Genomic DNA, 60,948 nt, shown 5'->3' on the forward strand with positions numbered 1-60,948 from the left:
CCATGTCCCCACCTGCAGCGACACCACCACGGTGTTGGAGTGGGTCTGGACGTGGCGCCCGTTCTGCCCCCCCCGCGCCCGCACCACCTCTTGCAGCTGCGCTATTTGCTTGTTGAGGCTGTTGATGTCCTGCAATGGAAGGGGTTTGGGGGGGGGGGGATGTCAGGAACATCCCATAATACACACCCTCCCCCATACCCCCCCCAGACCTGTTTGATGATGTAGGTGAGCTCCTCGATCTCCACGGCTTTGTCATCGAACAGCGATTTCCTTTTGGCCACTGTTGGGGGGGGATGAGGAAATGGGGGGGGGGGAATCAGGGCACCCCATTGCACCCCACTTTGTGCCTCCCCCCCCCCGTTTCTTCCCCCCCACTCACGGATCGTCAGCTTCTCCAGCTTGGCAAAGGTGTTGCTCAGGTCCTTCCCGATGCGTCTGGGGGGGAGTGGCAGAGATGGGAGGACCCCAGACCCCCCCCCATCCCCCTCCCACCCTTGTTGTGTGTCCCCACCTTAACTCCCCTCGTTTCCATCCAATGTGGGGGCCCCTTAACCCCTCCCACCGCCCCCCCCAAACCCCCAAACTAGGGGTCCCCCCATCCCTGCACCCCCCCATGGGGTCCCCAAGACCCCCCCATTGGGATCCTCCCCCTCCCCATTCCCCCCCCCATGGGGGCACCCCCTCTATCATCCCCCTCACTTGGCCATGAGGCTGAACTCGCTGCGCTGCCGCCCGGCCCCCGGCGCCGCTCTCCCGGGCTGGGCCCCGTCCTGCAGTGAAGAGCGAGGGGGGGGTCAGACCCGAGGTGGGGGGGGGTACACCCCGAAACCGGCAGGAACGGGAGTGGGGGGGGGCACTCACCTGCCGGCCCTGCAGCGATTTACAAGCGGACAGGAACTCGTGGGTCCTGTCGCGACACGACATGACGTCCGGGCCCGGCGGCGGGAGCACGGCGGGAACCGTCGGTGGCGGCGGAAGGGGGGGGGTGTGCGGGGGGGTCACGGTTTGTGTCTGGGGCGGCCCCACGTAAACGCCCGGTTCCCGCTGCCTGGAGCCGTGCCGGCGCCGCGCGTTCATCGGCTGCGGGGGACGGGGGGGGTCAGCACCGGGACCCCCCCTCGGGTTACCGGAATCCCGCCGCTCCACCAGAGGGCGGCAAAGTGCTGCTGGGGGCGTGGCCACCCCGCTAAGCCCCGCCCCCTTCCCCCCCCAAACCGCGCGCTCACCGGGGCTCGGGTCGGGGCCTGGCGCCGTTACCGGGATCCACCGGCCACGGTGACGTCACTGCCACGTCTCTTCCGGCTAGGACATCATGTGACCGGTAGGTCTGCCGGAAGTTGCACTCGATAGGTTGGGATCCCGGAAGTGTTCTTCAGGGAAGCGGAAGTTGCTCCCATGACAGTGGTTACCTGGCAACGTGTCGTGCCCATACAACTGGAGAGGCCCCACCCCTAGCAGCGGGGCTGTCCCCTCCATCCAGCAGCCCCCCCACGCCGTGACGCCATCAGCTGACTTCGCCCCCCACAAGCGCCCTCTCCCTCTCCCTCCCCCAGAAGGATCCAGGCGGTTGCAGGGTGGAATGGGCTTTATTGGGTGCTGGAGGGAGCCGGATGGCGCCGTGTGCGGCGGGGGCTGGTCCCGGAGAGCGCTGGTCCCGCGGGGAGCAGGAGGAGGTGACCGCGGAGGGGTCACTCCCGCTTCTTGTAGTCCTCGAGGTGGGCCAGGATCCAGGCGGCGGGCGCGAGAAGCGAGACGAAGATCGCGGTGAACCCCACAATGGTCTCCTGCGGGCACAGCGGCATCAGCATCGCCCCAAGGTCACCCCGAGCCCCGGTTGTGCCCCGGCTCCCCGCAGCCCCGCGGCTCACCCCAGTCCCGAGCGGCTCCTGCGGAGGCCCCGAGATGAGGCCGCGCGAGGCCGGGCCCGGCCGGGCCGCGGAGCGCAGCAGAGAGCGGGCGAGGGGAGCGAAGAGCGGCATGGCGACGGAAGTGGAGTTGCACGTCACTTCCGGTGCAGGATGCGTGTCTTCTGCTCCACGCCTTCTGCGTAGCGACAAACCGCTTCCGGCACCGCCCCCTTTTTGTAAGCCACGCCCCCATTGCACGTACACCCAATCAGAGCCCGGCTCCCACCTGGAGGCCACGCCCACACCACTGCCCAGATCCCCACCCGTTCTTGGAAACCCCGCCCTCAATTAAATCCCTCCAATCACAAACCGGATCCCGAGCTCAGGCCCTACCCCCCCGCCGGGTCCTCCGGCCCGCTGGGGGGCGCTGTTCGCCGCGGCCAAATTGAAGGGTTTTCATCATTTTATTCCTTCCGTACAAACAAAACGCAGAAAAACAACAAAAAAACGGGAGGGGGGAGGGGCCTCGACTCCCGCGAGGGCCCCAAACCACCCAAACCAGGTAAAATCCCCTTTCCGCCCCCAGCCCCCCCCCCCAAAGGAGCCCCCACGGGGGTTTCAGGGGCACCCTTTCACCCATTGGGTGCAGCAGGTCCATGGGGTGGGGTCCTCGGAGGTGAGGCGCTGGGTTTGGGGTGAAAGTGTGGGATTTGGGGTGCGGGGGGGGCTCAGTGGCAGCAGCCGCTGCAGGGCCCCGTGCCCAGCCCGGGGGGGGGGTGGCTCTCCCCGTACTTGGTGCAGCGGCTGAGGATCTCGTAGGAGGAATCGTCCCCGCAGCAACCGGAGGCACTGGGAGAGGCAGCGTCAACCTCGAACCTAGGGGGGGGAGAGGGGGTGGAGTCACCCTGGCCCCACCCCCCGGTCTAAGTCCACGCCCCCTTCCCAAAGCCACGCCCCTTGAGAATCTGACCCCACCCCCTTCAACCTGACCATGCCCCCTTTGTCACCCCGGCCCCCCCCCCCCCGCCCGGTGTGGGGAGGAGAATGGAGAGGGGTGTGGAGCACATGGAAAAGGGATGAAATTCCTTAAAAATGTATGGAGAAGGGATTAAATTAGCACCTGGGGGCAGGGGGGGACAACAGATGGAAAATGGGGTAAAAAACACCCAGAAAGCAGGTTAAGAGGAAAAACACGCCTGGAAAACGGGGTTAAAACACACTAAAAATGCCCAGAAATGGGATAAAAGTCCCTAAGAATCCTTGGAAAAGGGGTGTAAAAAATAGCGGGGGGGGGGGGCCGGGGAGGGGGAGGGAAATACCTAGAAAACAGGGTAAAATCCCTGAAAAATGGGGCTAAAACCCCAAAACACGCAGAAAGTAACTCAAACACCTTAAAATACACCTGGAAAAAGTGTAAAAAAATACAACTCTGGAAAACAGGCTAAAACTGCATGGAAAATGAGATAAAGCCACCTGGAAAAGGGACAAAATTCCTCCTGGAAAACACCCACGAACAGGGTTAAAAAATACTGAGCTACGAATTAAACCCCCCTGGAAAAGGGACAAAACCTCCTGGAAATAGGAAGAATCCCCCAGAAAACGGGTTTAAACCCCCTGAGAAAAGGAGCAAAAATCCCTTTGGAAAACAGGGTAAAAAAACCCTTGGAAAAGGGGCTCAAATCCCGCTGGGAGCTGGCGCTGAGGGGGGGATCCCGAGCACCCACCTCTCTGGGCTGCCCCTGCCCCGCCTGCCCACGTCGCCCGGCCCCGGCACGTTGTGAGCGCACTGCAAGCAGACAGTGGTGCGAGAACAACGTGTTACAGTCGGACCCACAACACCCCCAGCAGCCCCCCCCACCCCCAACATTCCCCAGGGCTGGAAAACGGGGTGAAATCCTGGGAATTGGGGGTGTTTGGGGAGTACTTACTGCAGCGCCTCACGGAAGAACTGGTACGCGCCGTGGTTGTGCTTGAAGACCGTCAGCATCACCTTCTTCATCTGGGTGCTGGGGGGTGGAATGTGGAAATAGGGGTTCAGGGTGGGGTGTTCACCCCCAAAACCGCCTGTTTTGTCCCCAAAACAAGCCCCGTTGTCACCTGTTGGCCACCAACTGGAGGATCTGGAGGAGGAATTTGCCCAAACCTCGCCGCCGGACACGGCTCTCGAGCTGCACCTCGTAGCTGTGGGGACAAAACCAGCGGGGGGGGGGGGAGGGAAGTGGGAACAACAACAGGTTTAGGGTGGGTGCAGCCCTTTATTGGGGGGTTCATCCCATTTTTGGGGGGGTTTGCCCCCATTTTGGGGGTCCATCATGTTTTTCAGGGGGTCCACCCATTTCTGTGGGGGTTTCACCCCATTTTTGGGGTGGAGCACCCCACTTCAGTGGGGCTCATCGCAGTTTTGGAGCTTTCACTCCATCTCAGGGGATTCAGCCCATTTAGAGGGGTTTCACCCCAGTGTGTGAGGGATTCATCCCATTCTGGGAGTGGCTCACTCTGGTTTTGGGGGGGTTTACCCCACTTTTGGGGGTTTCACTCCATTCAGGGGGTGGCCCACTGTTTTTGAGAGAGTTCACTCCGTTTTTGGGGGGCTCACCCCATTTCGGTGGGTTTCATCCTCCTTTTAGAAGGAGTTCCTTCTGGTTTTGGGGAGCTTTCATCCCATTTGGGGGGGGGTTCCAGCCCATTTTGGAAGGGTTCATCCCACCTTTCATGGGTTTTGATGCCCACTTTCAGGGGGTTTCACCCCTTTTTCTTGGGGGGGGGTGGTGTTCATCCCGTTCTGGGGTGGTTCACCCTGATTCTGTGGGGGTTCATGGAACTTTTGAGGGGGTTTCACCTCAGTTTTGTGGTAGTTCACCCCATTTTGAGGGGGTTCATCTCATTCTAGGAGTGGTTTACTCTGCTTTTGGGGGGGTTCACTCTGGTTTTGGGGGGGTCATCCCATTCTAGGGGTGGCTCACCCCAATTTTGGGGGGTTTCACCCCGTTTTGGGGCTCACCAGTAAAGGACCTCATCACCACACTCGACGTCGAAGCGGAAGTGGGAGAAGGCAACAGGGCCGGCTCCGGCCTCGCGGGCGATGAGGTACCAAGCACGCTCATCCCGCAGCTCCTCCCGCTTCTCCCGCTCCTTCCAGCCCCACTCGCTCTGCTCGTACCTGGATTAGGAGGAAAAAGAAGGATCGGGTGGGTAAGTGAACCACAAGGGGCAGAAAAACCCCAAATCCCAACTGTTTTAGGGGGAAAAAGCCAAATCCCAGCAATTTTGGGGCCCTAGAACCTCCCAGGTAAGTCTGGGGGGGAGGAGCAAAAGCCAAACCCCAACAGTTTTGGGACACAGAATCACCCATTTTTGGGGTTGTGAACCCAAATTCAAACAATTTGAGGCCCTAAAATCCATCAATTTGGAATTCTTAAACCCAAACCCCAGTGATTTGAAGCTGGAAAAGACCCCAAATGTGGGCGGATAGAAAATGAACCTCAAAGTCCTGGGGCTCTAGAACACCCCAAACCACTTATTAGGGGGCAAAACGTGAATCCAAATTAATTTGGGGCCCCAATTTTGGGGTGTTAAACCCAAACTCTGACAATTCTGGGTCTGTAGACCTGAACCCCAAAAATTTTGAGCAGAAATAAACCAACACCACAAGTTCAGGACAAAACCAAGCTCCAAACCCACCCCCTTCACAGACACGATTTGGGGGCAGAGACTCCTGAAATCCCAGCAGCTCTTCCGGGACTTGGGGGCACAAACCGCCTCTTTCCCTTGGGATGTGACTCACAGTGTCTGCATGTTGGCCTTGGTCAGCTCAAAGGCCCACTCCAGGGTGGCAGGTTCCAGCCCAGAGACACGTTTGCACTCAATGGCGATGTTCAAACTATGGAAGATGCTGGGTGAAAAACAGCGTCGGCACCGGGAATATCCCAGCAACAGCCCGGGAATGTCGGGGACACCAACACTCACCCGTTGCGGTCGTACTTCTTGAACACTGGGAAAGCTTCAAGGGGATCCTGGAGCTGGAAGGGAACCAAAGAGCACCCAAAGAGAACCCAAACCCGGGAGGGGGGGAACAACGACACTGGCGTTTGCACCAATGTAGGGGGAGTATCACCCCATTTCCACCCCCTAGACACTCACTTTGTTGGCAGCTTCCACCTTGGCGCACACAGCGGCCATGGCTGCCCGCTCCTCCAGACGCTTCTGCTTCTTTTCCTTGGCTTTGCTGGATTTCCTCTGGGAAAAAAACACGGAATTTCACTCAATTTGGGATTCACTCAACAGGGATCAGTGTTGGGACCGGTCTTGTTCAACATCTTTGTCGGTGACATGGACAGGGGGATTGAGTGCGCCCTCAGCAAGTTTGCCGATGACACCAAGCTGTGTGGTTCGGTTGATACGCCGGAGGGAAGGGATGCCATGCAGAGGGACCTCGACACGCTTGTGAGGTGGGCTGATGCCAGCCTTATGAAGTTTAACCATGCCAAGTGCAAGGGCCTACACCTGGGTCGGAGCAATCCCAGGCACAGCTGCAGGTTGGGCAGAGAAGAGATTCAGAGCAGCCCTGCAGGGAAGGACTTGGGGGTGTTGGTCGATGAGAAAATGAACATGAACCGGCTGCAGTGTGCGCTCGCAGCCCAGAAAGCAACCGTATCCTGGGCTGCATCAAGAGGAGCGTGACCAGCAGGTCGAAGGAGGTGATCCTGCCCCTCTGCTCTGCTCTCGGGAGACCCCACTTGGAGCATTGTGTGCAGTTCTGGTGTCCTCAACATAAAAAGGACATGGAACTGTTGGAACAAGTCCAGAGGAGGGCCACGAGGATGATCAGGGGCTGGAGCAGCTCCTGTATGGAGACAGGCTGAGAAAGTTGGGGCTGTTCAGCCTGGAGAAGGCTGCATGGAGACCTCAGAGCAGCTTCCAGTATCTGAAGGGGGCTACAAGGATGCTGGGGATGGACTCTTCATCAGGGACTGTAGTGACAGGACAAGGGGTAACGGGTTCAAACTGAAACAGGGGAAGTTTAGATTGGATCTAAGGAAGAAATTCTTTACTGAGAGGGTGGTGAGGCACTGGAATGGGTTGCCCAGGGAGGTTGTGAATGCTCCATCCCTGGCGGTGTTCAAGACCAGGTTGGATGAGGCCTTGGGTGCCATGGTTTAGTGTGAGGTGTCCCTGCCCATAGCAGGGGGGTTGGAAGTGGATGATCTGAAGGTCCTTTCCAACCCTGACTGTTCTGTGATTCTATTTTAACAAAAACACTCCTCTCCCCCCCCCCCAAGATCCATCTGGGAATTCAAAATAATTCAAGCCCATGCACAGAAAACCAAGCAAGTTGCAGAGTTTGCCCTTAAATCCTTAGAATAAAAGTGATTTTGGGTTAAAACCAGCGTTTTGATGAGTGCATTGGGAGGGGGTTGTTGAATCATCCCTTTAGCACTAATATAACTAAGTGAGCAGGGCTTTGCCCCAAAATCATGGGTGGTTTAATGCTCAAGGATATGGCAGCTGCATAAAGTTCATGTTTTTAAGTGTTTCTCTTCAGCTTAAGGAGTTTATTCCCCAAAATGAGCCAAAGATGGGGGTTTTAGGCCAAAATGAAGGGGGAAAGCCCCTAATCCTGTGGGATCCCTCCAAACTGGGTGAATCTCCCACACCTATGGGGCACTGCAGCAGGTCTGGGGAGTCCTGAGCTCTGCCTCTGGCACAACCAAGATCAACAGCCCCAAAAGTGAGGATTTCACAGGGAAAAGAGGGGTTGGGGGGGGCACACAGGTTAAGTCTCCCCCAAACACACCTGTAGGGGCTCCAAAGGGAAATGAGGGTGGGTTTAATCCCAAATACCTTAGAAGGGTCCCACACTTCCTCATGGAAGCCCTTGAAGAGTCCCAAAACTACTCAAAGTGTCCCCAAAAGCCCTCAGATGAACCCAAAACGCCTCAAAAAGTCCCAATCTCCACACAGGAGCCCCCAAACCCTTTGAAAAGCCCCAAATTCCCTCAGAGAGGCCTCATAAGAGCCCCAAAAGCCCGCAGATGCTCCCAGATCCTCACAAACCGTCTCAAATCCCCATGCAAGGTCCCAAATCACCACGCAGGAGCCCCCAAACCCCTCCGAGGGTCCCAAACCTCCTCATGGGAGCCACAAATACCCATGCAAGCCCCTAAGCCCCACACAGGAGCTCCCGAACCCCTCAGGTACAAGCAAGGGAGGCCCCAGCGGCCTCACAAAGCCCCAAATCCCCTCCGGTGCCCCCAGATCCCCCCATAGGAGCGCCCCAAGCCCTCGGAGGGCCCCACAGGACCCTAAGCCCCTCCCGGAAGGACCGAGCCGGGCCCGGCGCAGGCCCCGCGAGGCCTCCCTCACCCCCATGGCTGCGGAGTGCGGCTCCTCTCGGCGCGGGGGCGCGGAAGGGACTGAGGGGACGCGTGCGGGATCGCGCCCTATATATAGGGGGGGGGACGGCGCGCGGCGGTGGAAGAGCGCCGTTCGGCGCATGCGCGTTTTGTCGCGGCGAGTGGGGAGGAATGGGGTGGGCGGGGCGACGGGCCGCGCGTGCGCAGTAGGTGTCAGGGGGAGGGAGGGAAGAGCCGGCGCGTGGAGGCGCCTTTGGGCGCGAAGGCAGCTCGGCGCTGATTGGCTGAGAGGGGCGAGGTGGAGGGGCCTCGGGGAGCTGAGGGAAGCGGCGCCATGGAGGGGACGCAGTGGACAGGTCTGCCCCATAGCTCTGCCCCATAGAGCGGGCCATGACCCATAAACCTTCCCTATAGAGTCGGCCATGACCAATAAACCTGCCCCATAGCATGGACCCACAGCCCGCAGCCTGCCCCATAGAATGGAGCCACAGCCTTCTGCCTGCCCCATAGCCCAGACCCGTGGCTTGCCCCATAGACCAGTTTCACAGCCCCTAACTCCACCTGATAACCCTGCCCCATAGCATGGACTCATGGGCCGCAGCCTGCCCTATAGCCTGGACCCACAGCCCTCAGCCTGCCCTACAGCCCATAACCCTGCCCCACAGCCTGGCCCCACAGTACAAACCCAAGGACCCCGGCCTGCCCCTTAACCCTGCTCTATGGCCCTACCCCACAATCTGGTACCACAGCCATGGGCCCACCCCGTATCCCTGCCCCACAGCCCTCAGGCTGTCCCATAGTTTGGCCCCATGGCCATTCCTGACAGCCCTCAGCACGCCCCATCGCTCTACTCCATAGCCCTGTCCCACATCATGGCTCCACAGCCCTTGGTTTGCCCCATAACCCTGCCCCACAGCCCTTAGGCTGCCCCATAACCGGCCCTGATGCACAGCCCTCAGCCTGCCCCATACCCTGGCCCCGTAGCTGTGCCTGAGAGCCCACCCCATAACCTGGCCCCACAGCCCTGCCTAAGAGCCCTCACGCCACCCCCCAGACAACCCCTGAGCCCTGCCCCACAGCAGCCCCGTAGTCCTAAGTCCCATAGTCCATACCCAGCCCCCAGCTAGCCCCATAGCCTGTCCCATAGCCCAGCCCCCAACACTGCTGCACCCCAGGACCCCCCATAGGGGTGGGTGGAAAGTGGGGGCTGACAGGGAGCTGTGAGGTGGGATCCCCATAGCAGGACACCCCAAAGCCCCACAGCAGCCCCAGAGCCCTAAGCCCCATAGTCCATACCCAGCCCCACAGCAACCCGTTTATCCCCCCCCATTCCTTTGTTCCCATCAGCCACACTCTGGGGGTGGTGTGGGGGGGTGACACAATCCCTGCCCCCCCCATCTATGGGTCCCAGCCCCACCGTGGGCTCTCTGTGGGGCCGGGCCCCCCAGCCCCCCCCGTGCCGCCGGCGGAGGGGTACGCAGGGGGCGGGAGGGGGGGGTTGTGCTGAGGCCGGGGGAGCTGGAACTACTTTGGCAGCATCAGGCGGCGGGAGCAGCCGGCGGCGCTTTGTGTGGGTGCTGGTGGGTGCCGAGACCCCCCATAGACCCCCTCCCCTCGACCCCCCACTTACCCCGCCCTTTGATTTTGGGGTGAAATTCCTCCTTTCTGGGGTCCCGGCTACCCCCCCCCATCCCGCCCCCCCCATAGCGCAGCTTAAGCTCAAGTTTGCTGTGGGGCAGCAGGGCTGAGCCCCCCCCCTTTATGGGGGACCATTGATGGGGGGGGGGTTCACCCGAGCTCCCCCCCCTCCGCAGGCGATGCCGTCGGTGATGGAGAATCCCTCGGGAATCCTGTCCCGCAGCCGCGCCAGGGCCGTGCCCGGCGGTGCCCCCCCCTCCGAGGACGAGGACAGCGCGGACGAGCGCAGCCACGGTGAGTGCCCCCCCCATGGACGCGCTTGGCCCCCCCAAACACTCCCCCCCCCCCCCAAACACACCCCACGCGTGTGCAGGAGCCACACGTGTGTGCATGGGGGGGGGGGATGTCCGTGTCACGCCCCCCCGCCCTCGTGGGGCGGGTTTGGGGGGGGGGCACACACACCCCTACAGGGATATGGGGGGGAACAAAGCCCCGTCCCCATTGTCCCCAGTGCCCGCGTGTGCGCCGGCCGCCCCCTTTGTTTGCTGGGGTGGAGGGGACCCAGTGCTGGGACCCCCAGATCTTCGGGGGGGGGGGGAGGGAGACCCCCCCCCTTAACCCTGAACCCCTCCCTAGACCCCTATTCCCTCCCATTAACCCCCATATCCCCCCCCTTTCCCTCTCCCCCCTCCCCAGACAGCATGATCCGGGTCGGGGCTGACTACCAAGCGGTGATTCCTGACTGCAAACCAGGTAGGGACCATCGGGGGGGGGGGTTATGGGGGTACAAGTGGGGGGGCCCCCTTTCTGACCTCTTCCACCTCCCCCCCTCCCCAGAGAGCCCGGCTCGCTACAGCAACAAGGAGCTGAAGGGGATGCTCGTGTGGGCCCCCAACCACTGCGTCTCTGATGCGAAACGTGAGCCCCCCCCAAGCAAACCGGGAGGTCCCTCGGTGGGGGGGTAGGGGCGGTTATGGGCTGTTTCCCATCCCTTGACTCCCCTTTACCCCCCAACTCCCTCTTTGCCCCCTCCCAACCTCCCTTTCACCCCCTCAACCACTTCATTTACCCACTGAACTCCCTCTTTACCTCCGTAAGCCCCCCATAAACCCCCCAAAACCTCCCATAAACCCCCCAACCCCCCCATAACCCCCTATAACCCCCAAAATCCCCTTTCCCCACACTGTTAGCCCCCCAACCGCCCATTTACCCACCCAACACCCCCTTTACCTTCTGTATTTACCCATTAACCCACCCATAACCCCCTAAAACCCCCTTTAATCCCCCAAACCCCTCTTCCACCCCCCCCTTTAACCCCTCAGTGGACAAATACATCGCCATGGCTAAGGACAAACACGGCTACAACATCGAGCAGGTACTTCTGCCCCCCCAAACCACACAGGAGTCCCCCAGGGTGCCACTCCCAACCCTTTCCTGACCCCCCCCCGCCCCTTTTCCAGGCTCTGGGAATGCTGCTGTGGCACAAGCACGATGTGGAGAAGTCCCTGGCTGACCTGGCCAACTTCACCCCCTTCCCGGATGAGTGGACGGTGGAGGACAAGGTGCTCTTTGAGCAGGCCTTCAGCTTCCATGGCAAGAGCTTCGCCCGCATCCAGCAAATGGTGAGGGACCCCCAAGCCCCCCCATTCACCCCAAACCCCCCCCCATTCACCCCAAACCCTCCCCACATTAACCCTACCCCACCCCCATTCACCCCCAAAACCCCCACATCCCTTCCTAGGGGAGGACACGGGGTTTGGATCCCTCCCCATGGCTCTGGGCTGGGGGTTGCTGCCCCTATGGAACCCCCTATGGTACCCCAGGGAGATGGGGGACCCCACTGGGACACCCCCATGGGGTTGAGGTAGTTTGTGCCACCCCAATTCCCCACCCCTTTAGGGGTGGTAGGTGCCACCCTTACCCTACCATAGGGAGTAAGTGCCACCCCTTGACCCCCCAATTAGGACATGGTACATGCCAACCTTAGGACCACCCTCATAGCGGATGGTAAATGCCACCCAAGGGGTAGATATCTCTCCCCCCCAGCAGATGGTACATGCCACCCCCTGGCCCTACCCCAAGTGGTGCCCCCCCCATTTCTATGGGTTCCCCTCCCCCAGTTTGAGGGGTCCACATCTCCCCTCCTCCGTTTTTAGAGGATTCACCCCCATTTCTATCCAACCCCATAGTTAATGCCCCCTCCATTCCCCCTCCGTTTGTTTATGGGGTCACCCCTATTTCTACGCCTTTTTTCTCCATTTAAGAGGGTTCCCCCCATTTCTCCTCCCTAATTTATGGGGTCCCCCCATATTCCAACCCCCCCTCCCCATTTCAAGTGGCTTCCTCCCCCTTTCCCATGGGGCTCCCCCATTCCAAGCCCTTCTTCTCCCATTCTTCACCCCAACCCCCCCAAAACTCACCCTGTGTCCCCCCAACCCCCTTCCCCCCCCCTCCATTGCGCATTCCCAGCTTCCCGACAAGCTCATCCCGAGTCTGGTCAAGTATTATTATTCCTGGAAGAAAACCCGCTCCAGAACCAGCGTCATGGACAGACAGGCCCGGAGGCTGCTGGGGCGCAAGGACCGGGAAGACAGGTACCCCCTCCGAACCACCCCCCAGCACCCAAAACCAACCCCAAGCACCCTAAAATCCACCCCCAGCACCCAAACCCCATCCCCAGTCCCCCCAGAACCTCCTTTTCCACCCCATTTCCGTAGCAACGACGAGACCGATGACCACCACCCTGCTCTCGATGGGGACATGGAGGCAGCGGACCCCAAAAAGGAGGTTTGAAGGCGTGGGGGGTGTGAACGATGGGGCCTCAGGGGTTTGGGGGTGTCCCGATGCCCCCATTGAACCCCCGCATTCGCCATTGCAGCCGCCCTACCCCAAGCCCTGCACCAGGAAGGAGGCTCAGTACCGGCACCACCCCCCGCCCCGGCACCGCCGCCGTCCCCCCCGCGGGATGCACTTGAGCCGCGAGGCCGTGGCCGGTGTCACCTCCAACCCCGAGCTGGGCGCCGCGGGCCTGCGCCAGCTCGACTGCCAGCTCGTGTCCCTCAAGCGGCAGGTACGGATTTGACCCCCCCCCTGCATCCATGGGGTGCCCCCTAAGCTGGGGGTGACTCCTGGGGTTTGTGTGTCTCCCCCTATAGGTGCAGCGGATCAAGCAGATCAACAGCGGCCTCAAGCAGGCGTTGGAGGGTGGCGTGGAGGGGCTGCGCCCACCCGAGGTGAGATTGGGGGTCCCCGGGTGTCCCCGTATGCTCCACGGTGTCCCTGCCCTGCCCCACAGTGTCCCCTCGTGCCCCATGGTGCCTGCACATTGTGTTATGCCCCACATCACCCCACACCCCCTCTTCCCCCAGGGCAACGGCAAGTCCAGCTCCCGCTGGACAACGGACGAGCAGCTCCTGGTGGTGCAGGGTGAGACCCTCCTTGATTAATGAATCTCATTGACCCCCTTGTCCTAATTGACCCCCCCCAACCCTCATTGATCCCTTTGAGCCCCCTTTACCGCACTGACCCGCTGCCCCCCCAGCCCTGCGCCGCTATGGCCGCGACTTCCCAGCAGTGGCGGGGGTCCTGGGGAACAAGACCCCGGCCCAGGTCCGGAGCTTCGTGGGGGGCACCCGGCGCCGCTTCGGCCTCACGCGGCTGCTGCGGGAGCTCCCCGGGGGGAACAGGGACGAGCCCCCCGCGGGGCCCCCCCTGGAGAGGCAGCGGCAGCAGGAGGAGGAGGAGGAGGTGAGTGGGGGCAGGTTGGGGGGAGTGGGGTCCTGCGCCTGTTCCAGTCCTGGCCACGCCCCCTCAATCCTTGGCCCCGCCCTGCTCCATCCATGGCTCTGCGCCTGCTCATCCCCGTGCTGGACAAGCCCCGCCCCATGGGGGCCCCGCCCACTGTGACCTGGCTCCTCCCCAGGCCCTGTCCCATTCCCTGGCCACGCCCCCCGGGCTCCTCCCATCCCGGCCCTGCCCTCTCTTGTCCCTGGCCCCGCCCACCACGACGGGGGCCCAATCACGTTCGTGGCCCCGCCCCCGCCTGACCCCGCCTCTCTCCCGCAGGTGCAGATCACCGGGGTCTCCCGCCCGGCCCCGCCCCCTCCGCCGTCCCCCTCGCGCCCCCCGCAGCCCCCCCCTCCCCTCCTGCGCCCGGCCCCTCCCCCCCCGCCGGGGCTCCCGCTGGGCCGGGCCCCGCCCCCACTGCTCCGGCCTGGCCACGCCCCCGCCGCCAGGCCACGCCCCCCCGCTGCCGGGCACGCCCCGCCCCGCTGAGTGGCCCTGCCCCCCGCCGCAGCGCCCCCTGCTGGGCGGGGGGACCCCCACTGTGTTTGCAATAAAGGTATTTTACTAGAGCCGGAGCACTGGGAATAGTGGGGGGGGACTGGGATGTACTGGGAGCGCTGGCTTGTACTGGGAGTCTTTGTCCATAATGGGAGCATTGGTCTGTACTGATCTACACTGGAAGCACTGGTTTGTATTAGGCCAGACTGGTCAATACTGGGATCCCTGTCTGTGCTGATCAGTACTGGGAGCCCTTGTTTGTACTGGTCTATACTGGGCACACTGGTCCATACTGGGCTCCACTGGTCCGTACTGGTCTGTTCTGGTGGCACCACTCAGAGTCAAGGATCTTTCTGGAAAGGTTTTACTCTAGAACCTGCACCCCCAGGGCCGGGCAGGGGTGGGGCCTGCAGAGGGGGCGGGGCTACAGCAGGTCACATGATCACACCCCACCCCACCCCCCCCAGGGGCCTTCCTGAGTGCAGAGGGCAGGGCAGGAGCCCCCAAGGCCACCGTGGGGTCACCTGGGGACAGGGAGACCCTGGGTTGTCCCCATGTGACCTCGGAGCACCCCCCCCCAGCCTTGGGCCACCAAAGGTATCCCCACGAGGCCCCGGACCACACGAGATGTCCCCGGGTCCCCAGGGATGTCCTTGGGGGTGGCCTCAGAGGGGTCTCAGCCACCAAAGCCCACAACGCCCCAGCGGTCCCTTGAGGATGTCCCCACAAGTCCCCAGGTAGCCCCGTCCTATGTCACAATGTCCCCAGCGGTGCCTCAGCCACCTGGGATGGCCTCGAGGAGGTCCCTGGACCACCAAGGAGGGCCCCTGGAGCCATCCCCAGAGCTCGGGATGGCCCCATCCCACGCCCCAACGGCCCCAGAGGTCCCAAAAGTCCATCCAGAACGGCCCCAGAGGTCCCTTGGAGGTTCCCTTCCTCCTCGAGCCATCGCGTCATCCCCAAGGCGAGGGGTGGGTGACATCAGTTGCCGTTGGTTGATGCCAGTTGACACCAGTTGAGGCCTGCTGCCGCCGGTTGATGGTGGTTGACACCAGTTGCTGTGTCCACCCTCAGGGGGCTCAGAGCTTGAGCTCATTGGCCACTTTGGAGGCGATGTTCTTGAAGGCCATGGAGGTGCCGGCGATCCGCTTGAAGCGGACGCCGTTGAGGGAAAGCCGCGGGAGTTTGCAAACCTCCATCTCCCACTGCACAAAGGAGTCGTGGCCGGGGGCACCGTGGGCACAGAGCAGCACAAAGCGCTCCTGGGGCTCGCAGCGGCAGCTGTTGGCATCCAGAACCTTCCGGATCTCCCGCAGCATCTCGCCGGGCTCCAGGGAACTCGTGGTCTTCATGCTCCACGTGAAGCGCAAGGAACGGGGCTTGACGTCGCGGCCGGCGCCGTCCCGCGGGTCCTTGTCCGGGGCCACTGAGGGTCTGCAAGGAGGGACAATGGGATCAGGGGGGTGGTGGGGCCTGGGAATGGCACCAGAATCAATCTGGTGGCCCTGGGTGGCCCACGGATGGCACCAGGAGCAGTATGGAGGACCCTGGGTGTCACAGTGACCCCATGGAGTCAGGGACTATGGAGATACTTGGGTGGCACAAGGGCACCCCAGACACCAGGACCAGTATGGAGGTGTTGGGTGTCCCCCATGGGGACCCAACAGATGTCAGTGAGACCAGTACAGAGCTCTTGGATGTCTCATGGACGTCACCAGGAGCACTATGGAGACCCCTGAGTGGCACAAGGGCCCCACAGACATCACCAGGACCAGTATGGAGGTCCTGGGTGCCCCATGGATGGCACCAGGACCACTATGGAGGTGCTGCGGGTGTCCCAGGGGTGTCCCCAGCCCCTTCCCCCCTGCTCACCTCAGCGTCTCCACCCGGTCCTTGCTCTCAGGCTCGTGCGGGTTCCTCGAGAAACAAGAAGTTTGGGGGGGATGAAATCAATGGGGGGATGGGGGAGGGAATGGGGGCAGCCCCCCCCCCCAGCACCCAGACAGTACGGGGGGGGTTGGACAAGGAAGGGGACAAGGGGGACACACACGGACAGACACACACACACACACGGGGACAGACAGCGGCAGCCGAGCGGGGCCGGGGCCATGCAGGACCATGCAGTGACAATGGGGGCGCTTGGGGGGCATGCGGGGGGGTGGCACCCAGCACCCAGGGGACACCAGCACCCAGGGGACACCAGCACCCAGGGACACCAGCACCCAGGGGACACCAGCACCCAGGGGACACCAGCACCCAGGGACACCAGCACCCAGGGACACCAGCACCCAGCACCCTACCTTCTGGCAAACCTGAAAGACAGATTTCTACAACGACAAACAGAAGAGAAGGGCGACGTTGGGGGGGGGGGAAGGGAGGGAGGAGGGGAGGGACCCCCCCAATCTGGATGTCACCCCCTCAGCCCCATTTCAGCCCCCCCTGAGCGGAAGTGGGCAGCAGGAGAAGCTGGGATGAATCCCCACCACAACCCCAAGCTGTCACCTCCCTGGCCTTATGGGGCAACACAGGAACAGGAGGGGACATGGCGGGGGTCCCCAAAGGGGTGGGAGTTGGAGGACAGGAGGGGCACTGGGGGGGGAACACACAGTGGGGTGATAGGAGGGGATTGGGGAGACCACGAGAGACATGGAAGAACCCTGGGGGGGGCAGTGGAGGGGGACATGCAGGAGCCTGGTGTGACAAAGGGATTGGGGACACAGAGAGACCCCTCCGAGGGACACACAGAAGGGACACAGAAGACCCCTGGGACAGTGCAGGGACACGGAAGGGACACACATGGGGACAAGGGAACACAGAGAGAGGACACAGCATCCCCAGGGGTGTGAGGGGCCACGAGAGGGGCCCTGGAAGGGTGATAGAAAGACACGGAGAACACAGAGGGTCCCCAAGGTGTTGTGTCAGGGGACACACATGCAGTGGACGCACATGAGGGCAAGGGAGTGCACAGAGGAGCCCTGGAGGCACAAGGGGACACAGTGGGGACGCAGAGGGCCCGCAGGGGTCCATGTGTGCAGCCCAGGGGTCACACGCAGAGGAGCCACACACAGGGGGACACACACGGGGGTGACCCCATCGCTGCTCCCCCCTCGTGCTCACCTCCGCACGAACTTGGAGGTGAATTTGCTGAAGAGGCTGGAGCCGGGGGGGCCGCGCCGGCCCTGGCTGGCTCCGGAGGGCGACGGGGGGGGCCCGAGGCCGGGGGGCGCGGGGGGCAGCGCGTAGGGCAGGCCCGGCTGCTCGCGGCCCCGCAGCTGCCCCGCGTGGAACGTGCTGCGGCTCGAAACCCCCCGCGGGAAGCTGGGCCGCTCCCCCCCGGCCTGGCTCACGTTGTGCGCGGAGGGGGAGGCGGCCGGCACCCGCCCGGGGGCGCTGCGGGGGGGGGAATGGGGTTAATGGGGGGCAATGGAAACAACGCTGCGCCCCGGGGACCCTAAAGCACAGTGGGGATGGGCTGGCACCACACAGCACCCCAGGGACACCCACTGAACCCCACAGCACACACCAGCACCCCACTGAACCACAGCACCCAAGGCACCCCATAGAACACCCCAGCCCTCCACAGCACCCCATTGCACAGCAGGCACACCCATTGCACCCCATAGCACACACCAGCACCCGACTGCACCCCAGGGCCACATCAGCATCCCAATGCACCCCACAGAACCCCATAGCACCCTAGGGCCACACCAGCACCCCACAGCACCCTGGGGTCACACCAGTACCCCACTGCTACCTATAGCATCTGATCAAACCCCAGGGACACCCCACAGCACACCAGGAACACACCAGCACCCCACTGCACCCTGGGGACCCCTGACAGCATACTGGGGATGTGCTGGCACCCCACAGCACCCTGAGGACCTGAAGAGGGACACACAGCACCCCACTGCTCCCCACAGCAGCCAGGGGCCATGCCAGCACCCAATAGCACCCTAGGGACATGCTGGCACCCCACAGCACCCCAGGGACCCACTGGCACCCCACAACACCCCAACCCCCCCTAGAGGGTGTCCCCCCCATAGGACAAAGGAGGTGGGGGGGGGGCCTTGCCTGGGCCGGGGGGGGTCGCAGTTGGCGTCGGTGGCTTTCGGGTGCTGGCGGGCGCGGGGGGGGGCGCCAGGGGCCGGGGGGGCGGCGGGTGAGGGCCGGCAGCCCGGCGTGGGGAGGCTAGGAGAGAAAAGCGGGGGCTGGGGGGTGGGACGGGGTGGGAGGGGTGGGGGGGGTTTGGGGTGCGAGGGGGCGGCCTGTACCTGTCCTTGCCGTTCTGCAGCGAGCTCTGGCCCAGGCTGGCTCGATCCAGCAGCGGAGAGTTCCGGCTCCGTGTGGTGCCGGTGGAGAGGACGCTGTTCTGTGGGGGGGACACGGGGGGGGCACATGATGGAGACACAAAAATTGGGGGGCCCCCCAATGGAGGACTTGGGTATTTGGGTTCCCTCATGGGAACCAGGGCACCCTGCAGGGGTGCAGGGGTTTGGTCCCATCACACAAAGGATCCCCCCTGCACCCCCCCGGTGCCACTCATGGGTGTCCCCCCCTGCACTGACCGTGGAGGGTGAGGGGGTGCCCTTGGCTCGCTCTAGGCCAGGCAGGGGGCTGGGGGGCACCTTGGCCGTGCTGCCTGCCCGGCGCCCCCCCTCCTCCTCTGTCCCCCCCCTCTTGTTCTCCGCGTTGGCCGCTTGCGTCTTCTTGGAGTAGGAGGCCGAGGTGGGGATGGAGAGGCCGGCTGGGGGGGAAGGTAAAATGAGTGGGGGCCGACGGGGACATCACACCACTTGGACACCCCCCCAGGGATGTGCCCTCCCCACATGTGAGCCATGCTCCCGCCCCACAGGGACCCCCCCCACCACTCCTATCCCTGCACCCCCAGGACCCCCTTCTCCCAAGGGATCCATACCTGGGACTCCCCCCTTCCACCATGGGATGGGGGTACCCCCTTGGCCCCCCCGTGTCGGGGCTCACCCTGGTCGCTGACACGGCGTTTGGGGTTGGCAGAGACGCTGCGCTGGACCTTGTGCGCTGGGGATGGCCCCGAGCTGTTGGCCACCTCCGGGGCAGGCCGGGGCTTCAGGGACAGGCTCTCCTCCAGCTGCAGGGACAAGGGGACACACTGGGACACGTGGGAGCACGGGCCAAGGGAGCATGGGGATGGGGACCCGACACGTGCAGGGCCAGGGACACGCTGGCACCAGGCACAGCTGGGGATGGGGACAGGGACGTGATGGCACAGGCAGGGTGGTCCCCCCCCCCGGTGTTCCCTCAATGTCCCCTTGTTGGCCCCATGGGGCTCATCTCCTCTGCTCCAGCACATTCATGGTTCTCCTTGTGTCCCCTTGTCCCCTCACCCCCTCCTCTGCTCCGTGTCACATCCACGTTCCCGTACTTGTGCCTCCTCACTGTGCCTGTGTCCCCTCACCCTCATCATGTTCCTTGTCATTCCCGTGTCAGCCCCTCTGCTCCCTGTCACATCCGTGCCCTCTCACTGGGCTCATTGCATGTTCTGTCATTCCTATGTTCCTTGTCCCCACATTTCTTCCACATCCCTTGCTCTGTCCCCTCCTTGTCCCTCGTCACTCCCATGTCCCTCCTCATGTCCCCTCCTTGCCCTTATGTCCCCTCCATGCTCCATCCCACCCACATCCCCCCTCCCCTGAGTCCCCTGCACCCCTGTGGTGTCCCCATGCCCCCGCACCTCCGAGCTCTTGTGGTCCAGCAGCAAGTAGGTGGCCATCACCTCGTTGTACTTCTGCCCCACCAAGGACTCCTGGATCTCCTCCCGCGTGTACCCCATGGACACCATCAGCTCTGGGAGGGGGACACAGGCCTCAACGGGGACCCCACATTTGGGAGACCCCCCCACCCCTCAAAACGTCATGGTGGGGGGGTCCTACCTGTCCTCCGGGGGTCCTTGTAGTCTGGCACAGGTTCCATGTAGGGCTTCAGCTCATCGTCCTCGTGGCCCACGTTCATCCAGCGGTCCTTCATGATTTGCTGCAAGCAGGGGACAGGACACCAAAGGGGGGGTTTGGGGGTCCCAGAACCACCATGGGGTGCCCCGAAGGTCCTGAGTGCCCTTGGGGGTGACCAGGATCACACAGAGCAGGGGTTGGGGTGTCCAAGGTAGCTGGAACCATGTTGGGGGCCACCAGGACCAAACTGAGGGTGCTCGGAGGGTCCCACAGGTGCCCAGGACAACACTGAGGGTCCCTGGTTGGTGCTATGGGTGTCCAGGACCATCCTGGGTGCCCCTCAGGGACATCCAAGACCACTTTGGGGGGTCCCAGCACCACATTGAGGGTGCACAAGACCATGCTGGGGGTGCCCTGGAGATCCCAAGGGTGCCCAGGACCATACTGTTGGATGTACCTGCACCATGCTGGGGGCCTTGGGGTGCTCTTGGAGGTGCCCAGGACCCTGCTGGGGGTGCTCCCATGGGTGCCCTGCCCACCCCCCACCCCCCCTCCCCCCAGCCTCACCTCCAAGGTGCCCCTTTTGGTAGGATTAAGGATGAGGAACTTCTTGAGCAGGTTCTCGCAGTCGGTGGACATGTAGAAGGGGATCCTGTACTTGCCCCGCAGCACCCGCTCCCGCAGCTCCTGCGGTGGGAAACACCCATTGGAACACCACAAACCCCCCGGGACCCCCCCGGGACCCCCAAAACTGGGTCTTACCTTCAGGTTCTGCCCATCGAAGGGCAGGGAGCCGCTGACCAGGGTGTAGAGGATGACCCCCAGGCTCCAGACGTCCACCTCGGGCCCGTCGTACTTCTTGCCCTGGAAGAGCTCAGGGGCTGCGTACGGGGGGGACCCACAGAACGTGTCCAGCTTGTTCCCAAACGTGAACTCGTTGCTGAAGCCAAAATCAGCGATTTTGATGTTCATGTCGGCATCCAGCAGCAGGTTCTCGGCCTGGTCCAGGAAGGAGAGCACCCAAAAGGGGGTTGGGGGAGTTTGGGTGCTGCTGGCACCTCCCAGGGGGTGCCAGGGACACGTAGGTGCAGCCATGGGGGTCTCAGGCATGTCTGGGTGCTGCCCTGGGGGGTCCCAGGAACACCCAGATGCCACTCTGGGGTCAGGAGGGTGCGGGGAGCACTCCTGGGTGCTATTGGGCATCCAGGTGGTGTCAAGGGGTGCAAGTGGGGGGCTCCTCACCTTCAAGTCCCTATGGACAATGAACTTCTGGTGGCAGTACTGCACGGCCGACACTATCTGCAGGAGAGGAGGTGTCGGGGGGGGAACCCCAGCCCCCTGGGGACACAGGGGGGTCCCCAAACCCCATTGGGGGGGTGTCAAACCCACATCCCCCTCCTGACCTGTCGGAACTTGGCCCTGGCTTCCTTCTCCTTCATGCGCCCATGGGCTACCAGGTAGTCAAACACCTCACCTGGGGGGGCACAATGGTGGTGAGAGGCAGCTCTGCCTGGTCCCTGCCTGCTGTACCCCCTCTGCCTGTTCCCTGCCTGCTGCCCCCCCGCTGCTCACCCCCACTGGCGTACTCCATGACCAGGTAAAGCGTCTTCTCCGTCTCGATCACCTCGAAGAGCTTCACTGCAAAGGTGACAAAGTTGGGCTGGAGAAAGGGGAGACCCTCCGAGGGTGGTGGGGTGTGATGGGGGGACCCAGGAAGTGCCAGTGCGCAGGTGGGGGGGGCTCACCTATGTTGGGGTGGTTCAGGACCTTCATTATTCGTACTTCCCGGAAGAGCTGTGAGGAAACAGGGAGGAAAAGCAGGGATGAGGGCGTGGGAGATGCCACAATCCCCCCCTTGTGCCCCCCCCAGCCCCGGGCCCCCCCCTGACCTTCTGCAGGCTGGAGGAGTTGAGCTGCGTCTTGTCAATGATCTTCACAGCGACCTGAGGGTGTGGGGGGTGTGCGTCAGGGATGTCCCCAAGTGTCCCCACACTGTGGTGGCACTGGGGAGGTGAGGGGCAGGGGCGCAGCATTGCCCCAGAGCTGTCCCCACCCGTGGTGGCTCTCAAAGGACAAGGATCACGAATCCATCCCTGTGATGGCACTTGTGGGGCAAGGACTATCCCTGCACCACGGTGGCACTCAGGGCCAGGAGCCCACAAGTGTCCCCTCAGAGTAGTGGCACCCACAGGACAAGGATCACGGGCCCATCCCTGTGGTGGCACCCATGGGACAAGGACCAGGAGCCCAGAACTGTCCCCACACTGTGGCGGCACCCACAGGACAAGGATCACGAGCCCATCCCTGTGGTGGCACTCATGGGATGAGGACTGGAAGCCCACAGCTGTCTCCACACCACAGTGACATTCATTGCCGAGGAGCAGGAGCCCATCTCCGTGTCATGGTGGCACTCACAGCACCCAGAGCTGTCCCCACACCATGATGGCACCCACAGGACGAGAACCACCCGAACTATCCCCACACCATGGTGGCACTCACAGGACAAGGATCATGAGGCCACCACTGTCTCGTCTCCACAGTGGCACTCACAGGCCAAAGACCAGGAGCCCACAACTGTTCCCTCACCCCGGTGGCACTCACAGGACAAGGACCATGAACCCATCACTGTGGTGGCACTCATAGGTCAAGAACCACCAGAACTATCCCAACACCATGGTGGCACTCACAGGCCAAGGACCAGGAGCCCAGAGCTGTCCCCTCACCATGGTGGCACTCACAGGCCAAGGACCAGGAGCCCAGAGCTGTCCCCTCACCACGGTGGCACTCACAGGACAAGGACCATAAACCCATCCCTGTGGTAGCACTCACAGGGTGAGGACCAGGAGCCCACAACCGTCCCCACGCCATGGTGGCACCCACAGGCCAAGGACCATGAGCCCATCCCTGTGGTGGCCCTCTCAGGGCGAGCACCCTGAGCCCAGGGCTGTCCCCACTCGCGGCCGAGGCGCAGGCGCCGGTCCCGGTGCCACGGTGGCAGCAGCAGCGCTGTGCCCGGCGCTGGCACTCACCTCCTTGCCGGTGAGGACATGCCGGGCCAGCTTGACCTTGGCGAAGTTGCCTTTGCCGATGGTCTTGAGGAGCCGGTAGTTGCCGATGTGGGGCTGCTCCTCGGCCGCGCTGCCAGAGTTCCGGCCCCGCAGCATGTTGGGCTTCCCGACGCCCTTCCCCTCCCCGGGCTGCAGGGACACCGAGGGGACAATGAGCTTGGGGGGGGTGTGTGTGTGTGTGTGTGTGTTTGGTGTGTCCCCCCCTGTACAATTCCCAAAGGGGTTCCAGAGGCGGCGGTGCTGGGGCTGGAGGAGCAAAGTCCAGGAATGCCGTGTCCATGCGCCGCGCCCGGGCAGGCCGGGAGCCGCCCCCGATACCTGACGCAAGCGCCGTGGTTTCGGGCTGACTTTGGAGGGTTTTGGGGGGACAACAGGGTACGGGGGGGGGCAATGGAGTGTCACCCCCTTCCTCAGCCGGGGGACACAAAGACATGGCTGCCCCCTCCCCAAAACACCTTCATTTCACCCCACACTGAACGGCGGCACCTTCAACCTACGGCTAAAACAAGGGGGGGCCCTCAAACCTCCACCAAGGGGGAGCCCCCAAGCCTCAACCATGCTTCACCCCAAAAGCACCCCCCACAATAAGCACGGGTTTAGGGGCACTTAATGGGGGTGCCCCCAAGGGGAGGGCAGAGCCGGCGCCGAGCGGTGTCATCCCCCCTCGTGCTGTCACCGCTCCGGTGACACCGGAGATAACGGGAGCACGTGAACGGGTGAGGGAGTGGAGCCAACCCCTCCTTTGGGATGAGGGACATCAGAGCCCCCCCGGACCTCGCTGGGGACTGGGGGAGGGCACATTCATGGGGTGCCCCCTCCGTGGGAAGGAACCCACTTGAGGAGGTTGCGGGGGGGTTGGCCAGAGCGGGCAATGGCACAACCTGGCACCCAGATTTGGGGGAAAAAGAGGCTCTTCTGGGGTATGGGCTGAAGGGGGGGCGGGATTTTCCCCCCTCCCCCCCCCAAATCCAACACTTTGCTTGAGGCTGCTGGGAAAAAGTGAAGGAAAATGGGGGTTTTGTGCCAAAAATCTGCCGTGGCAACGGGGCGGGGAGAGCGCTTCACCATCTGCCGGAGCCAGGGGCGTGTGGCGGCGCCGGCACCCGCTCTCCCCATTCCCGGGGGGGCCGTGGCATTCCCGGTGCTCCAGGGCCTCAGTTTCCCCCTGTCCCAGCCGGCTCCATGGGGGGGACTCACCGTGGGCGACCCCAACGTGGCCGAGCCCGCGGCGGAGCCGGCGCTGCCGAGGGGCCCTGGCGGAAGCTCCGGGAGTTCAGCTCCCCACGGAGCGCCGGGAGCGCCGAACCGGCTCGACCGGTTGGGAATGACGCCGGATGGGGCGGGAAGCAGGGGTTGGGGGGGGGGGTTTGGGGTGAAAATGGGGTGGGAAAGGGGAAAGAGGAGACAGGTTGGGGCAGGAAGGGGATGGTTTGGTTGGAGCTGGAGGCAAAGTGGTGGGAATTGGCACTGGAGTGGTCGTGGCGGTGATGTCACAGTGGCCAGGGGTGATGTCAAAGGGGCTGGGGGTGACATCACAGGGGTCAGGGTGACATCAATGGAGCTGATGTCACTGGGGTTGGGGTGATGTCACAGGAGCCAGGGGTGATGTCATCGGAGTTGGGGTGACATCACAGGGCCCAGGGTGACGTCACTGGAGCCGGAAATGATGTCACTGGGGTTGGGAGTGACAACGCAAGAGCCAGGGGTAATGTCACTGGGATTGCAGGTGATGTCACAGGTGCCTGGGTGACATAACAGGAACCGGGGATGACATCACTGTGGCTGTAAGTGATGTTACTGGGGCCAGGGCGATGCCACCCATTGGATCTAAAGATCCCAGCAGGAAGAGGTGCCGGTAACCAGGCACCAGCACCTGGGTTGCGGTGTCCCTGTGCCCCGCCACAGGAGGTGCTGGAGTCGCTTAGGGGGGGGTCCCTATGCCCCCGGGAGGTGCTGCAGCAGCTCAGGGGTGTCTCTGTGCCCTCCCCCAGAGGTGCTGGAGCAGCTTTGGGGGGGGTCCCTGTACCCCCCACCGGAAGTGCTGGAGCAGCTCATGGGGGTCCCTGTGCCTCCCCCACCAGAGGTGCTGGAGCAGCTTGGGGGGGGTTCCTGTGCCCCCCCACCGGAAGTGCTGGAGCAGCTCATGGGGGTCCCTCTGCCCCCTCCCCGGCCCAGATTTGCTGGAGCAGCTTACAGGGGTCCCTGTGCCCCCCCCCCCCGAGATGCTGGAGCAGCTTTGGTGTTAAATGTCAGCCAAATCAGTTATTTTTGGGTCTCTCTCACATCCCAGCCCATGGTACATGATGGAGCTCACGGAGAGGGGGGGTGTTGGGGGAAGACACCCCAATTCCAGCTCTGGTTGGGGAATGGGAAGGACACAGCCCCCCCACCATCACTGCCGCTGCCCCCTCCCCAATTCCTTCCCATTCAGGAATCATTCCCCTCGTTCCTTACGTAACAACAGGGAAAAACAGAAGGAAAAGGCCCAAAGCAAGGAGGGGGTGGCCCGATGCCATGGTGATGGCCACGGAGCTGGGGGGGGGGGGGCACCACCTCTGTCCTCGGGGCTGAGGGCATCCATAAAATCCCCCCCAGGTCCAATGCAGCATCACAACAGGGTCCTTCACCACCACTTGGGGTGTCCCCCCCCCAAACTGGGGGTGCTGTGCAGCTATGGGGAAGCTGTGCCCACCCCCCAGAGCCATAAGTGGGGTCCCCCCAAATTAGGAGCTTCAAAACCAAGGGGGGGACCACCCCGCTCCAACTGCTCCCCCAAAGGGATTTGGGACTCACTGCCCCCCCAAGAGACATTGAGGGTGAACCCCCCCTCTATCAGTGCGGGTGTCGATGCCCCCACATCCCTTTGGGGGTGCCCCCCCCAAGCCCCTTCCCCCCCCCCCATATCCCCTGTGCTGTGCAGCGCTGCCACCCCCACAGCCCGTTTTGGGGGGGCACAGCAGGGAAGGGGGTGGGCTCCCACCCCCACACCCCGCTCGCGCAGCCACCGAGGCGCTCGGGGGGGGACACACACACGACACACAGAGGCTGTGACAACGGTGACACCCCCAAACCTCGCGCCCCACAGCACGCACCAGACCCCACCGCTGCGGGCAATGTGTGAGGCAGGCACCCCCCAACTGCCCCACATCTTTGGGGTACAACCTGTGCCCCCCCCCCCCCCCAATAGCCCCCGCATAGGGGTGACTCCGTTCCGCCCCTCAGGGGCACCACAAAGCACCCCAGGTCCCACATGGGAGCCCCCGAGGGGCAGCCCTGGCCCCACATCCCACATGGGGGTCAGGGCCACGGGGGGGCTGTGAGGAGCTGGGGCCCCCCCAGGCCTCCTTGCAGAGGGCACAGGGCACCCTTAGACCCCGCTTTGGGCTCTCATGGAGGGCCCCAGGACCCCCCCAAAGCCCCCATTTAGCCTCAGAACATCCCCCAGGCCTCATCAGCCCCTTTTCCCCTCATGGGGGGGCCTAGAGCCCCTCAGCACCCCCCTTTCTCCTCAGCAAACAGCCCGGGACCCCCTTTTCCCCTCACAAAATGGCCCGCGGCCCCCTCAAAGCCCTTTTCCCCCCCCCGCAGACCCCTATTTCCCCCTCTCAGACGCCCTTTCCCCTCACAAACAGCCCGGCTCCCATCCAAACCCGCCTTTCCCCTCGCAGAATCACTCGGCTCCCCCCAGACCCCTCTTCTTCCCCTCACAAAACAGACCCGGGCCCACCCAGACCCCGTTTCCCTTCACTAAAACCACCCCAAACCCCCCTTTCCCCCCCAACAAAGGAGACCCCTGAGCTCCTCAGATCCCCCGGAGCAACTCAGATCCCCTTTTCCCCTCACAAAACGCCCTCAGACCCCATTTCTCCTCAGCCAAAGCCCCCTTCGCCCCTTCACATCCCACAAAATAGACCCCGGAGCCCCCCCAAACCCTCATTTCCCTTCACAAACCGGACCCCGACCCCTTCGAGCCCCACTTTCCCCTCATAAAACGGACCCTACGGCTCCCTCGACCTCGCTTTCTCCTCATAAAAGGCCCCCGGACCCCTCGATCCCCGCTTTCCCCTCACAGCCCGGCCCCTGCCGGCCCCAACCCCGCATCGGCCCCGGGAACGGCCCCAGCCCCGCCGGACCGCGCTCCCCTCGGGCCCTGCCCACCCCCGGCCGTACCTGCTCCGCGTCTCTCTCGTTGACAGTAGGCAGAGGGCTGCGACCGCTGCTCGACATGACGAGCCCCCCCCCGCCACGGCCGCCGGCGACTATCGCGATAGGGAGAAGGAAGCCGCGGCAAGCGGTGTGCGGGGAGGGGGGGGGAGGGAAGGGAAGCCCGGGCCGCGCTCAAGGAGCGGGGGGGGGCCAGGCCAGCGGCATGGGGGGGGTCGGGGCGGGGGCCGGGAGCGGAGAACGGGGGAAGGGGGGAGCGGGCGGCGGGTGCGCCCGGCGCGGCGGCCTCACACCGGCGCCTCCTCAGCAGCACCCTGCGGCTCCCAACATGGCCGCCGCCACCGGCCCTCGGCCATTTCCGCCGCCGCGCCGGAAACACCCGACACGCCTCCTTCTCCTCTTCGGCTCTTTCCGGACAGAGTCGCCTCCGTGCCGCTAAACCGGGTTCGGGTGTTTCCGGCAGCGCTACGGAATCATCCGATGCTTCCCACCCCCCTCCCCCCCCCCCCCACGGAAAGACTCGAAGCCACCTTCGTCAATTTCCGCTGAAGGCGGCGGAAACAGCCGAACTCCGCCTCCACTGCCCTTCCCCGAGTGGATCCGGAAAGACCCGAACACCCCTCGGCGACCATCGGGGCTTCCCTCTCACTGACGGAAGCACCCGAGCGGAGCCGAATCCCCCCTCCCCATCCTTAGAGGAGACCCCAGTGGGGAAGGGGGGGTCCGCGGCGGGGGGTCGGGAATTCCGGTGCTTTTCCGCGTTCTTTGGTTCCCCAAGGACCCCGGGCGATGCTGCGGGGAAGGGGGGGTGGCGATGGAGGGGGGCTGCAGGGGGGGAGCATTCAGAGGCTCCCCCCTTCTGCCCCCCCCCTTAAAAACCTTTCTATAGGGGCCACCCTGTTTGGGGAGGGGGTGGGCTGACACCGGGCTCCAACCCATCGCTCTCCCCCCTCCCGCAGCCCCCCGGGGCGTGCCGGGCTTATTGGGGGGGCGGGGGGGATGGGAAAGGCGTGCGGCCCCTTTAAATTTACCCAGGAGCCCTTAAAGGAGCCCCAGGGGCCCCACGGCAGCGTCCCCACCCCGGTTGGCCCCTGCCCGCCGCCGCCGCTGCCGCCCCGGTCCCCGCCATGGACCCCCCGAGCCCCCACCCCAGCCCCGGCCCTGGCCCGCACCCGGACCCCCCAGGTGAGATAGGGTGGGGGGAAGAGGGGGGGTGCGGGCCCTTTAAGGAGACCCCTCAATGCACAATGAGAGCGATGCTGGCCCTTTAAGCCATGCCCCGGCCCTGGGGGTGTCTCCATCCCTTTGACAGCCCCTGTCATCGTCTAGGATGCCCCTGCCCCTTTAAGATGCCTCTGTTACTTTAGGATACCGGTTTCACTTTAAGGTGCTACTGTTCCTTTAAATACCTCCATCCAATTTGAGATGCCCCTGCCCCTTTAAGATGCCTCTGTCATTTTAAGATGCTTCTGTCCCTTTAAGATGCCCCCATCCAATTTGGCATACCCCTGTCCTTTTAAGATGCTCCTGTCCCTTTGAGGTGCTGCTGTCCCTTTAACACATCCTCTCCTTTAACCATCCCCGTCTCCTCTGCCCTGCCCCTTTAAGGGCCCCGCCCTTAAAAAGCCCCACCCCTTTTAAATGCCCCTTGACAAGCTCCACCCCTTCACGTGCGCTGCCCCTTTAAGAGCCCCTCTTTCTCCTTCAAGACCCTTCCACCCCCAGAGACCCCCCCAAATCCCACCCCAACCCCCCCAAGGCTTTGCTGCCCCTGAGGAGCCCAAAACCTCCCCCATGAGCATCCCCAAAAGCCCCCCAGGGACCCTCAGACGCTTCCTCCTCCCTGGGGACCCCCCATCCATGACATCCACGAGTCCATGGAGCCCCCCAAATCCCCTCCCCACCCCATCCATTGAGCCCCCAAGCCCCTTCCATCCCCATGGACCCCCCCAAATCCCTCTCCCTCCCGCCCTGTGCAGCCTCCCCGCCAGCACCGGGCGCACGGGGAGGCCGTCGGAGCTCGGATCACTGCGATGCCCGAGCCTCGCGACCGGGCCGGAGCCGGATCCCGGGCCGGGATCACCGCCGGTACTACCACGAGCGGTGGCGCGCTGAGTACCTGATGGAGTTCAACGCGGCGCGGCACGGGATGCTCTGCCTCGTGTGCGGCAGCGCCCTTGCCACCCTCAAGCTCAGCACCATCAAACGCCACATCCGGCAGAAGCATCCCTATTCCGGAGCCTGGGGACCCAGCGAGAAGCAGCTCGTGCTCCGCTCCTGGGAGGCACATCTGGGGGCTCACCCCCACCCTGAGGGACCCCCCCGAGGCACTGGGACAGGTACTGGGGGGCTGTGGTAGGAGCCCAAGGTGTGGGGAGCGCTGATGGGGGGCCCCTGGAGCTGGAGCCCTTTAAATGTGGCCACATCCCCTTTAAAAGTGTGGACCTGTAAGTGGGTTCATGGCCCCTTTAAATGGGGGGGGGGAACCCCAAAGTGGAGCCACACCCACTTTAAATGGGGGTGACCCCAAAGTGCAGCACGGCCCCTTTAAATGAGGCCATACCCCCAAAGCTGCTCCATGCCCTTCTAAGTAGAGGCCACGCCTCCCCCGATTGGACACTCCTCCATAGGTGAGGTCACGCTCCCTTCAATCTTAGCCACGCCCCTTCCATGCGGCTCCTCTCACAGCTTAGACACGCCCCCATCGCCATTTAAGGGTGGGCCCCACCTCCTTTAACCCGGATCACGCCTCCTTTATTGCTCCTTTAAGGGAAGCCCCGCCCCGGGAGGAGCAGGCCATGCCCACCCCGGTTTAGCTCCGCCCCCGGCACGCATGAACCTGCTCCAAGGGATGCGCTGGGTCCTAAACCCCCCTCACGTGTCCCCAAGGTCCCCCCAGTCCAAACCACCACGTCCCGAAGGTGTCCCCAGAGCCGTTCACGTGTCCCTAAGATGTCCCCAATGTGTCCCCCAGCACCAACCCCTATCCCCGCAGCCCCCTGCTCCCGCCCCAGCGCTTCCAAAGCCCCCCCCGGCGGTGCTCGGGTGCCCCCCACGCCCGCGGGCACCGGAGACTCGCTCCGGGGGTGGCTCCGGGCCGAGCTGCTGCTGGACCTGGAGGCGGGGGGCAGGCGCCTGCGCTGCCTCCTGTGCGCCCGGGCCCTGCCCTCGCTGCACCTCGGGGACATCCGGCGCCACGTCCTGGCCGCGCATCCCGGAGCCCTGCACCGAGCGCCAGCGGGTGAGAGCTTGGGGAGGCAACGGGGACACTGGGGATCTTGGGGCTGTTGGGGACCACGGGGACACCGGGGATAAATGGGGACACTAGGGGCCACGGGGACATCAGGGGCAATGGGGAATACAGGTGACTCTGGGGGTGCTGGGGACATGAGGGGCTGTGGGGATATGGGGGCATCAAGGGCAACTGGGGCCAAGTGGGGACAATTGGGACGATGGGGACAAATGGGGACACTGGGGGCCATTAGGATACTGGGGACACTAGGGGCAACGGGGATAAATGGGGACATCAGGGGCAATGGGGATACAGGCGACTATGGAGACACTGGGGGTGTTGTGGACATGAGGGGCAGTGGGGATATGGGGACAATGGGGACCCTTGGGGGGCCATGGGGACACTGGGAGCAATGGGGTCCCTGGTGGTAAATGGGGTGTGTGGGAGGACACAGGCACTGCCCCCGCAGCCCCCCAGCCCTGAGCAGGAGGAAGGAGCCACTGCCGAGGAGGAAGAGGAAGATGCGGGGGGGCTGTGGCCACCGGAGGGGGCCCCCCCTCTTGTCCCTGCACCCCACGGCCCCCCAAACCTGCACCACCTGAGAGCCCAGGGCAGGGACGCTGAGGGGGGCTGACACTGAGACCCCCCCCGAAGCGGCACCTATGGGGGGGTGTGTGTGTGTCCCCCCAGTGTCACTGCCCCCCCATCACCCTATTTATGTGTATGTGTCCCTTTTGTACATGCATCCCACAATAAACCCGTCCCCACATGGAATGACCTCTGTGTGTGTGTGTGTGGGGGGAGCATTTGGGACCACACAGTGACAAAGGGGGGGGCACAACCACCCGTCGTGGTGCTTTATTGATGCCACGGCTCCACAGGTGGCTCTGGGGGAGGGTCCCAATTTCCCCCCTCCCCCTCATAGATTTTGGGGTTTGGGGGGGGGCGCAGTGCGGTTTCGGGGGCAGGGGCTTTGCCCCCCTCCCCCCCCGTTTACAGCAGTTACAGACATTTCACCTTAATTAACATTAAAAAAATAAAGGGGGGGATGCACTGAGGGGGGGAGTCCGGGGGGGGGGGGTTGGAGTGTGGCCCCCCCCAAATAACCCCATGGAGAGGCCCCAAGTCCAAGGTTTGGGGGTGCGGGAGTGGGGGACAAACGGACGCCACTGTGAGATATGGAGGGGTTGTACGAGCTTGGGGGGTGGGGGGGCAATGAGCTGGGGGGGGCACCATATGGGGGTACCCCAATATCGCCCCCCCTGGGGGGTTTTATTCCGGTGTCTTCTTGGCCAAGCCCGGGACTTTCGCCTGGATCCTATGGGAAAGGGGAAAAGGGAGAGGTGAGGCTGGGAGATGGGGGAGGCCATGGGGCTAAAGGGCGGGGAGCACAGTTTGGGGGGGCCCCATCAGCACTTACTTGGCCATGAGGTCCTTGCTGTGGCTGCGGGCGATGGCCACGTATTGATCGATCTGCACCTTTGGGGAGGAAGAGGAGGGAGTTCAAGGGGGGAACCCCCAATTCAAGGGTGCCCCCCCCATTTCGAGGTGCCCCCTTCATTTTGGGGGTTCCTCCTTTCTTTTGGGGCTGTTCCAGGTGTATTTTGGGGGGTTCCTTGGTCACTTTGGGGCTCACCTTGTACTTTTCATAGAGGGGTGGGAGGCTGAAGGCCAAGATCTCAGCTACGAGAGGAAAATGGGGTTCAGCATCACCAAGGGGGGGCAAGCCCCCCATAACGTTATTATTGCCCCCCCATTACACACTTGGGGGGGTCTTTTTGAGGGGGATGTGGGGGCAGAGCCCGCTTCTTACCGAGGATCAGGAGGGTGATGCCATTGAAGACAGCTCCAACGTAGGTCAGCAGCCACATGCACACAGCCAGCTGGGGGCGGAAAGGAGGGATTTGGGGGTCCCGGGGGGGTAAAGGAGGGATTTGGGGGTCCCGGGGGGGTAAAGGAGGGATTTGGGGGTTCCCAGGGGGGTAAAGGAGGGATTTGGGGGTTTTGCCGTTACCTTGAGGGAATCCACCAGGTCCTCCACCAGGAAGAGGCGCAGCAGCAGCCGCAGTGCCCGGTTCAGGGGGGGGGTGGCGGCGGCGACCACGGCGCGGAACGTCTCTGGGGACACGGTGATGTCCTTCTCCAGGTACGTGCTGCAGGGGGGGGAAGGTTAGGGGAGGGTGGCACCCCAACAGCACCCCAAAATCACCCTTTAACCACCCCTTAAATCCCCCTTTGTACCCCAAAATCACCCTTTAACCTCCCCTTAAATCCCCCTTTGTACCCCAAAATCACCCTTTAACCTCCCCTTAAGTCCCCCTTTGCACCCCAAAATCACCCTTTAACCACCCCTTAACTCCCCCTTTGTACCCCAAAATCACCCTTTAACCACCCCTTAAATCCCCCTTTGTACCCCAAAATCACGCTTTAACCACCCCTTAACTCCCCCTTTGTACCCCAAAATCACCCTTTAACCACCCCTTAAGTCCCCCTTTGAATTCCAAAATCACCCTTTAACACCCATGAATCCTCCTGCACCCCGAAACCCCCTTTGCACCCCAAAATCACCCTTTAACCCCCCCCTTGAATCCCCTTTGCAACCCAACCCCCCCCCCTTGCACCCCAACAGTGGAGGGTCTTGGGAACCAGCTCTGGGATGGGGGCCACCCCAAACCCCCTTTGAACCCCCCAAACCCTTCACCCACCCCCGAGGGGGCGCCCCAGCACCTTCCGGGTGCTGCAATGGTAAAGTGGGGTGTCCCTACCCCCCCCCAAACCCCCCCCCAAACCGGAAGTGCCTCTCACCGGAAGGGGTGCCCCTCCTCGGCCCGGTGCAGGGCCTGCAGCAGCCCGCGCGCGGCGCGCGCGCTCACGGTGACGCAGAGCAGCGCGAGCGCCACGTGCGCGCAGACGCTGACGGCGCTGAGCGCGGCCAGAGACAGCAGCGGCGCGAGGCTGGCGCCGAGCACGAGCGCGGAGCGGCGCGGGTCCCGCCACAGCAACAGCTCCCGCGCTGCGGGGAAGGGCGGGAAACGGACATGGAGCGGGAAACAGCGCCCCCCAGCGGCCCGCGCGGCCCTGACCCCGTGCTGGCGGCTTCACCTCCACCCCCCCCTTTTATACCTCATTAACACAGGCACTAACAAACTGCGCCCCTCCCCTCTACAGTCATTAATAACCCCCCCCCCACTACAGGCATTAATTAACTCTCCCCCCATTACAGGCATTAATTAACACCCCCCCATTACAGGCCTTAAGTGACCCCCTCCATTACAGACATTAACTAACACCCCCCACACACTATTACCGGCATTAATTAACCCTCGACCCTCATTACAGGCATTAACACCCCCCCCCATTACAGGCATTAAATAACCCCTCCCCATCACAGGCACTAATTAACGCCCCCCAACCTAGCGGCGGGTTGGACCCCAAAATCCCCCTTTTTCAACCCAAAACATGAGACAGACACAGGCGCCCCCCACCCTCTTAAGAGGCAGCACGATGGGGCTGGAGCCTCCCTTTCCCCCCCCCCCCCGCGCTGGTTTCGGGATGACTCGGCGCTGTTTTGGGTCTAAAAAGGGCGGGTTTGGAGCCGGAGGCTGGGCTTTACCTGCCAGGCTGGGCTGGAGGAGCAGCGGCCGCCCCGCGGGAGGGGGGGGCTCAGCCACATTCCCGCTGGGATCGGGTGGCTCCCGAGGGGGCTCCCCCAGCTCCTGCAGCGCCCGCAGGGTGAGGCGCTCCTCCTCCCAGTCCCGGGCCGCGGGAATGGGGTTGGGAATGGGGTTGGCTCCGGGCGGGATTGGGATTGGTGCGTTCTCCATCGGCGCCTCCTCGATGACGGTGTCGTCGGAGTCGCCGGAGCTGTCGGCTTCGTTGGGGCCGGGATTCCCGGCACTATTCCCATTCCCACCATTCCTCTCCACTAAATCCCAGCTGAGCAGCTCACTGGTGAAGCTGTGCATCTCCCGCACGCACTTGGACACCTCTTCCAAGGCCGCGGCCGTGCCGGATGCTTGTCGAGATAATCCAGTGGGAAGCTTGGCTGGAAGGCCGGGAATGCCGTTCCCAGTGCGGGCTTTCACCGGGAAGTCGCAGACTCGATCCTCCGGGATCTGGCTCAGCACTTCCCGTTCCGCCATCGGGATGCTCCCGGGGCCGTATTCCCGGTCGAAGGCGGCGCGATCCGGCACCACCTCAAAGGGCGATTCCGGGGAATCCAGTTCCTTCGGAGCGGGAATCCCGTTGGATGAGGGGGGGGAGGTTGGGACAAAGGCTCCTCCTCGCCCCCCCGCAGCCGCTGGGGCCGGAGAGAGGGGGGGAAACGTCAGATGGAGGGTGGGAATTCCGGGAATGGGGGTCCCGCATGCACCCCATGGGGTGTCCCCCCTGTCCATCGGCGCAGCCATGCGGGGGGGGCAGCGGGCCCTGCGGCGGCACAAAGAGGGGGCCCTCCCCACCCCAAAACCAGCCTTGAAGGGGGGAGGAGTCTCGATTTGGGGCTAAAATCACCCAAATTGAGGCTGCAGGAATGGGGGGACCCCAATATGGGTGCAGCCACCTCCAGCTGCTGCTATTGGGGCAGGATGGGGGGGGCTTGGGTGCTCCAGGGTTGATTTTAGGGTCTCCAAGGCAGGTTTTGGGGTCCTCCGAGGTTGGTTTTGGGGTCTCCAAGATGGGCAGGAGGGGGTTTGGGTCGTCCAGGGTTTGAAGGAAGGTTTTGGGTTGATCCAAGGCAGGTTCTGGGGTGCTCCAGGGTAGGTTTTGGGGCGCTCAAAGGTGGGGAGAAGGATCTGGGGTCCTGTAAAGTTGATTTTGGGGTCTCGAAGGTGGGGTTTGGGTTGATCCAAGGTTGGTTTTGGGGTCTCCAAGGTGGGGCTTGGGCTCCTCCAAGATGGAGAGGAGGGATTTTGGGTCCTCCAAGGTTGGTTTTGGGGTCCTCCAGGGGTGGAAGGAGGGTTTTGGATTGATCCAAGGTTGGTTTTGGGGTCCTCCAAAGTGGGGAGGAGGGTTTGGGGTGTTCCAAGGCAGGCTTTCAGGTCCTCCAAGACGGGTTTTGGGGTCTCCAAGGTGTGTTTTAGGGTGCTCCAAGGTTAGAAGGAGGGGTTTGGGCTGATCCAAGGTTGGTTTTGGGCTCCAAGGTTGGGAGAAGGGGTTTGGTGCACTCCAAGGTGGTTTTTGGGGTGCTCTAAAGATGGTTTTGGGGTCCTTCAAGTTTGGGAGGCGGTTTTGGGGTGTCCAAGATGGGTTTTGGGATGCTTCAAGGTTGGGAGGTTGGTTCTGGGGTGCTCCAGGGTTTGAAGGAGGGTTTTAGGTTGATCCAAGGTTGGTTTTGGGGTACTCCAAGGTGGGGAGGAGGGACTGGGGTCTCCAGGGTAGGTTTTAGGTTGATCCAGGGCTGATTTTGGAGTCTCCAAAGAGGGTTTTGGGTTGATCCAAGGCGGGTTTTGGGGTGTCCATTCCCGTGTCCCCCCAGTCCCATGCACGGGGTGGGAGGGGGTCGTGGCGCAGGCGCCTCCAATGGGGTTTGAGGCCAAACCACGGCGAAACGGTCAAATCCTCCTGGGGGGGCCCTGGGGTGGGGGAGGGTTTGCAAAGCACCAGAAGCAGCCAGGGGGTAAGAGGAGGGGAAGCTGTGGGGCAGGAGGGGGGGGAAGCTGTGGGGCAGGCTCCCCAAGAAGCAGAAGACACAGTGTTAAGCAGCAGGCAAAGAAGAGAAATGTCCCTTTTGGGGAGGGGCTTCCCCCCCAGACCCATTTTTGGGGGGGGGTCTCAGGACCTTCTCCCACCCCTCCAAAATGAGCCCCAAGCAAAGCCCCCTCAAACAGGGGGAGATTTTAGCCCCCCCCCGCACCCCCAAGCAGTGCCATTGAGGCCCCCAAATCAGCGCTGGGGACCCCAAACCAGCCCTGACCCCCCCCACATCGGGATTGGTTTTAAGGTTCAGGCTTTGCCCCCCTCGACATTTCCCATCTTGAGGTGCAGGAGGGGGCCGGGGGGGGAGGCACTTGCCTGGTGCGGCTGCAAAGAGAGAAACGGGCTGAGAGGAGGAGGAAGAGGAGGAGGAAGCAGAGGGGGGATCTGCAAGAGAACACAGAGGTGAGAGCACTGGGGGGGCCCCCCCAAACCCGACCCCCCCCCCGAACCCTCCCAACCCCCTCCCCCACCTAAGGCTTCATTGCGGCGCAGCTCCACCTCCACGTCTCCGCTGTCTCTATAAGGTGCCGATGGGGTTTTTGGGGTGAAACCCCCCGAAAATGGGTCCAGCGCTGCCTCTTCACCCCCAAAATGGGCAGGATAAGGGTAGTGGGGGGTTTGAGAACCCCCAAACCCCCTACTTGGGGTCTCAGTTCCCTTTTCCATTGGGTTTATCCCACATTAAGGCGGTGCCGGTGGTTTCATGCTTGTCCCCATGCAATGGGAGGGTGCTGGGGGGGGTTCTAGGGGGGGAGGAAATCCAGGTTTTCCCCTTTTTTGAGGTGCCATCGTGTCTCTTCCATCAATGGAGCCTCATCTCTGACCAAACCGGGGGGGGGGGGGGTTTCCCCCTGTTTGCAGCACGGATCTGGAGCACAAACAGCATCGGGGCACCCCAAAACGTCCACCTGCCCCCCCCCCGCTTTCGGCGCTGAACCCTCCCCATCACCCCCAGGCGATATTTGGGGTGAAACCCCCAAGTTTGGGGTATCCAGGGAGGAAAACGGGGGGGGAGGGGAGGAATGCCAGGAACTGGGGTGCAACGGCGGCGACTGGGGACCCCGGGGGCGGCTCAATGCGAGGGAAAATGACCCCCCCAAGCCCCCGCATGGGGCAGACGGACGGAGCAGCCCAAGAGCACCCCAAAACCTGCAGCAATGGCCCCACTTCACCCCGAGCCTGAGGGATGAGGGGTGGGATGTGCCGATGCTCCCCATGGCTGCCCCCATATGGGCCTCTGCCCCCTACAGCTACCCCCAAAAGACCTCTTGCCCTCTATATCTAACCCCAAAAGGCCTCTCGCCCCTATATTTGCCCTCCCAAAGCTGCATCTCCCCACATCTGCAGCCATAAAGACCATTTCATCTCATATTTGCCCCCACAGAGGCCTCTTTCCCCTGTATTTGTCCCCCAAAGGCCTCTTCTCCCCACATCTGCCCCCCTATAGCCCCTTATCTGGTATTTCTACCCCTTCAAAGGCCTCTTTCGCTTCTATCTACTCCTATATAGGCCTCATTCTCTCATATCTGCTCTCTCATAGGCCTCCTTCCCCTATATCTGACCCTCCTAAAGCCCCTCTTCCCCCCTATCTGCCCTCCCCAAAGCCTCTTCCCCTCATATCTGCCCCCACATAGACCTCTTTCCCCTATACCTACCCCCTCAAAGGCCTGACTCCTCCGTATCTGGCCCTCCAGAGGCCTCTTTCCCCTATACTTGCCCCCATATAAATCTGATTCCCCTATACCTGCCCCCATACAGGCCTTTTTCACCTATATCTACTCCTAAACAGACCTCTTTCCCCTATACCTGCCTCAATATAGGCCTTTTTCACCTATGTCTACTCCTATATAAACCTCTTTCCCATATAGGCCTTTTTCACCTATATCTACTCCTACATAGATCTCTTTCCTCTATTGCTGCACCATATAGGCCTCTGCTCCCCATATCGGCCCCCCATCACCCTCTATCTACTGCACCTACGCTCATATACGCCTCTTGCCCCAATATCTTTCCCCCCGACGCCTCTTCCCCCTCACAGCTCCCCCCCCACACACACCCCGGCATTTACCTCACGCCCACCCCTCCCTCAGGTCCCCCAGGCCGCGCTGAGCCCTTACCGGCGCAGGACAGGGCTCCAGGGGTGCCGCAGCCGCCGCGCTGGGGCTGTGGGTGGCCGGGCTCGGAGGACGAGGACACGAGCGGGGATTGCGGGCCGGGCTCGGCCATGGCGGCGCTGAGGAGCCGCAGCTCGGCTCCTTCGCCCCGCGCGGCGGCCACGCACCGACTGCCGACGGCACCACGCATGCGCAGCCTTCCCCCCCCAGTTCCTACCTTCCCCCCTTCCCCGCCCCGAGCATGCGCACATTGCCTCCCGCCCGCCGCAGCCCCCGCACTGCTGCGCATGCGGCCGGCGAGGCGTCGCCATGACAACCGAGCTGCCCGCGCGCGGTGTATGATGTGAGCTGTAGTCCTGAGCTACATAGGGTGTCTATAGGGGGCTGCAGGCTATGGGGTGAGCCATATAGGGACAAAGAGGGTATGGGAGGGTCCCATAAGTTACCCTATAGCGTCATAGGGTGTCGCCTAGAGGGAGTAGAGTGACCTCATGGGTAAGGCCTACAGGCTGCTATAGGTCAGATAACGTCCTTCATAGATTAAGGGTGGGGGGGAACTATAGGGTAGCCAGTCCCTATAGTGGGGCTATATAGGGTCGGTGAAACCAGGCCGTGGAGCGCTTGCTATGGGTGACCCCCTAAAGCAGCCTGGGGCCTATAGAGACGAGCACGCGCGTAGGGCGCCCCCATGTGGTGGGGGGGAGCGTCCCTCAGCCCCTATATGGGACAGCGGGGGGGGGGGCGCTGCCGCGGTCACAAAGCTCCGCCCCCTTCTACCCTGTGGCCCCGCCCACCCCCGGGTCTTCAGCCAATCAAGCGCCGGCGGCAGAGCCTCCGGCCGACCGTGACGCAGCCGTGCGGTGGGCGGGGTCTTACGGCGGGATGGCAGAGCTTTTAACCAATAGCAGAGCGAGCTCGGAGGGGCGGGCCAATAAGAAGCGGACCTTTCCGGCAAGGGGGCGGGGCAAATAGCGGTACGGAGAGGGTGTGCCTAGAGCTGGCCAATAGGAGGGTAGGGGGCGGGGCTAGAGGGACGCGGGGGGAAGCGGTGGTTGCGGTCGCGCAGCGGTGAGTTGACGGGGGAGAGAGACACATCAGGGATCACGTGACCTGCGGCCCCACATGACCCCTTCCCCCCGTAGGACCCCCTCATAGGGCCCGGGACCCTCCATAGGGGCTGGTGCCCCCCATAGACCGGATCCCCCATAGGGCCCGGAGCCCCTCTAGGGCTTGGAACCCCCCGCAGAGCCCAGTATGGACCAGTGTCGCCAGTTTGGCCCCACTGGGCAGCTCATCTATGGGGCCAATGGGGCGGTGTGGGGCTGCTCAGGCTTGTATGTGCCCCACAGGGCCATATAGGGCTGAGTGGGGTTATATGGGACCTTATGGAGCTGTATGGGGTGTATGTGCCCCATGGGGTCATGTGGGGCTGTATGTGCCCTACGGGTCCTTATGGGGCCACGTGGGTTGTGTGGGATCACGTGGGCTGGATGTGCCCCATGGGGTTATATGGTGTTGTATGGGTCCATACGCACCCCATGGGGCTGTGTGGGTCCGTGTGTGCCCTATGGGCTGCCCGGGGTCCCTCTGGGGCTGCATGTGCCCCATGGGGCTGAATGAGGGGTCCCTATGGGGCCGTGCGGGTCCCTGTGGGGCCGTGTGGACTTTGCCCCCGGGTCAATGATTCACCTGGGGGGCAGTGGGGGCTGGAGCCGGGGCCGGGCGTGTGCGGGGAGCGGGCAGAGCCGCAGCGCGGGGGTGCGTGCGGGACCGGCGAGGCAGAGGTACCTGTGCGGGGGGGGCCGCGCTAAAGAAGAAGAAGGGCTTGGGGGGGGGGGGGGATTCGTGCAACAGGGACTTGTGGAGGAGGTGCTTGTGCAAGGGGGGGGCGTGCAAGGGGGGCTTGTGCCAAAGGGGTGCAATGGAGGTGATCTGCGTGTGCATGGGGGGCTTGTGCAAGGGGTCCTTGTGCAAGAGAGGTCCTTGTGCAAGGGGTCCTTGTGCTCGCGGCAAGAGCCACTTGTGCAAGGAGGTGCTTGTGCAAGGGGGGTTTTGCACACACGTGTCCGTCCCGTCCCCCCCCATTAACTGCTGGTCTGGGAGGGGGATCCAGGTTCATGGTGGGATGTTGCAGAGGGTTGGGATTCTCTGGTGTCTCCTATAGGGGTTGTGCAAAGGGAAGGGGGAGGGGGGTCCCGAATGTGGGTCAAAGGGCAGTGGGGGAAAGGTCGGGGGGAGTGGGGGAGAGAGGGGGGAGATTCTCTGCTGTCTCCTATGGGGGTTTTGCGGCGGGGGGGGGGGGGAGGTCAAAGGGCGCTGGGGGAAAGGTGATGTTTGGATCCATTCTGGGAAATGGGGAGGGGGGGGGTAGAGAGGAGGAGGGGGAAAGAGGGGGAGATTCTCTGCTGGCTCCTATGGGGTTGTGCAGTTGGGGGGTTGGGGGGGGGCGCTGACCCGTGACCCCCCCAACCGGTATCTGTGACCCCCCCTCGTGTCCATGTCCCCCCCCAGATGTTTCAGCTGTGCCTCCCCCGGAGGGGCCGGGCCCTGCTGGGGCTGCGGCTGCTGCAGGGCCCCCCCGGTGCCCGGCGCCCCGTCAGCTACCAGCCCATCCGCAAGGTGCTGGTGGCCAACAGGGGTGAGTGCGGATGCCCGGGGCACCCCCATGGCCCCCGGGGCACCCTCACACCCGTTGATCCCCCCTTTGTGCTCTGGGTCCACACTGTGTCCTCTCCATCCCTCCATGGCCCTTGGGGTCCTCCCCCACCCCTGAGCGTCCCCATGGGGTGTCCCCACTGTGCTGGGATGTCCCCAATGGGTCCTGATGTTCCCACTGTGCCAAGGTGTCCCCAATGGATGTTCCCAAGGGAATGGGGTGTCCCCGGTGGGATGGGATGTCTCCAATGGGTTGGAATGTCTCCAATGGGTGTCCCCAATGGATGTTTCCCTTTTTCCTGTGTTCCCAATGGGATGGGATGTCACCAATGGGATGGGATGACCCCAGTGGGTTGGGATGTCCTCAGTGGGGTGTCCCCAATGGATGTTCCCCATGTCCCTGTGTTCCCAATGGGCTGGGCTGTTCCCACAGGTGAGATCGCCATCCGGGTGTTCCGGGCCTGCACGGAGCTGGGGATCCGCACCGTGGCCGTGTACTCGGAGCAGGACACGGGGCAGATGCACCGGCAGAAGGCGGACGAGGCCTATCTGGTGGGGCGGGGGCTGCCCCCAGTGCAAGCCTACCTGCACGTGCCCGACATCATCCGCGTGGCGCAGGTACCCAGCATGGGGGGCAGCCCTATGGGGTGGGGGGTGCACGTGTACCCCATAGGGATGTGCCTGGCTCCCCTATGGGGGCACATCTGGGAGACCCATAGGGATGTGCCTGGCTCCCCTATGGGGGCACATCTGGGAGACCCATAGGGATGTGCCTGGCTCCTCTATGGGGGCACATCTGGGAGACCCATAGGGATGTGCCTGGCTCCCCTATGGGGGCACATCTGGGAGACCCATAGGGATGTGCCTGGCTCCTCTATGGGGGCACATCTGGGAGACCCATAGGTATGTGCCTGGCTCCCCTATGGGGGCACATCTGGAAGACCCATAGGGATGTGCCTGGCTCCTCTATGAGGGCACATCTGGAATACCCATAGGGATGTGCCTGGCTCCTCTATGGGGGCACATCTGGGAGACCCATAGGGATGTGCCTGGCTCCTCTATGGAGGCACATCTGGGAGACCCATAGGGATGTGCCTGGCTCCCCTATGGGGGCACATCTGGGAGACTCATAGGGATGTGCCTGGGTGCCCTATGGGGGCACATCTGGGAGACCCATAGGGATGTGTCTGGGTGCCCTATGGGGGCATATCTGGGTTCTGTGGGGTGAAAGGACACACGTGCTCCGTAGGGGTGGGCCTGGGTGCTTTATGGGGGTACATGCGGGGGATCCATAGGGACAGGCCTGGGTGCCCTATGGTGGGACATGGGGACATGAGGGATGTGCCAGTACCCTATGGGGGCACATCTGGTTCCGATGGGGTTGAGGGACATACGGGTTTTATGGGTGAGGGGATACATGGGTGTTCCATAGGGATGTGCCTGGGTTACTTTAACGAGGGATCTGTGGGATGAGGGGGACACATGTGCTCCATAGGGATGTACCCAGGTCTGCTGTAGGGGTACATGTGGGAGACCCATCGGGATGTGCCTGGGGTATCCGCATGCTCCCCCAGTCCATGTTTTTCCCCCCTATTCCCTGTCCCCCCCTCCCATTCCCACGGCAGGAGAACGGGGTGGACGCGATCCACCCGGGATACGGGTTCCTGTCCGAGAGCGCTGCCTTCGCCCAGGCCTGCCTGGATGCGGGGGTCCGGTTTGTGGGGCCCCCCCCGGCCGTCGTGCGCCAGATGGGGGACAAAGTGGAGGCTCGAGCCATCGCCATCGCTGCTGGTGGGCATGGGGGGGCTTGGGAGGGGGGCACAGGGGGGCTACAGAGGGGTATGGGGTTGTTTAGGGGGGCTATAGGGTTGTAAAGGGAGTGTTTGGAGGGTGTATGGGGGAGTAAAGGGATTATTTGGGGGGAGTATGTAGGGGCAAAGGGGTTATTTGGGGGATATAGAGGGATATGGGGTCGACTGGGGGGCTATGGGATTGTTTGGGGGTACTATAGGGTAGTAAAGGGGTTATTGGGGGGGGATGTGGGGTTATTTGGGGGATTAAAGGGGATATTGGGGGGTTTATGGGGGGTATGGGATTGTTTGTGGGACTAGAGGGTGTTATAGAGTGTTATAGGTGGTTATAGGGTGCTCTGGAGGGTTATAGGATTCTGTGTGTGTTATAGGGCGCTACAGGGTGTTACAGGTGGTTAGCGCTCTAGAGGGTTGTGGAGTGCTATAAGTGGTTATAGGGTGCTCAAGGGGGGTATAGGATGCTATAGGTGGTTTTAGGGTGCTATAGGGTGTTATAGGTAGTTATATGCTATTCTAGGGGGGTATAGAGTATTATAGGTGATTATAGGGTGCTACGGAGGGTTATAGGATTCTATGGGGGTTATAGGGTGCTACAGGGTGTTATAGGTGGTTAGAGAGCGCTCTAGGGGGTTGTCGAATGCTATAGGTGGTTATAGGCTACTCTACGGGGGTATAGGATGCTATAGGTGATTATAGGATACTCTAGGGGGGTATAGAATGCTATAGGTGGTTATAGGACGCTAGGTGGTTATCGGGTGCTCTGGGGGGATATAGAATGCTATAGGTGGTTATAGGGTGCTCTAGGGGGGTATAGGTTGCTATAGGTGGTTACAGTGCTCTGGGGAGGTAAAGGGTGCTATAGGTGGTTATAGAGTGCTCCGGGGAGGTATAGGATGCTATAGGTGGTTATAGGGTGCTCGGGGGGGGTACAGGATGCTATAGGTGGTTATAGGGGTCTCTGGGGGGGTGCAGGATGCTATAGGTGGTTATAGGGTGCTCTGGGGGGTACAGGATGCTATAGGTGGTTATAGGGGTCTCTGGGGGGGTGCAGGATGCTATAGGTGGTTATAGGGTGCTCTGAGGGGGTACAGGATGCTATAGGTGGTTATAGGGGTCTCTGGGGGGGTGCAGGATGCTATAGGTGGTTATAGGGTGCTCTGGGGGGGTACAGGATGCTATAGGTGGTTATAGGGGTCTCTGGGGGGGTGCAGGATGCTATAGGTGGTTATAGGGTGCTCTGGGGGGGTGCAGGATGCTATAGGTGGTTATAGGGTGCTCTGGGGGGGTGCAGGATGCTATAGGTGGTTATAGGGGTCTCTGGGGGGGTGCAGGATGCTATAGGTGGTTATAGGGGTCTCTGGGGGGGTGCAGGATGCTATAGGTGGTTATAGGGGTCTCTGGGGGGGTGCAGGATGCTATAGGTGGTTATAGGGTGCTCTGGGGGGGTGCAGGATGCTATAGGTGGTTATAGGGGTCTCTGGGGGGGTGCAGGATGCTATAGGTGGTTATAGGGGTCTCGGGGGGGGTGCAGGATGCTATAGGTGGTTATAGGGTGCTCTGGGGGGGTGCAGGATGCTATAGGTGGTTATAGGGTGCTCTGGGGGGGTGCAGGATGCTATAGGTGGTTATAGGGGTCTCTGGGGGGGTGCAGGATGCTATAGGTGGTTATAGGGTGCTCTGGGGGGGTGCAGGATGCTATAGGTGGTTATAGGGTGCTCCGGGGGTGCCGGGGGCGCTGTGTGCAGCGGGTGACCCCTCCCGCCCCCCCCAGGGCTGCCGGTGGTGCCGGGAACGCCATCGCCGGTGTCGGGGCTGGCCGAGGCGCGGGACTTCGCGCTGAACGTCGGCTTCCCCGTTATCCTCAAGGCGGCGCACGGCGGCGGCGGCCGCGGCATGAGGGTGGTGCGGGCGCCGCAGGTACCGGCCCGAGACCTCCCCATGGGAGCCCCCCCCATGGGACCCCGATGTCCGCATCCCACGGGACCCCCCCATGTCCCTGGGTCCCCAATTCCCTGGGATGCTCGCAGTGGTTCAGAAGGACCCATGCGCACCGTGGGGCCCTCCAGGCACACGTGGGGTGGGCGCAGGCACCCATGGGTGATGCAGGGCACCCCCGTCGTGTGTGGGGGTGCTGGGCCCGGGGGTCTCCCGGCATTCCAGGCCTATCCCAGGCACTCTCCATTGCAGGAGCTGGAGGAGAGCTTCTCCCGCGCCTCCTCCGAGGCTTTGGCCGCCTTTGGCAACGGGGACCTCTTTGTGGAGAAGTTCATTGAGCGCCCGCGGCACATCGAGGTCCAGATCCTGGGTACGGATGGGGGCGTCCAAGGGGATCCCTATGGAATCTGAGCAGGATCTGGGAGGTCTTTGGAGCTTTTTAGGGGCTTCTTGGGGCTCTTGTGGGGGGATTTGGAGGGGGTCTCTGGGGACTTGGAGAGGGTTTTTGTGGCTTTTGGATGGGACCCCAGGGTGGTTTGGGGGGGTCTTTGGGGCATTTTAGAGGGTCTTTTGGAGGATTTAGGGGGTCTTTATAGCTTTTGAGGAGGTGTTTGGGGGATTTGGGGATCCTTGGGGCTTTTGGGGAGGTCTTTGGGGTATTCTTGTGGACTTGGGAGCTTTCTGGGGGGGGTCTCTGGGGGTGTTTTGGCGGCTGCTCCTGAATTCGGGGGTGTCCCCGGGGCCAAAGCGGGGTTTGGGGTGCGTGAATGGGGCGGGATGGGGCTGGGATGGGGGGGGTGCCCGTGTCCCGGTGCGGGTGTCCCGGTGTGACCCGGCCCGGTCCCGGTGCAGGGGACCAGCACGGGCACGTGGTGCACCTGCACGAGCGGGACTGCTCGGTGCAGCGCCGGCACCAGAAGGTTGTGGAGATCGCGCCCGCGGCGCGGCTGCAGCCGCAGCTCCGGGAGCGCCTCGCCAGCGACGCCGTGCGCCTGGCGCGGCAGGTACCGAGCGCCGCCGCACGGGGGCGCCGCGGGGCGCGACTGGGGCCGGGGGTCCATTGGGATACCCGGGAGAACGTGGTGGGAAACGGGAGAGCTTGGGGACAGCGAGGAACCCATGAGGGGGACCAAGGATAATGGGGGGGGACCCAGGATAATGTGGGGACACCAAGGATAATGTGGGGGGACCCAGGAACTGGGTGAGGGAGACCATGGGGTCTCGCAGGAGTCCATTGGGGGTACGCAGGAGAATGTGGGGACACCAAGGAATCCATGGGGGGGGGGGACCCAGGAATTTGGGGGGTGGGGAGGATGTAAAGAGAAAATGGGGAGATGCAGGAGTTCTGGAAGGGACCTGCACCCATCACCAGCGGAGAACATGGGGGGACACAGGAACTGGGAGGGAGGAGGCCATGGGGGACACCCAGAATCCATGGGGAGACCCGGGAGAACATGGGGGAGACACAGGAACTGGGGGGGGACACCCAAGAGCCATGCAAGGGGCTGCACCCATCACCCAGGCCTTTGGGGGTGCCCCCCTTGCTGTGCGGGTGCTCCCGTTTCTGTCCTGACAAGTTGGGGGGGGCTGCAGGTGGGGTATGAGAACGCGGGAACGGTGGAATTCCTGGTGGATCAGAGCGGGAGCTACTACTTCATCGAGGTGAACTCGCGCCTGCAGGTGGAGCACACGGTCACCGAGGAGATCACGGGGTGCGTGCGGGGGGGACACCCCAAAACCGGGTCCTGGGGAGTGCAAAGGGATGGGGGGGGCGCCAGGTCTTTGGGAAGATGCTGGTGGGCGATGCGGCTCCGTCTGCGGATGCTGTTGGAGATGCGGGTCCGTGACTGCCCTGTGGGGGGGTGTGGGTCAGCACTGGGGATTCCTGGGGCCCCCTGTGACCCCCCGTCAGCGTGGACCTGGTCCACGCGCAGTTGCAGGTGGCCGCAGGCCGGTCGTTGCCGGAGCTGGGGCTGGAGCAGGACAAGATCCGTGTCAACGGCTGCGCCATCCAGTGCCGCGTCACCACCGAGGACCCGGCCCGCGGCTTCCAGCCCGACACCGGCCGCATCGAGGTGAACGCCTCGGGGACCCCATTGGAGCAATCCCATGGGACAATCCCATGGGACAACCCTATGGGACGCCCCAGCGCCCACAGCAGTCTCTGAAGGGTCTCCTGGCACCCCGGGTGCCGCCGCAGGTGTTCCGCAGCGGGGAGGGGATGGGGATCCGCCTGGACGGCGCCTCCGCCTTCCAGGGCGCGCTCATCTCGCCGCACTACGACTCACTGCTGGTGAAGGTGGTGGCGCACGGCCCCGACCAGCCCGCGGCCGCCGCCAAGATGCGCCGTGCCCTGGCCGAGTTCCGCATCCGCGGCGTCAAGGTCGGCCCCCAAGAGGCGGGGGAGCGGGGTGATGGGATGGGGGCAATGGGATGGGGGGCAATGGGACGGGTGGTGGCTCTTGTGTGGTTCACAAGGGGATGGGAGCCTCGTGTGCGATGCACGAAGGGGTTTGAGGGGCTCGTGTGTGGTGCATGGGGGGGTTGGAGGGGCGCTGCTCTGGTGCACAAAGGCCCTCGTGCAATGCACAAGGAATTGGAGGGGCACTTGTGCAATGCATTGGGGGCTGGGGAGTTGGGGGTGTTTGACACGCTGCGGTGCTTGTGCAGTGCACAAGGGGCTGTTGGAGCCACTTGTGCAATGCATGGCAGGGGGGTGTTGTGTGACTCCCCCCATCATGGAGTGTGGGGGGCAGTGGGAGGTCCCTCATGTGATACACGATGGGGTTGTGCACAGGCACTGCACAAGGATGGTGTCAGGGTGCTGTGCCCCTTGTGCATTGCATGAGGATGGTGCTGGTGCCCCTTGTGCATTGCACGAGGATGGTGTCAGGGTGCTGTGCCCCTTGTGCATTGCATGAGGATGGTGCTGGTGCCTCTTGTGCATTGCACAAGGGTGGTGCTGGGGTGCTGGTGCCCCTCGTGCATTGCATGAGGATGGTGCTGGTGCCCCTCATGCATCAGCCACTGACGGGCGCATCCTGCGCAGACGAACATCCCGTTCCTGCAGAACGTCCTGGCTCACCCCCAGTTCTTGGGGGGTGTCGCTGACACCCAGTTCATTGATGAGAACCCCGAACTCTTCCATCTGCGCCCTGGGCAGAACCGGGCCCAGAAGCTGCTGCACTACTTGGGTATGGGGCTGGGAGGGGGCCTGGGCAGGCGCTGGGTGCTTGGAAGCAGTTTGGGGGGCTCTAAGGGGTCCCTGTGGGGATTGGGAGAGTTCTTGGGCAGTCCTGGGGGGGCCTGAGGGGTCCCTGGGGTGCTTGGAGGGATTCTTGGGGGGGGTCTAAGGAGTCCCTTGGGGGTTTTGGGGGTCCAAACCCCCCCAACCATGCACCCTCCCCCAGGTCACGTGATGGTGAACGGCCCCAGCACCCCCCTCCCGGTCAAGGCGAAGGCAGCACTGATGGAGCCCACGCCGCCACCGACACCCATGGGTGAGCCTGTGCTTGGTGTGTGCTTGGCATCTGCTTGGCATGTGCATGGTATGACCGTAGTTTGCCATAGCCTGTACTAGAGCATATGCATGGCGTGCTGTAGCCTGTGCGTGTCATACTGTGGCACGTGCATATCACGTGTGCTTGGTGTGCACACGTGATACATGATGCACTTTAGCATGTGCATGACATGCCTTGATGTGTGCATGTTTTGTTCTTCATATGCGCATGATGTGCCGTAGCATGTGTGCAGCCTGTGCATGTCATAATGTGACACGTGCATGGTGTGTGTGCATAACTGGTGTGGGTTCAGCTGTACATGGCATGTGCATGGCATACTGTGGCATGCACGTACCGTGTGCATGGCATGTATGCTTGGCATATGCACGACATGCCTTAATACATGTATGGCATGCAATAGCCTGTGCATATCGCACCATGGCACATGCATGGCACGTGTGCTTTATGTGTGTATCGCCTGTCGTATATGCATAGAATACGGTGCACAGCACTGTATGTGCTTGGCATGTCCATGCGCTTGGCATGATGCGTGTGCTTGGCAAGCGCACACGGTGCCCTGCCGCACACCCATCGCCCCGTGGCACGTGTGCTTGGCACGTTCACTGTCTGTTGCACCCTTGGCGTGTCCTTGGCGTGCGCTGCCACGCGCTCACTGTGACCGTGTCCCCGCAGGGGCCCCCCCGGAGGGGCTGCGGGCGGTGCTGCAGCGTGAGGGCCCAGCCGGGTTCTCGCGGGCGCTGCGGGCGCACCGGGGGCTGCTGCTCACGGACACCACGTTCCGGGACGCGCATCAGTCGCTGCTGGCCACGCGCGTGCGCACGCGGGACCTCGCGCGCGTGGCGCCCTTCGCGGCACACAGCCTCAGCGGCCTCTGCAGCATGGAGACGTGGGGAGGTGGGCGGGGCTTGGAGGGGCGTGGGCCTGAGGGGGCGTGGCCATGGGGACAGCAATGGGGGCACAGTGGGGATGGACTCCCGTGAATGGGGGAAGCCCAGGGGGCGGGGCCTATGGAGGGGCGTGGCTTCCCTTTGGGGAACGGAATGGGAATAGACCATGGGGCGGGGCTTAGAGGGGTGGGAGCGCTGGGGGGGGGCGTGGTCTGAGTGGGCAGGGTCTAAAAGGGGGCGTGGCTTCTCTGAGGAGCTGTGAATGGAAGGGGGCGGGGGTTCTCTATGGGGGACCGTGGGAATGGGCGGCAGGGGGGAGGGGCGTGGCCTAGAGGAGGCGTGGCCACAGCAATTCTGGGGCTTAAGGGGCGGGGCTGTGCCCTGGGAGCCCTGAGCACTGGGGGCAGAGGTGGGAAGGGGGGAGATGTTCAAGGGGGCGGGGCTTGCACAAGGAGGGGCGGGGCTTGCACCAGCGCTCAGCCCCTGCCCCGCAGGTGCCACCTTCGATGTGGCGATGCGGTTCCTGCACGAGTGCCCCTGGGAGCGGCTGCGGGAGCTGCGGCGCCTCGTCCCCAACATCCCCTTCCAGATGCTGCTGCGCGGCGCCAACGCCGTCGGCTACACCAACTACCCCGACAACGTCGTCAACCGGTGACCAGGGCACGGGGGGACATGGGGGGCTGTTGGAGCATGGGGAGATGTGAAGGGATGAGCAGGCATGGGGGGACATGGAGACATAGGGGAATATGGGGACATGAGGGGACATGGAGGGGTGAAGGGATGGGAGGAGATGGAACACAATGGACGTGGGGAGACATGGAGGGATAAGGAGACATGAAGGATTTGGTGAGATGGAGGACATGGGGAAATGAGGGATGGAGGGATGGGGGCAGATGGATCATGAAGGACATAGGGGCATATGGAGGGATGATGGGACATAGGGAACATGAAGGGATTGGGGGACATGGGGGACATGAAGAACATGGGGACACATGGAGGGATGACGGGACACGTACCCGGTGTGATGGGCGCCCATGGGGTCACAGTGGGTCACTATGGGACATGCCACCAGCACACAGGTGCTCATGGACCCCCATAACCCCTCTGGTGCTGCCCAGGTTCTGTGAGGTGGCCGTGGCCAACGGCATGGACATCTTCCGCGTGTTCGATGCCCTCAATTACTTGCCCAACCTCGTGCTGGGGATAGAGGCTGCCGGGCGGGCTGGCGCCGTGGTGGAGGCCGCGCTCTCCTACACTGGAGATGTGGCAGATCCCACCCGCACCAAGTACAGCCTCCAGTACTACCTGGACCTGGCCCGGGAGCTGGTGGCCGCTGGGACCCACATCCTCTGCATCAAGGTGAGGCTGGGGTCTAGGGGGGGAGCTTAGGGTGACAGGGGAGTTTGGGGATGGGAGGGGGGATTGGGAGGGTATTTGAGGGGTGGGAGGGGGGATTTGGGGTGCTAGACGGGGTGGGATGGGAACTGGGGGCTGCTGGAGAGGCTGAGGGGTGAATTTTGGGCTCCCAAACACCCCCAAAATGCAACAGGGCAGCTACTGGGGTTGGAGGTTGAGATGAGATGGGGGGGCCCCATGACCCCTCATGCCCTGCATGTTCCCCTATCCCCCCTACCCCCTGTGACCCCAATACCCCGCATATCCCCCCTGCCTCTCCATGTCCCCATGTGCCCCCCATAACCCCCCCATATCCCCACTGACCCCTCTCTGACTCCGCTGTGGGGCAGGACATGGCGGGGCTGCTGACGCCGGGCGCCGCACGGGTGCTGGTGTCGGCGCTGCGGGAGCGCTTCCCAGAGGTGCCTCTACACGTGCACACGCACGACACAGCCGGGGCCGCTGTTGCCTCCATGCTGGCGGCTGCCAACGCTGGTGCTGACGTGGTGGACGTGGCCGTGGACGCCATGGCTGGGATGACCTCCCAGCCCAGCATGGGTGCGCTGGTGGCCTGCGCCCGCGGCACCCCCCTCGACACAGGTACCTTGGCCGTGGCAATGACAACGTGGGCAGGGAGGTGGGAACGTAGTTATTGAGGTCCACCATGGTGTTGGTAGTAGCACCGTGGTCAAGGAGGTGGTGATGTGGTCGTGGAGGTGCCACCATGGTCTTGGCAATGGCAATGTGGTCTTAGTAATGGTAACATGGTCAGGGAGGTGGGGATAGAGTTACGGAGATGACATCGTGGTATCTGCCATTGGCACCGTGACCACGATGACACCACCATGGTCTAACCAATGGCACCATGACCATGTTGATGCCACCGCACTCATAGCAACACCACCACAGCCACACCGCTGCACCCATAACCACGACCCCACCACCACACTCCCAGCACCACCACTACAGCCACGGTGCCACCACCTCACCCATCACACCCAACCACCACTCCCCTTGCCCGTGGCGTCTCCACGAGGTCCCCAGGCACTGGTGGCTCCAGGGGGGATGTCCTGCCATAGGCATCGCGCTGGAGAAGGTGTTTGAGTACAGCGAGTACTGGGAGGGCGCGCGGGCACTCTACGCCGCCTTTGACTGCACGGCCACCATGAAGTCCGGCAACGCTGACGTCTACGAGAATGAGATCCCTGGGGGGCAATACACCAACCTCCACTTCCAGGCCCACGCCATGGGGCTGGGCCACAAGTTCAAGGAGGTCAAGAAGGCCTATGCTGAGGCCAACAAGCTCCTTGGGGACCTCATTAAGGTAAGGGAGGGAGTGGGGGACTTCATGAGGTGGTCTCCATGGGGTGGTTTCCATGGAGTGGGTGGTTATTTATAGGGTGGTCTGCATAGGGTGGGTGGTTCTTCGTGGAATGGTGGTGATGGAGGTGGTTGATGTGAAATAGGGGGTCTTCATGGGGTTGGTGGTCTCCATGGGGTTGTGTTCATAGCGTGGGTGGTCTCCATGGTATTGTCTTCATGGGGTGGGTGGTCTCCATAAGATGATGTCCATGGGGTGGGATAGACTCCATGCGTTGAGTGTTCCATGAGTGAAGTGCTCCATAGGTTCGGTGCTTCATGGGTTGAGAGCTCCATGGGGCAGGTACTTCATGGGTTGGATTAACTCCATGGCTTGAGTGCTTAGTGGGGCAGGTGCTCCATGAGTTGGGTATTTCATGTCTTAGGTGCTGCATGATTTGGGTTCTCCATGGGCTGGCTGCTCCATGGGTTGGCTGCTCCATGGGTTGGCTGCTCCATGGGTTGGATGCTCCATTGGTTGGGTTCTCCACGAGCAAGACCCCTGAGTGACACCCCTGGGTAACACCATTGGGTGACACTACTGGGTGACACCTTTGGACTGTTGCAGGTGACCCCGTCCTCCAAGGTGGTGGGGGACCTGGCGCAGTTCATGGTGCAGAACGGGCTGTCGCGGGAGGAGGTGGAGGCGCGCGCGGACGAGCTCTCCTTCCCGCTCTCCGTGGTGGAATTCCTGCAGGGATACATCGGCACCCCCCCAGGCGGCTTCCCCGAGCCCTTCCGCTCCCGGGTGAGGTGCTGGGGAGCACTGGGGTGGACTGGGAGGGCTTCCTGGAGCCTTTTGGCGTGGCACTGGACCCTAGCAACAGGTCCTAGTGGTGGTTGCCGTGGCACCAGCTCCATAGCAACAGGCCTAATGGTGCTTGTCATGGATGGATGATGGATCCATCATCCATCCATCATAATGACGCTGGATCCTTAGCAACAGGATCCAGCACTAGTTTCCATGGCAACAGCTCCATAGTAACGTGTCCTCATTCCACCCAACCATAAGTCTAATGATGGTTTCCATGGCACCCAACCCTTAGCAACAGATTGCTGTATCAGTTGCCATGGCAACAGCCCCATAGCAACAGGTCTAACAATGGTTGCCATGACACCTGCCACTAGCAACAGGTCCCTATGCCTGGTTGCCGTGGCACCCAACCCTACCAATGGCTCCCAGCACCAGTTGTGTCCCTACCCCTAGCAACACCCTCTGGCAACAGGATGCTGTGGTCCCTCTTGCCACCTCCACCCCCTGGTTGCCATGGCTCCCACCCCCCCGTTGCCATAACTACCCCCCTGTTGCCATGGTAATCCATCCCCAGGTGCTGAAGGAGCTGCCACGCATCGAGGGCCGCCCAGGGGCATCGCTGCCGCCGCTGGACTTCGAGGCTCTGGCGCAGGACTTGGGGTCCCGCCATGGGGCCCCCCCCAGCCCCGAGGACCTGCTCTCGGCCGCGCTTTACCCCAAGGTCTATGACGAGTTCCGCACCTTCACCAGCACCTTTGGGCCCGTGTCCTGCCTTGGCACCCGCCTCTTCCTCGAGGGGCCCACCATCGCCGAGGAGTTCGAGGTGCAGCGCGGGGGGGACTGGGGACACTGGGAGGGAACTGGGTGTTACTGGGAGGCAGCAAAACAGAGCCTGGAGTGAGAGTTGTTCTGAGCACACCCCTTGCACACCCTCCTGCACCCCTCCAACACCCTTTTCCCCACCTTCCCCCCCTCCCAACACACCCGGGACCCTTTGTGTCCACCTCTCACGCAGGTGGAGCTGGAGCGGGGCAAGACGCTGCACATCAAGGCGCTGGCGCTGGGGGACCTCAACGCCGCGGGGCAGCGTGAGGTCTTCTTCGAGCTCAACGGGCAACTGCGCTCCATCCTCGTGCGGGACACACAGGCCATGAAGGTGGGGGGGTGGGCATGGAGAGGGGCTGGGGGGTGGTTGGGGTTAATGGGGGATTTAAGGGGGTTTTGGGGGTGTTTGAGGTGTTTTGAAGGGGGTTGGGGGGGTTTGAGGGGTTAGGAGGGGGTTTGGAGTGTCTGGGAGGACTTCGGGGTTGTTAAGGTGGCTTGGGGGTGTTTATGGGACTGCAGAAGAAGTTGGGGGGGGCACTGGGGCATGATGGGGGGGGTTCGAGGTGGCTTCAGGAACCATGGGGGAGTCCTAGGAATTTGTGGGATCCCAGGGACCATGGTGGGGGCTCTGGGAGGAGAATACAAGGGGGGTCCTGTGGGACATGGGGGGTCTTGGGCACTCCTCACCCCCCTCTCTTCCTGATCCCACCCCCCAGGAGATGCACGTGCACCCCAAGGCCGACCGCGGGGCCAAGGGCCAGGTTGGGGCGCCGATGCCGGGCGAGGTGGTGGAGGTGCGGGTGGAACAGGGGGCGCAGGTGGCCAAGGGGGACCCCCTCTGTGTCCTGAGTGCCATGAAGATGGAGACGGTGGTGACAGCCCCCATGGCCGGCACCGTCACCCGAGTCCACGTACGCCCCGGCATGAGCCTGGAAGGGGACGATCTCATCGTGGAAATCAAGTAGGGGGGTGCACAGGGACCCCCCCAAAGCTTTGCCCTGCATCCCCCCTCCTAATAACCCACAACCCCCCCAAACCCCCGCCCGAAATGACGCCTCTGTTAAAGGGGGTACTGGTCCTTTAAGACCGACTTGACTCCCCAGCCCCGAGCCCTGGCCTAAGCTCGGTAGCGCCACCTCATGGCGGAAAGCGGTACAGCGGGGGGGGACTTAATCGGGGAGAAGCCATTCATTAGGCTTGATTGGGGGTCAGAGCTTAATTGGGGGTCACCCTTTAATTAAGAGGGTCAGTGCTTAACTAGGGGGAACCCCTTCATTGGGGGTCCCCCATTAATGGGGGAGTGAGTGCTTAGTTGGGGTCACCCCACTGAGGGGGTGACCTGTTAGTTGGGGGGGGGCATCACTCAAGTAGCGGGCACCCCATTTTAGGGGGGGCCCAACCCATAAGTGGGGGCACCCCTTAATTGGGAGGGGTCATTGCTTAACTGGGGGGGGTCACCCACTTTGAGGGGATCAGCCCTTATTTGAGGGGGGGGTCACGTCTTAATTAGGGGGGCATCACTTAACAGGGGGCACAATTGGGGGTTCACCTGATTCGGAGGGTCCCTTCACACTGGGAGGGGTCCCCAGCCTCTGCCCCCCCTTAGCCCCACCCCCTTCATTAACCCTGTCCCTGCCGTGCTGCCTTAGGGGGAACCCGGATTGGGGGGGAAGGGGGGAGTGCTGTTGCCCCTCCCCCCCGTCGTTGCTGCCAAACGCCCCTCCCCCACCCATGGGAGGGGCACTGGGGGGTGGGGGAGGGGGGGAAGCCTGTGACCAAAAGGCGGAAATGACACTGGATGATGGGAACAAACCTGGAAGGGGGAGGGGTGAGGGTGAAGCCTCCCCCCCCCGGCCTCCCCTTCTCCCACCCCCCCCCATCCCACCGGTGGGGGTCGCGGGTAATAAAGACTGGACTAACACATGCACCCTATGGGGGCTATAGGGGCCTATGGGTGCTGTGGGGTGTCTGTGAGGGGCTATAGGGGGACTGGGGGGGCTATAATTATACAGGGGCTATAGCAGGTCGATAGGTGTCTCTAGGGGCTATAGGGAGGACTATAAGGTGTCTATAGAGGCTATGAGGGGCTATAAGGTGTCTATAGGGGCTATAGTGAGTCTATAGGGGGGCTACGGGATGTCTGTAAAGGGATATAGGGGGACTAAAGTGGGGTTATAGGGGGTCTAGGTGTCTCTAGGGTCTGTGGAGGGGGCTATGTCTATATGGGCTATGGGGGGCTATAGGGTGTCTATAGGGATCTATTGGGGTTCCACAGCACCAGAAGCTCTTTTCGATCTCGACCTTTATGGATACACGGGGGGGGCGGGGCCAGCCGGGGAGGGGGCGTGGTGAGCACCCCGCGGTGGGCGGGGCTTCCCCTTGGGGGCGTGGTTTGTGCCTGCAAGCCCGCCCTCTGGCGGCGGGGTTTAACCCCTGGGCGGGGGTCCCACCCCCCCCAGTGGGCGCGTCCCTGCCCCAGATGGGGGCGTGGCTTACACCAAGTGGGCGTGGCCTCAGCACGCCCCCTACCGGCGGTGTTGGACACCGTAGCACCCATACCCCACATAGGGGGTGTCGGGAGGGGGGGGGTCCCCCCTTTCCTCAGCCCCCCCCATCACGGGGGCGGGACCATGCGGGGGGGGCCCGGGGGGGGGTTGGTGGCCGCCTTGCGCGCCAGCTTGGCCAGGAGCGGGCTGTGCGGGTGGCGCTGCCGCAGGTGCGCGATGTGCCCGTCCTGGCTCTCGGCCGTGCCGCCGCACTCCTCGCACACGTAGAGCTTGGCGCGCCGCTCCTTGTAGGCGTAGCGCTGCGCCACGCCGTGGATCTTCTTGAGGTGCGACTCCAGCGAGCAGCGCTGCGTGAACGCCTTCTCGCACAGGCTGCACTTGTACGGGCGCACGCCTTGGGGGAGGGGGCGGCGAGGGGGTGAGGAGGGGATTGGGGTCTCCCCATAGGGAGTGGCCCCGTCTCCATCCCCTCCCATCCCAACCCGCATCCTTGTCTCCATCCCCATCACGCCCCCATCCCTGTGCTCTTCCTGTCCCCATCCTCATCCCCCCTCGTCCCATCTCTGTCCTCTCTTCCTCCCATTCCATGCTATCATATCCCATTCCAACCCACCCTATCCCATCCCATCCCAACCCATCCCATCCCATCTTCGTCCCTATCCCATCCCTTCCTTGTCTCCATCCCATTCGCATTCCTAGCCCCATCCCATCCCTGCCACCGTTCCATCCCCAACCTCATTCCACCCTCATCCTGTCCCACATCCACCTCATCTCTGTCCTGTCCCCATCCCATCACATCCTTATCCGTATCCCATCCCACCCCCATCCCCATCCGATTCCTGTCCCCATCCCAACCTATCCCACCCCATTCCCGCCCCATCCCGCGCATCGCACCGGTGTGGGTGCGGACGTGGCGCTTGAGGTCGAAGGTGTCGTTGAAGCCCTTGCCGCAGTAGGGGCAGAGGTGCCGCTTCACCTCACTGTGGCACTTGAGGTGCCGGTTCAGCATCCGCTGGAACCCGAAGCTCTTCTGGCACACGGGGCAGGAGAAGAGCTCGGGGCCCCCCGGGACTCCCCCAGCCACCGGCATCCCCCCCGGGACCCCCCCGGCCATGGGGAGAGCCGCGGGGATGGGGGCACCCAAGGGGCCGGGGGGGACCTGCCAAAGGAAGGGACGGGGGTGTAAATCGGGGGGATACACACACAAAGACCAGTCATGGGGACCCCCCCCTTGGGGACCCTCACCCATAGGGACGCCCCATAACGGGGACCCTCAGCCTTAGGGACACCCCCACATTGGGGACCCCCAGGTCATGAGGAACTCCCCAGCCTGGGGACCTTCGGTTATGGGGACCCCCCATACTGGGGATCCCCCGCCTTGGGGACCCCCACCGTCAGATATGGGGATTCCCCCACTTTTGGGCCCCCCCCAGTCATGGGGACCCCCCCCAAGCATCGAGACAACCGGTTCTGGGGACCCCCCACATCAGGGACACACCACATTGGGGACCCTCAGCCTTAAGGACCCCCTCACCTTGGGGACACCCCCCTCACCTTCCCCCCCCCCCCCAACCTCCAGGACCCCTCCACATTTGAGGCCTCCCCCCCTTACCTTGCCCTTGGGGTGCAGGAAGGGGCCGGGGGGGGCGCGGGGGGCCGGGGGGGGCAGCGTCATGTCGAGGGGGGACACGGGGGACGCGGGGGCCTCCCCCAGGGCGGGCTCGGGGTCCCTGCGCAGGGGGCAGCCCCCCAGGAAGACTGGGGGGGGGAAAGAGGTGAGGGGAGGTGCACCCCCAAATAGCACCCACATGGGACCCCCCAATGGGACCCCCCCAGTGGGCACCCCATAATGGGGACCTCCTTAATAGACCCCCCCGAAAGGTGACCCCTTCCAATGGGGACCCTGTAATGGGGACCCCCCCAATGGGCAGCCCCTAATGGGAGCCCCCAATGGGATCCCCCCCAGTGGGCACCCTCACAATAGGGACCCTGTAATGGGGACCCCCTTAATGACCCCCCCATAATAGGCACCCCGCAATTGGACTCCCCCCAATGAGCACCTCTAAAAGTGACCCCCTCAATGTCCCCCACAATGAGCTCCCCCAAATATGACCCCCCAATGGAGACCCCCCCGTCCTTTGACCACGCAACGGGGCACCCCCAAATGTAACCCCCCCGATATAACCTCCCAATAGGTCCCTACCCCCGGCGCAGCTGTACCCGAGGGGGGTTCCCCTTTTCCCCGCCTCCCCCCGCCTCTTTGGGGTTCCCCCAACCGGTCCAACGGCTCCAGCCGCGACACCCCAAATTACGGGGTGTCACCCGCGTGGGCCCTGGGGGGGGACACGCCACCCCCCACACCCCTCCCGCACCGCCCCGGGCATCCGGGCACCCCGATCCCCACCCCCCGGACACCCCAATTCCCCCCCTGTTGAGGTCCGGACACCCCAATCCCCCCCCCCAGGGCTTTGGGGGTGCCCCGTGGGTTTTCGGAGGGCCCCATGATTTGTGGGTGCCCCCTGGTTTAGGGGTGGCACCATGGTTTTGGGGGGCACCATAGGCTTTGCGGAGGGCACCATGGCTCTGGGGGTGCCCCATGTTTGGGGAGGCCCCATGGCTCTGGGGATGCTCCATGATTGGGGGTGCCCCATAGCTTGGGGGTGCCCCATGGCTTTGGGGCCCCCCCCGGGGTGGTGTCGGCCGCGTGGCTCCAGCCCCACCCGGGCGGGGCCGAACCCCGACTCTGTCATTACGGGGGTTAATCATCGCCCCGACGCTTCCTGGGGCCCCCCCACAGCCCGGGGGGGGCACGGGGTAAACAAGGCCCCCCCCAAAGACCGAGGGTCCCCCCATAAAGCCGAAGCCACCCCCAGACACCTCCAACACATCGGGGTCCCCCCAAAGCCTGGGTATCCCCAAAGCACCCCATGTCCCCCCCACACCAGGGTCCCCCCTCAACACTGGGGTCCCCTCGGATGCATCAGCCCCCCCCGTACCCATCTCCCACTGGATTCCTGGGCCCCCCCCAAAACATGGGGGTCCCCCCAAAAGCCTGGGCCCCCGCTGGACACATGAATCCCCTCTGGTTGCTGCCGTGACCTCAAACACTTGGGTCCCCCCAAACCATGGGGCTCCTCAAATACCCGGATCCCCCCTAAACATCCCGGTCCCCCGCCAAAAGCCTGGGGCCCCCCAGTACCCATCTCCCAGCACCGGTCCCCTGAGGTCCCCCCGGATGCCTCAGTCCCGCAGTTCCCATCTCCCACCAGATTCCTGGGGTCCTCCCAGGACACCCGGGTCCCCCCAGATCCCTGCCCCCCCCCAGTGTCAGGGCACCCCCATACTGGGCACGTAGATCTCTGCGCGCTGCTCATCCGGGAGCTCGCTCCAGTTGCGCTTGGCCGAGGCCACACTCGGCTTCTTCACCAGGAAGGCGCGAGGCATCACCCCGATCCCGACGGATCCTGATGGATCCCAATAGGTCCCAATAGATCTTGATGGGTCCCGATGGATCCAAATAGGACCTAGTGATGTTCCAGCCCTGATCCCAATAGGGATCACCAGGGATTCAGCAGCCTTTGATAGGTTTCGGTACTGGATTCCCAGTGCTTGAGATGGAAGGTGGGGATGGATCCCAGATCCCTGCTCAGTTCTGAGCCCAGAACATAATTATTGGGTTAATAACGGTGCCAGATCCCAAATTCCTGGTCAATTTTAGTGCTGAATCCCAGCTCCAGGGTTGATTTTGGTTTTGGATCCCAGATTCCTGGTCGATTCTGATGCCAGATCCCAGACTCCTGGTTAATTTTGATGTCAGATCCCAGATTCCGGGTCGATTTTGACGCCAGATCCCAGCTGTTTGCTCAATTCCAGCACCAGCTCCCGGCTGGGGTTTGCTGCCTGCTCCCAAATCCTTGCTCACCGCTGGTGCCAGATCCCGGATTCCCGGCCGCTTTTGCTGCCAGATCCCAAATCCTCGCTCAGGTTCAGCATCAGCGATCCCTCGGCCCGTTCCCACCCCGGGTCCCGGCTCGCTCCCACTTTCAGTCTATTCCCTCTCCCGGCCGGTCCCGGCTCCGGGTGTCACCGTTGTCACTGCGGTGCCGCCGCCTCAGCACCGCTGCCCGGCTCCGGTTGTCGCTGGGTACCGGTTGCCGTCGGGTGCCGTCGGGTGCCGGTTGTGTCCGTGCCGCTGTGTCCGTGCCGCTGCCGAGCGTCGTTCCGCCGGTCCCGCCCCGGGAGGTGTTGCCGGTGCCGGGACTGGTGCGACCGGTTGTGCCGGAGCCGGTGTCGGAGCCGGTCGGTCGGGCGCCGCGTTGGGAAATAACGGGGGAGCCCAACCCCGGCCTGGGGACAGCGAGAGGGGGACACGGGGACACGGGGCGGGGGACATGGGGATATGGGGACATGGGACACAGGCACACAGGCGTGAGGGATGTGGGGACACGGGACATGGGGGGACATTTGTGACACAGGGGCCGTGGGAACATTGGGATGGGGGACACGAGGGATCCCCCCCTTTGGAGGGTCACAAGGTCTCTTCTTGTTCCCTGGGGGGAGTGTCTGGGGATCCCCTTGATGCTGTGTCCCCTATGGGGTGTCCTCTGTTCCTATGTGGTGTTCCTGTGTCCCCTATGGGGTGTCCCCCTGTCCCTATATGGTGTCCACTGTCCCTATGGGCTGTCCCCTGTCTCTATCGGTGTGTGCCTGGCCCTGTGAGGAGTCCGCAATGAGGCGTCCCCTGTCCCTATGCGGCATCCCTGTGTCCCCTATGGGGTGTCCCCTGTAGCTATGGGGTCTTCCTGTGTCCCCTACGTGGTGTCCCCTGTCCCTATATGGTGTCCACTGTTCCTATGGGCTGTCCCCTGTGTCTATATCGGTGTGACCCTGGCCCTCTGAGGAGTCCCTGAGGAGGTGTTCCCTGTCCCTATGAAGTATCCTTGTGTCCCCTATGGGGTGTCCCCCTGTCCCTATG

The 60,948-nt window shown here is 63.0% G+C and overlaps 8 protein-coding genes across 11 annotated transcripts in view; 3 read left to right on the forward strand and 5 right to left on the reverse strand.

Annotated features, from left to right (window-relative positions):
- The window catches only part of STX5 (syntaxin 5), a 3,753-nt gene extending 2,074 nt beyond the window's left edge, over positions 1-1,679 (reverse strand). The window contains exons 1-6 of the mRNA XM_080635879.1: positions 1,227-1,679; positions 862-1,080; positions 700-770; positions 380-435; positions 210-280; positions 13-129 (exon numbers count right to left, since the gene is read on the reverse strand). Of these exons, the coding sequence (XP_080492005.1) occupies positions 13-129; positions 210-280; positions 380-435; positions 700-770; positions 862-1,077 (531 nt within the window). The 5' untranslated portion in view covers positions 1,078-1,080; positions 1,227-1,679. The remainder of the gene's footprint in view (positions 1-12; positions 130-209; positions 281-379; positions 436-699; positions 771-861; positions 1,081-1,226) is intronic.
- A 302-nt stretch (positions 1,680-1,981) lies between these two features.
- NAA40 (N-alpha-acetyltransferase 40, NatD catalytic subunit) lies at positions 1,982-8,352 on the reverse strand. Of its 2 annotated transcripts, XM_080635877.1 has the most exons (9): positions 8,211-8,352; positions 5,988-6,083; positions 5,814-5,866; positions 5,632-5,727; positions 4,849-5,007; positions 3,945-4,028; positions 3,776-3,853; positions 3,572-3,633; positions 1,982-2,723 (listed from the first exon to the last, which is right to left on the reverse strand). In XM_080635877.1, the coding sequence occupies exons 1-9, from the start codon at positions 8,340-8,342 to the stop codon at positions 2,230-2,232; spliced, it is 1,254 nt and encodes a 417-aa protein (XP_080492003.1). In that variant the 5' UTR covers positions 8,343-8,352; the 3' UTR covers positions 1,982-2,229. The 2 variants fall into 2 exon arrangements, with proteins under 2 accessions (XP_080492003.1, XP_080492004.1); XM_080635878.1 differs by lacking the exon at positions 3,572-3,633 and having other exon boundaries at positions 2,460-2,723.
- A 1,665-nt stretch (positions 8,353-10,017) lies between these two features.
- On the forward strand, positions 10,018-14,113 carry RCOR2 (REST corepressor 2; the record flags this gene model as incomplete). Its single annotated transcript, XM_080635882.1, has 12 exons — positions 10,018-10,132; positions 10,535-10,591; positions 10,676-10,756; positions 11,161-11,213; positions 11,299-11,460; positions 12,308-12,432; positions 12,556-12,625; positions 12,717-12,908; positions 12,994-13,071; positions 13,207-13,264; positions 13,380-13,585; positions 13,904-14,113. The coding sequence occupies 12 exons, from the start codon at positions 10,018-10,020 to the stop codon at positions 14,111-14,113; spliced, it is 1,407 nt and encodes a 468-aa protein (XP_080492008.1).
- Positions 14,114-14,470: 357 nt separating this feature from the next.
- Positions 14,471-27,474, reverse strand: MARK2 (microtubule affinity regulating kinase 2). Of its 3 annotated transcripts, XM_080635842.1 has the most exons (18): positions 27,288-27,474; positions 23,079-23,246; positions 21,939-21,992; positions 21,795-21,843; positions 21,622-21,687; positions 21,453-21,523; positions 21,292-21,348; positions 20,812-21,048; positions 20,617-20,736; positions 20,032-20,131; positions 19,833-19,945; positions 19,103-19,229; positions 18,688-18,866; positions 18,394-18,491; positions 18,194-18,310; positions 17,240-17,512; positions 15,995-16,039; positions 14,471-15,556 (listed from the first exon to the last, which is right to left on the reverse strand). In XM_080635842.1, exons 1-18 carry the CDS (start codon positions 27,342-27,344, stop codon positions 15,202-15,204), a joined length of 2,286 nt encoding a protein of 761 aa, XP_080491968.1. In that variant the 5' UTR covers positions 27,345-27,474; the 3' UTR covers positions 14,471-15,201. The 3 variants fall into 3 exon arrangements, with proteins under 3 accessions (XP_080491968.1, XP_080491969.1, XP_080491970.1); XM_080635843.1 differs by lacking the exon at positions 21,939-21,992; XM_080635844.1 differs by lacking the exon at positions 18,194-18,310.
- A 934-nt stretch (positions 27,475-28,408) lies between these two features.
- Positions 28,409-31,535, forward strand: ZFTA (zinc finger translocation associated; the record flags this gene model as incomplete). The annotated part of the gene is made up of 4 exons (XM_080635817.1): positions 28,409-28,466; positions 29,261-29,620; positions 30,277-30,538; positions 31,439-31,535. 4 exons carry the CDS (start codon positions 28,409-28,411, stop codon positions 31,533-31,535), a joined length of 777 nt encoding a protein of 258 aa, XP_080491943.1.
- On the reverse strand, positions 31,339-38,514 carry RTN3 (reticulon 3; the record flags this gene model as incomplete). The annotated part of the gene is made up of 8 exons (XM_080635818.1): positions 31,339-31,831; positions 31,934-31,992; positions 32,150-32,196; positions 32,327-32,396; positions 32,528-32,666; positions 33,319-33,526; positions 34,127-34,813; positions 38,328-38,514. The coding sequence occupies 8 exons, from the start codon at positions 38,512-38,514 to the stop codon at positions 31,786-31,788; spliced, it is 1,443 nt and encodes a 480-aa protein (XP_080491944.1). The 3' UTR covers positions 31,339-31,785.
- A 2,321-nt stretch (positions 38,515-40,835) lies between these two features.
- PC (pyruvate carboxylase) lies at positions 40,836-54,452 on the forward strand (the record flags this gene model as incomplete). Its single annotated transcript, XM_080635768.1, has 20 exons — positions 40,836-40,962; positions 41,413-41,597; positions 42,605-42,770; positions 44,562-44,707; positions 44,978-45,095; positions 45,578-45,729; positions 46,319-46,437; positions 46,638-46,800; positions 46,926-47,108; positions 47,775-47,919; positions 48,136-48,225; positions 48,919-49,140; positions 49,628-49,784; positions 50,252-50,492; positions 50,879-51,128; positions 51,608-51,852; positions 52,456-52,635; positions 53,216-53,464; positions 53,657-53,797; positions 54,183-54,452. 20 exons carry the CDS (start codon positions 40,836-40,838, stop codon positions 54,429-54,431), a joined length of 3,528 nt encoding a protein of 1,175 aa, XP_080491894.1. The 3' UTR covers positions 54,432-54,452.
- A 1,628-nt stretch (positions 54,453-56,080) lies between these two features.
- Positions 56,081-59,417, reverse strand: OVOL1 (ovo like transcriptional repressor 1; the record flags this gene model as incomplete). Its single annotated transcript, XM_080635819.1, has 4 exons — positions 56,081-56,367; positions 56,868-57,132; positions 57,586-57,731; positions 59,318-59,417. The coding sequence occupies 4 exons, from the start codon at positions 59,415-59,417 to the stop codon at positions 56,081-56,083; spliced, it is 798 nt and encodes a 265-aa protein (XP_080491945.1).
- Positions 59,418-60,948: the final 1,531 nt, after the last annotated feature.

Source organism: Psittacula echo, assembly GCF_963264785.1.
Source record: "Psittacula echo genome assembly, chromosome: 28".
NCBI lineage: Eukaryota > Metazoa > Chordata > Aves > Psittaciformes > Psittacidae > Psittacula > Psittacula echo.

Bases quoted from the DNA above. Each gene is read 5' to 3' on its own strand.
- NAA40 (XM_080635877.1), bottom strand. From the start codon at position 8,342: ATGCGCCGAACGGCGCTCTTCCACCGCCGCGCGCCGTCCCCCCCCCTA. The intron at 5,008-5,631 runs GTGAGTCACATC...CTCCTAATCCAG, and splicing joins AAGGCCAACATGCAGACACT to GTACGAGCAGAGCGAGTGGG. The intron at 3,634-3,775 runs GTAAGTACTCCC...GTCTGCTTGCAG, and splicing joins TTCTTCCGTGAGGCGCTGCA to TGCGCTCACAACGTGCCGGG.
- MARK2 (XM_080635842.1), bottom strand. From the start codon at position 27,344: ATGTCGAGCAGCGGTCGCAGCCCTCTGCCTACTGTCAACGAGAGAGAC. The intron at 19,946-20,031 runs GTAGGACCCCCC...TCCCCCTCCCAG, and splicing joins CAAGGACCCCCGGAGGACAG to AGCTGATGGTGTCCATGGGG. The intron at 18,311-18,393 runs GTACAGGCCGCC...TTTCTCTCCTAG, and splicing joins CTGCAGAACGGCAAGGACAG to CCTCCCCACGCCGGGCTGCC.